At 37.5% G+C, this 72,089-nt stretch overlaps 2 protein-coding genes and 1 non-coding gene across 14 annotated transcripts in view; 1 reads left to right on the forward strand and 2 right to left on the reverse strand.

Annotated features, from left to right (window-relative positions):
• The window catches only part of LOC140963071 (probable glutamate carboxypeptidase AMP1), a 7,111-nt gene extending 2,943 nt beyond the window's left edge, over positions 1-4,168 (forward strand). Inside the window, exons 3-11 of one of the 4 annotated variants that reach the window (XM_073422289.1) lie at positions 304-456; positions 593-661; positions 1,543-1,630; positions 1,783-1,866; positions 2,024-2,112; positions 2,401-2,514; positions 2,661-2,795; positions 3,789-3,993; positions 4,028-4,168. In XM_073422289.1, the coding sequence (XP_073278390.1) occupies positions 304-456; positions 593-661; positions 1,543-1,630; positions 1,783-1,866; positions 2,024-2,112; positions 2,401-2,514; positions 2,661-2,795; positions 3,789-3,965 (909 nt within the window). In that variant the 3' untranslated portion in view covers positions 3,966-3,993; positions 4,028-4,168. Of the gene's footprint in view, positions 1-303; positions 457-592; positions 662-1,542; positions 1,631-1,782; positions 1,867-2,023; positions 2,113-2,400; positions 2,515-2,660; positions 2,824-3,788; positions 3,994-4,027 lie in introns of those variants that run through there. The other 3 variants (XM_073422290.1, XM_073422292.1, XM_073422293.1) reach the window with 3 other exon arrangements.
• A 16,668-nt stretch (positions 4,169-20,836) lies between these two features.
• Positions 20,837-20,909, reverse strand: TRNAR-CCU (transfer RNA arginine (anticodon CCU)). The gene has a single exon. It is a non-coding gene; the product is annotated as a tRNA-Arg (tRNA).
• Positions 20,910-22,719: 1,810 nt separating this feature from the next.
• Positions 22,720-39,964, reverse strand: LOC140963598 (ubiquitin C-terminal hydrolase 12-like). Of its 9 annotated transcripts, none has more exons than XM_073422987.1 (32): positions 39,837-39,964; positions 39,351-39,435; positions 38,979-39,105; positions 38,636-38,793; positions 37,825-38,090; positions 37,497-37,715; positions 37,295-37,403; positions 37,101-37,216; positions 36,306-36,404; positions 35,377-35,486; positions 29,649-29,723; positions 29,380-29,458; positions 29,156-29,302; positions 28,984-29,064; positions 28,780-28,899; positions 27,371-27,493; positions 26,856-26,933; positions 26,655-26,743; positions 26,466-26,574; positions 26,264-26,332; positions 26,065-26,175; positions 25,900-25,955; positions 25,610-25,787; positions 25,382-25,483; positions 25,221-25,292; positions 24,855-24,920; positions 24,456-24,521; positions 24,052-24,138; positions 23,780-23,896; positions 23,573-23,647; positions 23,373-23,459; positions 22,720-23,120 (listed from the first exon to the last, which is right to left on the reverse strand). In XM_073422987.1, the coding sequence occupies exons 1-32, from the start codon at positions 39,864-39,866 to the stop codon at positions 23,079-23,081; spliced, it is 3,348 nt and encodes a 1,115-aa protein (XP_073279088.1). In that variant the 5' UTR covers positions 39,867-39,964; the 3' UTR covers positions 22,720-23,078. The 9 variants fall into 9 exon arrangements, with proteins under 9 accessions (XP_073279088.1, XP_073279085.1, XP_073279082.1 ...); XM_073422984.1 differs by having other exon boundaries at positions 38,979-39,114; XM_073422981.1 differs by having other exon boundaries at positions 38,979-39,126.
• Between the last annotated feature and the right edge of the window lie 32,125 nt (positions 39,965-72,089).

A 72,089-nucleotide genomic window follows, 5' to 3' on the forward strand; every position in this document is an offset into this window, starting at 1 on the left:
ACATCATATGTCATGAGTCTATGTAGTGATTGTGACCATCATAGTTGAAATTCTTGCGATGGGATTTATGGTTCATTCCAAATCAAATAGTTATAGGGTTGGCATTAATAAATTAATGCTGCATATTTTTTGAAATTGTGTTGTCTTGAGTTTGTGTACTCTGTACCCTCCTTTTGTAATCACGGCCATGCACTTTTGTTCTCTTTTCCTTTTGATACATGTGTACATTCTTGAAGTGATCAAACCACGCATGAGCTGCTTCTTCAAGTGTGATATCCATCTTATTGATTTAATTGGTTTCAGGTAGGATCAACTGAGTGGGTTGAACAAAACTATGCAAATCTTGGTTCAAAAGCAGTGGCTTATTTTAATGTGGACTGTGCGGTTCAAGGGTCTGGTTTATTTGTTAGTGCAACTCCTCAGCTAGATGATCTTCTTGTTGATGTTATGAAGAAGGTAAGTAGAGGGACTTAGATATGATAGTAAGTAGTAATAGCTTGTTGACTCCTTCAGTGATTGGTTTTGACATGATTATTATAATAATGTTAATTTTTCAGTATTTTCCTTCTGGCAATGTTTACTTTCTGCTCAGATTAAGGATCCTGACTCAGAGAATGCATTTTTATATGAACAATGGATGGCTGCCAACAAAGGCATCAATGTAAGTGGGTTAAGGCATGAACTCCAAAATTATGCAATGAAATTTTGATGCACCTCTTTGTATGTCTGAATCTTTGCGTGTGCCTATGTGTTAAGGTTTAATAATTTCGTTGGGACACATCCACAAAGCAATAGTATTTTTTTTAAAAAAAATGGTTTTGAACATAGTGATTGAGTCAAAGCCAGAGGTTCAAAATCCCTAGCATGCAAAAGTTCATATATTTCATGAGGTTATCTTGAGTGGTCTTTGTTCCCTAATGTCAGACCAGCATACATGTGTATTCATTGGATGTTAACTTTGAGTATATTTTTCTGTCATTGGCTTACACATCTGTGGGTGTGCGGAGGCATACATATTATTGTTGTAACTCTCATTAGCTTGACTTTGGAAAAGTGGTTTCTAATATTTTGTACTTAAATTCCTGACTTTTGTCTGATGACGCGAAGGGTTGTGTATTTAGAATTTATTCTGGATGTTGTCTTTGACAAGCGATGAAATGGCAAGATTGTTTGAGGAAAATTAAATGGATTACTTGCAGTCAATAATGGCTTGTCTAAAAGTCAATAATGGCTTATCTTTAGCTGAAGCCATTATTGATATATAATCAACTAAACTGCACGGGCTAAAGTCGGGTTAAGATGAGTAGAATTACTCTTGTGCAACCCATGATAATTCCAGGCATACTTTTAGTTCTTATATTGGATAATTATGTGCCTTTACAGCCTCTAGTAGTTCACAAATGTTCAATCATATTTATGTATATATTTATATTTATCTCATGGGTGGCCCCTTCTTTCCATTTCACTCCCTTCCACAATCTCTTGCTAGTCTGTTCCTTTAGCTACTGGCTTGGAAATTTATGGATTTAATTTGGTGTCCAGATTCAGAGACTGAGCAGAGTTGATTCAGATTTTGCTCCATTTTTGCAGCACGTGGGGATTCCTTCAGTTGATTTATACTTCGGAAGTGGTACCTCTTTTCTGCCCTGCGCTTCCCGTGCTTGCTGATTTACAAGAATTTGGATAGAATATACCGAGTCATTTTCTGTTATTTGAAGTGTATGTGTGTGTGTCTCATTCGTCTTAAACAACTTCCCTAAAGTCATATTCATTCTCGAGCAGATTTTCCTGTCTATCACACAGCTTTTGACTCCTATAGTTGGATGGCGAACTTTGGGGATCCCTCATTTCAACGGCACGTAGCAGGTAGTGTCTGGTTTTGTTTAATGTTTGCCTTTAATTGTCAGCAAATTCCGGTTTTAGTTACTTTCCAGCTCCTGTATCTTTTTCGGAGTCTTGTAAGTTTTCTGTGTCACGACTCTCGTCTCACTTTATTGTCGTCTTCTTCCTCTTTGGAATTCAGTGGCAGGAGTGTGGGGCCTAGTGACGCTTCATCTAGCCGATGATCTAATTTTGCCTTTTAACTATGTTTCATATGCTGCTGAATTACTGGTAATACACCATAGATTTTGCTCTGTAAAAGATTTCTATGTTTGTATATTCGTGCAATGGGGATAGCCTACTAAAAGAATTTAACTTCTGCTTGTAAATTAATATCTACTTTATAATGCCATATGACACATGTAGAACAATAGCTATTACTTTTGTAATATGGAGAGATTGATTGTTACCCGTTTCTGAAAAGCTCTTGTTCCATGTCTTACAAAAATTCGTGTGTTTGTTAGCTTTTAGGTACGTGTCCATTGTGCTCGTGTAGTTTAACAGACATGTATTTTGTAGGAGTACGAAAATGTCTTAAACAACTTGTTAGAGGGAAACGTATCATCACAACCCATAGCCGCTGCCATCGAAGAATTTGCTCACGCTGCTGCGGACTCTGAGGGGGAAGCCAAGGTTAGATGAAGAAACTACTTTCAATGCCCCATTCTGAGACCTCGAATACAAACTTTCTTCACTTATTTGAAGTTCACGTTCTTTGAAGTTGGAAAAGGAAATGTAATGTGGGATGAGTTCGTTATTGTGATATGATTTCACTGCAGAAACTTAGAGGGGATCAGAGCCTGGATGACTTTTCTATACTGCGGAGGCGCATATTGAATGATCGACTGATGCTTGCTGAAAGAGGATTTACAGACTCAGAAGGGCTCACCGGACGGCAATGGTTCAAGCATCTTGTGAGAACACACTTCAAATGCTGAACTGGTTTGCAATCACAATTCTGCATTTTTTGTGCGTTTCTCAAGGAAAATGGACACGCAAATATCAAAACATAAATGAGTTTATAACCACCGTCACAGCCGGTGCCCAAGTTTAGGGGACAAATTTTCAAATCATATATCTTATAGGGATCAAAACTTAAATCGTCTTTTATAATATGTACATTTTGTTAGCTGTTCCACATCGGTCTCATAAAATACCTGGAAGTTGTATATATGGGCTAGGACAATCCTCCCCTCTTGAGCTAGCTTTTGGGGTTGAGTTAGGTCCAAGTTCTAATCTTAACTTGTTAGTTGTCCCACACCGATTGAATAAAATACCTGAGAGTTGTATATATGGGATTGGACAATCCTCTCTTTTTTAGCTAGCTTTTGGGGTTGAGTTATGTCCAAGTAACTTGTTAGTTGTCTCACATCGGTTGGATAAAATACCCGAGAGTTGTATATATGGGCTTGGACGATCTTCCACTTTTGAGCTAGCTTTTAGGGTTGAGTTAGGTCCAAGTTCCAATCTTAACATGATATCAGAGCTCAGGTTTCACCATTATGTGTTGGACCACCCGTTCTGCCTATAGTTGGGTCATTTGTAAACTTCACGCTCCAGATGTTTATTCCTGGGCATGAGGGGGTGTGTTAGTTGTTCCACATTGATTGGATAAAATACCTGAGAGTTGTATGTATGGGCTTGGACAATCTTTCCCTTTTGAGCTAACTTTTGGAGTTGAGTTAGGTTCAAGTTCCAATCTTAACACATTTATTGGAAAAAAAAAGAATTATCTACACCCCCCTCCCCAGTCCATTTTTATAAGGCTCTATGATTGAGTCATCTAGTGTTTTGGAATAATCATTTGGTGAATGGGACGACATAGGCACATTATCATCCGAGATATGATGTGTGGTGTTGGATATTTGCCATTCGATTCTTACGTGATTGAGGTTGTTTAATGCAAGGTTTATGGACCTCGTGGTGATCCCGAAAGCAAGATTTCGTTCTTTCCGGGAATAGCAGATGCAATATCTCCGAGAACGAAGGAAGAAAAGAGGGAGGCATTACTTAGGCATGAGATATGGAGAGTTGCAAGGGCCATTCAAAGAGCTGCGTATACTTTGAGAGGTGAATTAACTTAATATTTTCAAGATTGTGTGGCAAAATGATGTGTATAACTAACTCCTTCACAGTAAAATGAAAGAATGCTTTTTATGTCTAAAAAAGGAAAAGCTCTTTTATATCGTTTCACATGAAATGAACACACAAATACACGCACATATAGTGCCGCTTGTTTCAAATCTAACAAAAAAAAAATAAAAATAAATATTTGATCTTGGAATATGCAATCGCTTGCCAACTCAAATATATTTATGTTGTAAAAGAAATTAAAGATTAACTAAAATATGATGCAAATATAAGCAAAATCAAATTATCAAAAAGATTATATGTCTGATATATTTACATATACAAAAAGTTCCTGAAAATGTTAAAGTATGATGTTGCAAAAAATTGATATAATAACAATTTTTTACCATATTTCAAAATATTTGATTATGATTTCTTTCATTACTTGATTACCTTGATCTTTGATTATTTTGACATTTTACAATATCACAATATGCTTCTTTGGATGTCTTTCGACATAAGGATGACAATGAATTATGTTTGGGTAAAATTTTATATTCTCCTTCTTCATATTCGTCAGAGTATTAGATATCAATACTCTATTCAAATATCTTATTACTTTCCATAATTGCATTTTTTTCAAATTTTGAATTATTTCGAATATGCTATCAAAATTTAGTAAATTGTTGAGAACTATAAGGAAATAAAATTAAATATAAAAATTAGCAAAATAAACATTACAGAATAATAACAAAATATTAGAAACAAGTTATTCTAACATCATTATCCTACAAAAATAACATAAATTCTATACTAATAATTTTTTATTCAATCCAAGTAATATCATTCAACAAAAGTATATCAATGGGCTGGGTATGAGTCGGTCTACATCCTCATTTGTTATATTTATACACGTCTACATTCTCATTTTCATCGGCTATTCAATTTCATTCTCACCTACATACTCGTCTACAACCTCATTTGTTATATTTATCTCCGTCTACATTCTCATTTTCATCGGCTATTCAATTTTATTCTCATCCACATACTCGTAAGAGTATTATANAACTATGAATATTTATTAAATTCTTGAAAACAACAAGGAAATAAAATTAAATATAAAAATTAGAAAATTTAACATTATAGAAAAAATAACAAAATATTAAAAACAATTTATCATTATATCATTATCTTACAAAAATAATATCAATTCTATATTAATAATTTTTTTCATTTCATCCAACTAATATCATTCAACATAAACATATCAATGAGTTGGGTTTTTTTTTTGTAAGATTTCATATTCTCCGTCTTCATCCTTATTTGTTATATTTATTTTCGTCTATATCCTCATCTTCATCGAATATTCAATTTCGATATCATCCTCATACTCATTAGTGTATTAGATATCCATTACTTACCAAAATATCTTATCATTTATAATCGTATTTTCTCAAATTTTGAATTATTTCGAGTACGCTATAAATATTTATTAAATAGTTGAGAACGATAATGAAATAAAATTAAACATAAAAATTAGCAAATTAAATATTATAAAATATAACAAAATGTTAGAAACAATTTATCATAACATCATTAGCCTACAAAAATAACATCAATTCTACGCTAATAAATTTTTTATTTCATCAAACTAATATCATTCAACAAAAGTATATTAGAATTAACATCATAACCAAAAAATCACACACACACACACACACATATATATATTATTAAATATTAATGAATATATAAATTTGATCGGATATTCGGGTCAGATATAAATAAAAAATTTTAAAACCCGCCTCCATCCACATACTCGAAAATCTCCATACCCCATTACCCATTTATTTAATCGGGCAAAAAATCTTCTTCATACTCTCCTCCATTCGGATCAGGTATCAGATTCTCCGTCAAGGTTCGGAAGAAATTGTCATCTGTATTCTGACGCCTATTTTAATTAAAAAAAATCAAATATTTATCTATAAATATTCACATTTCACAAATTATTTTAAACATCTAAACATATTATTCTACATCATAAATTTCTTCAAAAATATTCTCTCTACTATTTTCATTATCTCAATTTTATTTTTAATATTTTTTTTTCTAAAATCATATTTTGTTCCGAAATAGATGAAAATAATAGAGGTTTTTTTTAGAAATTTCATGAATTATCCAAAAATGCCAGAAGAAAACCGAGGATTTCATGATTATCTCCGGGCAAATTTTTTGAAATACGTGACAGTCATGTGCATCACCAACTTCGTGCTGACTTAGTTGAACATATTTGATCACAATACAACAACAATATTTGAATTAGTATTTTACAACTTATCTTCACATTTAATTATATGTTTTTTTTAAAATTTTATCCAAATGTGATTTATTTTTATATGTTGTATTCCTTCATTCAAATTTATAATAAAATTTTAATTTTAAATAAATGACATTTATAAAATAAGATAAAATAATTTTACGTAATAAATATAATTATAAATAATATTATTATTTATATCAATTATTATTCATTTAAATTGTGTAAATAAATTTGAAATTGTATTTATTTGATATAAAATAAGAATAAAGATGAATGAGTGGATAACGAGACCTACAAAAATAATGAGTGTTAATGTTAAAATGAATGTGAGATAATTAATATATGTGTTAATATAAAATATATGTGACATGTGGAGCTCACGATTTTTGATGAGATGATAAATATTATACCGTGAACTAACGTGGATACACATAGTGACTTAACTATATATTGGGTTATGTTTTCTAATGAAACCTTCTTTTTTCCCATTAGCAGGTAGTTTTGATTTATTTAATTTTTAGTGACAAATGGATATTTTAAACTTTAATAATATATATATAATTCTTTCGGGAATAATCAAATTACGAACTAGGATTATCGTAAAAGATAATGTGAAATTGGTCTGAAATTTTAGTTTAATTAGGCAATTTGAATATAACAGGAGTATATGTATTTATGTTTCTTGAAAATAAACATTTTATCTTTAGCAAGTAAAAATAGCAAGACAAGTATATTTAGTTTTTTTTTGGATTATATTAAAAAACAAAAAAAAAAATTCTTAAATAAATTTGGGAGAAACTAATTTTGTTGTGTGAAAAAAATGAGCGAAGTAAGGAAAAAAAACTTTCAGTTGTTGTTCAGAAGTTCGATAATATCAAGATGAACGCTAGAGAATCAATAAATGAATTCGATGAAAGTGTAAGCTGCATCGTAAACGAACTGAATGCACTAAGAATGGTGCACTCAAACAAAAAGATTTCCTTAAAAGTGATGCGTGGCTTTCTCAAAGCATGAGATGTCAAAACTATGGCCATGAGAGAATCAAAAGACCTGAACAAGGTGGAACTACATGACCTATGAATTCGAGATGCAAACCAGAGAAGGTGAGCCAATAGTTCCATCAGTTACAGCTGCTCTAATTGCACTGAAACTGGAGCCAACAGTTTCAATTGAGAAGTCAGCTGAACCACTGAGTAATGACGCAATGTCATTATCTGTAAAGAAATTCGGGAAATTCATGAGAAAGAATCAATGTTCTTTCCAAAGAAACTATCACATGAATGAATCAAAATAAGAACCAAATGCGTGCTTTAACAGCGGAAAGACTGGTAACTTAATTGCTGATTTTCCAAAATCGAAAAAGGACAGCAAGAGATCAGTTGAAAAGTGTAAAAAACCCTTCGAGCACAGAAGAAGATTCAAGAATTAAAAGAAGTCATCTAGAAGAAAGCATGAAGAACTGGTAGCTGAAGAGAACAAGTCAAAATAGGCTGAAACTGACAGCGAAACAACGGAAACTGAGAGTTCAAGTACCGCAAGCTAGCTATCTCCTTTGAGTAAGCTAAGGCTAGGCAAACTGATGATTCAAATGACACAGCTGATAGTTTCAAATCAGTTGAAAGCTTAAATGTCAAAGAAGAGATTGCAAAGTTAATAGCTGAAAAAGATGAAAGTAATTATTTGATTCAGCAGTTGAGATTAGAAAACTCTAGACTGACCGAAGTGATTCAAGCTTGGAATACGTCGTCAGTCAAGTTGAATGAAATGCAAGGGTCACAGAAACCAGTTGGGGGTAAGACTTGTTTGGGATTCAATAGCCAAGATGAACCCTCAATTAGCGGTACAATGCCAAAATTGAATACGAGCAAAGTGAGGTATATTCACTTTGTTAAATCAGTTATAGTACATAAACAACCTGAGTTCAGTAAGTCGGTTGAGCATGTGAGAACCCGGAATTTCCGAAGCAAATCATGTAAGAAATAAAACTCGAAATTAAGCTCAAAACTTTAAGCTTAACTATAAAAATCAACTATAAACTTAAATTTCCAGCTAACACGGCTCGAGGAAGTAACTCAAAAGCTCGAAGATTAACTCAAAGGGGGTCTACGCTACAAGACAACCACAACAATCAAAGAGTCATCACTGGAAGATTAAACCCTCAGCTCAAAGACTCGATAATCTAGCTCAAGGAAGCTCAACCTTTCTTGTCCTAAAAGAACCAAAAAGGGAGCTAAGGGAGAACTAAAGGAATGAACAAATTTAATGTGTAGGAAATAACTCTTGAGTTGATCAATATGACCTTTGAGTTGGATAGCATTTGACCACATTGAAGGCTTGTCTTAGGCACCAAGTGGACGGCCAAATGGGGAGGGGAAAAGGCCAATTGTCACCTATAAAAAGGACATGCCATGCTGAAGAAATCACACCCAAAAAGGCCACAAGAAAATCGGTCACCTCCACATCCAAATACCCTCTCGGCTGCCACTAGCGAGGAAGAAGAAAGAAGTGTTGTGCCTGCAATCTCGTGCTATAATCGCCAACAATATTATCGTGAAAACCCTGTCCAAATTTCGATCACCACCTGTCCGAGCTTCAGCAACCTTCGCACAACCGAGTTCGGCAAGCGTCACATTATACCGTTGAATTCCGGTAAGTGGGTTTTTGTTATATACTTTTCTTGTAAACTTAAACTTTGTATAAATATATCATGACATGCTTGTATATGTGTCCATTTTTGAAAAATGCAATTTTAAAATCTCGATCGATGTACGATATGTTCTTTCTGGTTTCGATTTTCTTTGATTCCACCGAGTCCTTTCACAATTCTACTAAGTTCTGTTCGATAAATCTGATTCTGTGGTACACTGTTAAAATTCGAGTCGGATATAGAACGACGATTGTAATTCTTTATGGCCCTCATAAGTGGGTATAAAACCGTGTTATGTCTGGCCCCCATCAGTGGGTATAAAACTATATTCTGGCTCATCCCTTAGATGACTAACATATGGGGGACAATTTGACCATGGAAAATGAGATGAGTAACAGTGTTGTGTTTGTTTTGATTTTTTCTATATTGTCTGATAATCTCTGCCTTATATTTCGAATTTGATTCGGTTCAGTTATGATAAGTCAATATAATAAGTTTTGAAAGTCTGTTAAAAAGATGCCTTGAAAATTATCTCTATATGTATTTGTGAAATCAATCGGCCCTCACTTGCTAAGTGTTTTCTAAAGCACACACCCTTACATCTGAAAGAAGATTGGTTACGGTACCCGCATGCGCAACGGAAGTTTCAAAATCAAATTTTACAAGCAAAAATTCGAGCACCTCACTTTGATGTGTAGCAAATAACATAAAACACAAAATGTTATACATAGTATGTTTTTTTTAAAAAAAATTACCTATCAATCACAAAGGATCGATGATGGCTCCAACTAAGTTGTTAAACAACTTAGCTCTTCAATGGCTAGACAATCTACAAGCTTCCTATGAGCACTCCTTGCTCAAAAATCAAGCTCACCACCAACAAGAAAGATCCCCTCTAATTTTGCATTAGAAACATTAGAGGATTCTCTAGGTATCGAATGATAGTGCATGCAAGAACCATTAAATTATGGTTAGCGTACAATACGGTCCCTTGATCTCATATATCCCGACCGATTCAACAACTATTGGTATATCGAGAGTTGTCAAAGAATCGATAATATGTGTCATGTCGCAGTTGTATCGATGGTGTAATCTATGAAACCCCTTTCATAATTACCACCAACACTCTGATCAGAGATTTCAAACTACATACACATAGGATATCCATACCCGAAGGTAAGCGGTGAATCCTCGACTACAATGCATCGACTCTTATATGTTTCGACAAAACACCCAACCTTGCCACCTGATGACCTCATATGAGTCGGTAAAGAAGTCAAAGTGCAATGCTAGCATATAGAGTCTTAATGTTGTCCCAGGTCATAAGGACTAATGATGTACAACCATAAACTAGGACGTTTCCACTCGATAAGTGAGAACCACTTGGAAAGTCCTTTATGGAGGGTTGTTCGGTGCACTCTATATGGAGCACGTATCTGCATGCTCGGACATCACAATGTCCCCTACCAATGAAACATGGTACTCACTTCGCAGATACTAGTCTCAAGCTCGAGTGGCCTTTATCCTTCTTAGCGGCGGCTGAATCGACTAGGAACTGTTTAGACTATACAGTATTACAAATATGAGTTTCATGATACTCATCATATGAGCATCTCATATTCTTTCTACTATTTGTATATTCAAGGACTTTATCTATGCAACTGGCATGGGTATATAGATAAAGATGTGCCAAAACAATAATTTCAAATATTATTAAAATAAAGATTGCTTATACATAGAGTTTCAACGTGAACTCTCGGCTAACACTTGGCTCGACGGACACCTACTCTAACAACATCTCTCCCCAGATAAGATTGAGGAACAAGTGAATGATGAAGATCAAGAGGCGTTCTGGGGTTGGTGATCATATCGAAAGATCAATGATCAAGATTTTACATTTTTCTTTTTGTATTTCTCTTCCGCAAAACTGTTGATGTAATTTTATTCCATTGTCATCGTAAAGACAATATTTATTTATGAAAAAGACTGGTTTGTATTGGCTATTTGCTACGAGGCTTATTGTTTTCAAGCAATTGTTAAACAATGTCAGATGTCACCGACGCCTTGGTCTTGGGGCGTGACATTTAAGTGATCTCAGAGCCGCCAAATTCATAATCCCGCTGGGATTTTGATAGAAAAAATTTGAGGAATCAAATTTTGGCAAAAGCCTAGTGCATTCCTACTTGAAGAAAACTGTAATGTACCGTAACTTTAAAACCACTTAAAAATTTGCGGAAAATAAAATTTTTCTTATTTAAATAGTAAACCTTTGCCTTCTGAATTTAAATAAAATTATCGACTAAATTCTTGAAAATAATCTAATTACAAAATATTTCCATGGCATAAAAAAATATCATTCCTCACTAAAGTAAAAGCATTATCCAAAACGAGCATTTGAAATACTTGTTTGCCAACAAAATTTTAAATAAATAAAAATCAGAGTAAATGTTTAACGTGTATAAAATCTTTTCATAAACTGGGCGGTCCTCGGGTTTGCAATGCACACAGTCCGAGCCAACTCACTGGTCCCCGCCTCTTGCCTCCTCATACTCGTCCTCACCTGCATCGATCAAGTATAGTGAGTCTAAAGACTCAACATGTATAACCTGAGAATAGCAACTATTATATAATAAAACCACATGTATTTTAAAGTAGCACATACATACTTAAACCCTGAATATACTTACATAAACATAGACGTGCCACCATTTCATAAACATTTACATAAACGTGCTTGAATCATACATACTTAAACATGCATAATCATCATCATTTTGCGTAGAGATATGTTTCAAAGCAAGTGACCCATAACATAATGCGACTGTTCAGACTAAACTACAGTATTGGGCTGACAGGGATCATCACAGCCTTTCGACCGAACGTCCACTTCCACATACTTAAGATCCCCAGTCATGCTTTACCAGGTGGATTGGTCTCTGGTCACGTCCTGATCAAAACCCGGTCATGCTTTACCGAGGTGGAAAGGTCCCCGGACACGTTCTCCGGCTTCAAAACCCGTTCATAATTGGTCACAAGACAATTCGCATACCTCAAAAACATAAAATATTTTCTTTTTGCACGTCGAATATACACACACATGATGCATGCCTGCCCAAGATAAAAATATCCAGATTACCTGGCGCTCAGGCGGTAACATTTTACAGCTCGGACGTGTTCCGTCCAGAAGGCTTGGCGCTCGGGCGGTAACATCTTACCGCTCGGGCGCTGCCCAGCTTGCTGAAAACATTTTGAAGAACACATTTTTGAGCAGTCACACGAGAAAAATCATAATTCACTTGTCCCTTGTCCAAAAATTACGAATTTACTATCAAATCAAAGATATCAAAAAGTACTACGTTTTATATGTTGAAAGTTTTTCCAGAAAACCGAACGAACAGTCGCAGGATTCGAAATGACAGCAAAATCGATTTTTGAGATCTTAAAACTTGTTCAAAATCGTTTCAAACATCAACACTCAAATTTTTGCATAACATACACGAATTTTTACATACAATATGCATCAAAATATTTATTATGATAAGATGCGAAAAATGAAAGATTATACATGTCTTGATGATTATACTCACGAACGACAAATAACGAAGCGAGGATGGGCGAGAACCGATCCGAGACAACTTGTGGCACGATTCTTGATGCTAAATACACATGAGTTTGCTGAAAGAAATCAAAGGGGAAAGGATGGTTGGTGGAGCACTTTAAGAACCCTAGTTCTATAAAAAAGAGAGAAAATGCAAGTGTGTGTGTGAGTGTGTGCCGAGTGAGTGTGTGTGTGTGTGCGTGTAAGTTTGTGTGTGTGTATAGATTAGGGAGTTAATTAGGGGATAATTAGATTAATAAAAATACTAATAACCAATTAACAACCCCTAATTTAAAATAAAATACACAAGTGCTAAACTTTCAAGATTTAAAATTCCCCAACTATTCAAATTAGTATTTTTGAAAAGTTTAAAATGTTAAAAGCACCTAATAAATTAAATTATGTTTTAAAATGCTTAAAATTTCATAAATCATTAAAATATCAATTTTCTTGACTTGAATTAAAATACCACATTATTCATAAATCTCCTAAATCGTCATCGGTCTTTTTTTCCGATCCCGTATCGAATATTCACCTGAAACATAAAACTCAAGAAAACGTTTTAACGTGCATCAAATAAACATGTAATAACTTAAAATAATGTAAATCATAAATCATGCATCGTTAAAATCATTTCAAAATTAAATAAATAATTTAACAATTTAATAAATGCATGGGTTTACGTGTACTGATTTTGAGCTCTACAATTCCTCCCCCCCCCCTTAAATAAATTTTGTCCTCGAAATTAAATCTTACCAAACAACTCTGGGTAGCGACTTCTCATATCTGCTTCGGCCTCCCAAGGGGCCTCCTCCACTGATTGATTCAGCCACTGGTTTGACCAACTTGGTCACTTTGTTCCGAAGTCTCCGCTCCTGTTTGTGTAGAATTCGGATAGGTCTTTATTCATATGACAAATTTGGAGTAAACTGCAACGACAGAAAACTCAAAACATGCGAATGATTTTGCATATACTTCATAAGGATCGAAACGTGGAACACATTGTGTATTCCAGCTAGATTCGGCGGTAGAGCTACACGACAAGCAAGTGTCCCAACTCTGTCAAGAATTTCTAATGGTCCAATGAATCTCGGCTACACGACAAGCAAGTGTCCCAACTCTGTCAAGAATTTCGAATGGTCCAATGAATCTCGGACTTAGCTTGCCTCTCTTCCCAAACCTCATAACACCCTTCATGGGTGCTATCTTCATGAATACGTGATCTCCTACGGAAAATTCGAGATCCTTTTTTCTCTTGTCAGCATAACTCTTTTGACGACTCTGGGCGATCTTCATCCTGTCTTGGATCTTGACCACCACGTTTGTAGTCTGCTGAACAATCTCTGGGCCAAGTTCTGATCTCTCACCGACTTCATCCCAATGAGTCGGCGATCTGCACTTTCTTCCATACAGTGCTTCGTAGGAAGCCATACCTATAGATGATTAAAAAATGTTGTTGTAAGTAAACTCCACTATGGGTAGTTTCGATTCCCGATTCCCATGGAAATCGATCACACAAGATCGCAACAAATCTTCCAAAATCTAAATCACTCGCTCAGACTGGACATCTGTCTGAAGGTGGAATGCCGTACTGAATAGTAACTTCTTCCCCGTAGCTGCATGTAAACTCTTTCAAAAAGATGATGTGAATCTCGGGTCCTTGTCAGACACAATAGAAACTGGGATCCCGTGCAATCGGACTAACTCTCGGATATAAAGCTCTGCATACTGAGTCATGGAGAAAGTCATCTTCACCGGTAAGACATGTGCCAATTTAGTAAGTCGATCCACTATAACCCAAATAGAATTAGATCCTCTGACTGACCTCGGCAATCCAAAAACGAAATCCATGGTGATATTCTCCCATTTTTACTCGGGAATAGGGAGTGGCTTAAGCATCCCTGCTGGCCTCTGATGCTCTGCTTTCACTTGCTGACAATTGAGAAATTCAGATACAAATCGGCGGATGTCCCGCTTCATCCCTGGCCACCAATACAGCATCTATAAGTCCTTGTACATCTTAATACCCCTTGGATGGATGGAATACGGAGATGTATGTGCCTCTGTCAAAATATCCTCTCTGATCGAATCAACACTAGGCACCCACATCCTTCCTCTGTACTTCACAATACCATTGGACACTGCGTAGAGTACACTGCCCTTGACTTCATCCTTAAGTCTCCATTTCTATAACTGTTCATCTGAAGACTGACCTTTACGGATTCGGTCCAACAAAGAAGACTGGACTGTCAGATTAGACAACTTGGGAGCTCTGTCCTTAGGATAAAATTCTAGGCCAAACCTCTGAATCTCTGACTGAAAAGATCTCTGCGATGACAGTTGCGCTATGATTGCTACTTTCCAGCTCAAATCTTCTGCCACAACATTAGCTTTCCCTGGATGGTAGCTAATTTAACAATCGTAGTCTTTTATTAACTCCAACCACCGTCTTTGTCTTAAGTTCAGCTCCTTCTGCGAGAAGAAGTACTTGAGACTCTTGTGATCAATGAATATTTGACATTTCTTGCCATACAAATAATGTCTCCATATCTTCAACACAAAGACAATGACAGCTAACTCGAGATCATGAGTTGGGTAGTTATCCTCATGCACTTTCAACTTTCTGGAGGAATATACTATAACTCGACCATGCTGCATCAATACCGCGCCTAAACCGAGCTTAGAAGCATCGGTGTATAATGCAAAATTGCTTTGCCCTAACGGCATGGCTAAAACTGGTGTTGTGATAAGAGCTTGCTTCAAAGTATCGAAACTTTTCTGACATTCTTCACTCCATACAAATTTAACATTTTTCTTATTCAATGAAGTGAGTGGCACTGCAATCGAGAAAAACCCCTGAATAAATTTCTTGTAGTAGCCTGCCAAGCCTAGGAAACTATGGATCTCTGATGCATTCTTCGGCTCGACCCATTCTTTTACTGCCTCCACTTTAGCTGGATCCACCTCAATGCCACTGCTAAATATGATAAGTCCCAAAAATGCTATTTTTTCCAACTAGAATTCACACTTATTGAATTTTGCAAACAACTTGTAACTTTGCAAGACTTGTAAAATTGTACCCAAATGTTGACTGTGTTATTCATGACTCTTCGAGTAAATAAGAATGTCGTCAATGAATGTTATGACGAACTGATATAGGTAGGGCTGAAATACTCGATTCATTGGTCCATAAAAATCGCTGGAGCATTCGTTATTCCAAATGACATCACTAAGAATTCGTAGTGCCCATATCTAATTTTGAAGGTTGTCTTATGAACATCTGCATCCTTTACCTTCAGCTGATGATACCTAGGTAGATCTATCTTAGAGAACAATGTAGCTCTCTGCAAATGATCGAATAAGTCCTCGATCTTTGGTAATGGGTATTTATTCTTGATCTCTACCTTGTTCAATTCTCGGTAATCTATACACAGCATCATGCTTCCATCTTTCTTCTTTACGAAGAGCACTGGTGCCCCCCATGGTGAGAAACTAAGGCGGATGAATTCTTTTTCTAGGAGCTCCTGAATTTGCTATTTGAGCTCTAACATCTCTGCTTGAGCCAAATGGTACGGTGCTTTAGAGATTGGTACAGTGCTTGGCACAAGGTCAATGGCGAACTTCACCTCTCTCTCTGGTGGAAGGATTGTGACGTCGTCCGGGAAAACGTCAGGAAACTCTTTGACAACTTGTATAAGTCCCGGATGGTAGCTAATGTCGCAGTCATAATCCTTCATTAGCTCTACCCACCTCCGTTGTCTCATGTTCACCTCTTTCTGTGTGAAAAAGTACTTCAGGCTTTTGTGATTAGTGAAAATCCTTCACTTCTCCCCATACAGATAATGCCTCCAAATCTTCAGGTCAAAAACCACTTCTGCTAGCTCGAGGTCATGAGTCGGATATTTTTTCTCATGGACCTTCAACTGTATAGATGCCTATGCTAAATTCTGTCATGTTGCATTAGAACTGAGCCCAAACCGAGCTTCGAAACATCTGTATAAACAACAAACACTCCTTGCCCTGATGACGTAGCTAGAACTGGTGTTGTGGTCAACGCCTGATTCAGCCTGTCAAAACTCTCCTGGCACTCTGATCCTCAGATGAATTTGGAATTCTTCTTCGTCAAGGCGGTCATAGGCGCCGCAATAGAAGAAAAGCCCTGAATGAACTTCCGGTAATATCCAGCAAATCCCAAGAAACTGCGGATCTTAGTCCCACTCTTAGGCACTGGCCAATCTCAGACTGCCTCAACCTTGCTGGGATCGACCTCCACTCCATCTCGGGATACAATGTTGCCCAAGAATGCCACTCTGTCTAGCAAGAACTCGCACTTATTGAACTTGGCATACATTCGTCTGTCTTGTAAAGTCTACAGTAGGGTCCTCAGATGCTGATTGTGCTCCTCTTTGCTCTTTGAATAGATCAGGATGTCGTCTATGAAAACTATGACGAACTGATCCAAATACGGTTGAAACACGCGATTTATGAGATCTATGAAGATCGCTGGTGTGTTCGTCAAACCGAAGGGCATCACTATAAACTCATAGTGCCCATAACGCGTCCTGAGTGCCGTCTTATGCACGTCAGAATCTTTCACCTTCAGCTGGTGGTATCTTGATCAGAGATCTATCTTTGAGAATAGTGATGCCCCCTGAAACTGATCAAATAGATCCTCGATCCTGGGCAGTGAATACTTGTTCTTGATCGTGACTCTGTTCAGTTCTCTGTAATCAATGCAGAGCCGCATGCTGCCATCTTTCTTCTTAACAAACAGTACCGGTACGCCCCGTGGAGAAAGTTAGGGAGAATGAAACCCTTATCTAGCAAGTCCCGTATCTAATCCTTCAGTTCTTTCATCTCTGCAGGTGCTAGAAGATAGTGTGAGGCCCGGGGCCGAAGAAGACGGGGGGTGATCGCCGGTACCATGAGGTTGCACGGACAATGAGCGGCTCCTGGCAGGCTTCTAGGCGGAGGGAACATGAATGAACCGATCTTACACCGGAAGGAGAGGGATTCCGAGACTGTTCAATGTAATGGACTGTACAGTTGAAGAGGGCTTAAAAGATTTGATATGTACTACTCATACCACGAAGGTGCATCTTCTTTTCAGTAGCTCATCACATAAGAACTCCAAAGTTAAGCGTGCTTGACTTGGGGCAATTTTGGGATGGGTGACCTCCTGGGAAGTTTCCTAAGGTGCGTGTGAGTGAGGACATAAGCACGCTGGAAAGACTCGTCTTGGTACAGTGAGGACAGTCGTCGAATCTGGGGCGTTACAGTTGGTATCAGAGCCGACCTCTCTTAGTACGGTGTGGTTCGGGGACGAACCAAGCGGAAGCTGGTGGGCATGTGAGNCTCATACCACGAAAGTGCATCTTCTTTTCAGTAGCTCATCACATAAGAACTCCAAAGTTAAGCGTGCTTGACTTGGGGCAATTTTGGGATGGGTGACCTCCTGGGAAGTTTCCTAGGGTGCGTGTGAGTGAGGACATAAGCACGCTAGAAAGACTCATCTTGGTACAGTGAGGACAGTCGTTGAATCTGGGGCGTTACAGATAGGGCGCCTTAGAAATAGGCACGGTACCTGGCATAAGCTCGATAAAAAATTCCACCTCTCTGTCTGGTGGAATGCCTGAAACGTCGTCCGAGAAAACACTGGGGAAGTCCCTGACCACTTCGACCTCTTCTAGCCTCTAACTTGACTGGATCGGTCACTGTCATGATACTGGCCAAAAATGTCTGGCAGCCTCTCCTCATGAGCTTCCTCGCATAGATGTAAGAAATGATGTGAGGCATCTGCTGATGTCTGGCTGCCTCAAATATAAACGGCTTACCGCTCGACGGTCGGACAGATACTGATCTCTGTCGAAAATCTATGACAGCTCCGTTCGACGAAATCCAGTCCATACCGAGGATAATATCGAACTCCGATTGCGGTAGCACAATCAGGTCTGCTTGCACCTCATTTTTCTACAACCGAAGCGCCAAGCTCTTCACTATCTGAGACGTAAACATCTGACCTCCGGACGGAATCGATGCTCTGAATCCGAAATCCATAGCCTCTGGTATGATTCCTAGTTACTGGACAAAAGATTCGGATATAAACGAATGTGTAGTTCCGGAGTCTAGAAATGCATACGTGACTACACCTGAAATATATATCCTTCCTGCGACAAAACATACCAGCAAATCTGATCGGGTTGAAACTTAAGAAATTTTCTATCAGCAATTATCCCAAAATCCTCAATAAACTACTGATTTGATTCTAGTACCCAATAAAAAATCTCAAATTTTACCTCAAACATTACGAAAATTATAATTTGGCCCTTAAAGTTTCAAATTCTTTACGATTTGTCACTACCATTTCTCGAAAATTGCATTTTTCCCCAAACGATTTCGAATTTAGCCCAAATTATTCCTTATTCCAAATTTAAGTATTTGATCCCCAAAAATTTGAAAAAATTCGAAAACAGTCCTTAAAATTTCAGTTATTGCAATATTGTCCTTAAAAACCCTTAATCAATTCAATTCAATCCTTAAGTCTAACTATTTAGAACATGCAACCTAAGTTATTCTAGGTTCTCAATCCCAAAACAAATCCCACATCAATCATATAACCAAGACGATCAAGGCGGTAAATTAAAATTCTTAAACATAAAGGTTACCAGTGATCAGTGTAGAGTGGCTCCGCCTCGGACTCCTCTGCGTGCATCACATAGGCTCTGTCAGTAGTGGGACCCTTGTTCCTAGGGCAATCAGCTGCCTTGTGGCCCTCTTCCTAGCATATGAAGCATTTGAAGGTTCCCCACATACACTTGCCGAAGTGGAACCGGTTGCACTTCTTACATGGCTGCCTCTCTACCGGCTTAGAAACCCCTGGTGCCTGTGGTGGCCTCTACTGTCCGGGCCTCTGAAATTGTCCCTAGGTCTTCTGTTGCCTCTGATGCCTCGGTGGCCTGGTGAACTGCCTCTTCTGCAGCTGAGAACTAGACTGGGCCTAATGCCTCTTCCGTTGCATCTCGGAATCAATATCTCGGAGAGCCTGCTCTACCTAAAAAGCACAAGTGGTGGCCTCACCATAACTCACCGGTCTCATAAGCATCACATTCCGGCGCAAAGTGGGCCTGAGGCATCCATGAAATGCCTCAACTTCTGTGCGGCGTCCCTCGGAATAAGAGGCACAAAACGACAGCTCCTGTCAAACTTCCTGATTAACCCCGCCACAAACAAGTCCCCCTGCTCGAGACTCATAAACTCCCTCGTCAAGCGATCCCTGAATCTCGTGGTTTTAAGACTCTTTACTAGAGATTGACTACAATAATCACTTAAATGTCTAACATATCTTTTATGGGTTGGAGATGTAGGATTTGCCCAAGGACTTCACCAATGGTCCTTAATTTTTTAATGCCCAAATCCCCACAAAGCCTCGAGAGAATTTATTTAATCAGTCACATTTTATTATTTTAATTGCTTTAAGTATTTATTTAATTTTAAATGTTCTAATGTGTTTAAAAATTTTTTTAGATTTTTCAGGAGAGATGAATACGACATAAAAACGAGAAATTGGTCTTCAGTATCCAGCCGTCGTTTTTTTTTTGTGTTCAGTCCCTGGGTACTTTTTTAGTACCACATTTCGACATGAAGTGTACCACAATTTGTATGACATAGTACCACAATTTTGTGGGTAGGGAGTGAACCCAAAGAAATGTTTTGATTGGGGATTTTTCACCAACTTCCCCACATAAAAACTGAGGAAAAATAATTAAAAAAAGTAAAGAAGGTGACCGAATAAATGGAGGGAATTCCACTTTTTCACAGAAAAGATAGATGGGGGAAAGGCAGCTAGAGTTCCTGGCAGGAGAAGTGATCATTTCAACAACCAAAAAAAAAAAAAAAAAAAAAAACCTTCCAATTTAGTCTAAAATTTCGTGGCATTTCAAGCTATGAGAGTTTACCTCGAATCCATTATCTTTTAATGGAAACGAAAAATCGAACTCTTTGGATATGAATCAATTTTGATATCTATTCGGTTAAAAACTGAATTTGTTCCTCTTAAATTTATATAATTATGAATAAAATAACAATAGAGTAAGTGAGATCATCAAACTATCAAATCTTTTTTTTTAAAAAAAAACTATTATTTATTAATGAAAATATGTAATTTATAAAGTAAAAGATAATTATGATTTTAATTATGATTAAAATCACTTAAGAGGTTAAACCTTTAGCCCCAAAAAAATTTTATTTGGTGGGGTTGTAAAATTAAAATACAGTATTGTTTCAAAAATATGAAAATATATTGAAAAATTCCAATTTCAACCGCGCCAGGTAGGGGTCGAACCTACGACTTTCTGCTTAGGAAACAGACGCTCTATCCACTGAGCTACAGGCGCTTTACATTCAGTGTTCTTCGTATTAAAAATATATATTCCTTTAATATTAACTTAATTTTTCTATTATGTCTGTTTTCAAATCAACAAGAACACTAGGGAAAATATATTATGGAAAAAAAAATATTTGATGTGCAAGCAAACAATCGAAGTCAATTTATAAATATTTCTAAATTAATAATTAATATTATCAAAATGACTTGCTTTTTGGTTTGTGCTTTTTTTTTGACAAAATATCAATTTTAGTCGTGTATGTATTGAAATGTGATATTTTTAGTCATGTATCTTATTGAATCAATTATAGTCTTATAATTATATTATAATAATTACTTTTAGGCTTTTTTTCGTTAACTTCATATAATTAAAAATATCATAAGGAATTTTTTTAACCATGCAATTATAGAAATTTAACAATAACATAAGTGATTTAATTAGACTTTTTATGAAATATGACTAAAATTGATTATTAAACATAATTACATGATTATAATTGATTCAATAAAAAAAAACATAAGACTAAAAATGTGTCACTTCACTACATACAAAACTAAAATTGACGTTTTGATATATTTTGCAATCAAATGGAAGTGACACTCAAAAGAAAGCTAAGTGGATTAAGAGCGCTTGGGAAAGCTTTTGCTTATTTTAAAGTGATTTTTCTATATATTATTTTGAAGTTAATGCGAAACAAAAGTGGGAAGTGTTTGGGAATAAAAATATAAAGCTAATGCAAACTAAAGTTTGATTGTTTGGAAAAAAAATTGTTTCTAAACTTAATTTTTAGTAAAATGACAACAATATCTTTAGTATATCTAACATTAATCCTTTTTAATTATCTAAATTTTGGTACTCACACATCAACAATTTATTTAAGTAATTATTATATATTTTAAATTTTTTGTATTAAAATTAAATTTTTTTATAACATAAATGCATGAAACTTTATATAAGATTAATTAAAATAAAAAATATAAAGGAAAAAATTTATATAAATGCTCAAAATATGTAAAAAAAATTATGGAAATAAAAATTATATAAAATGCATTATATATTTAAAAAATAATATTTGTAATAAATATGATTGGAATTTAATGAATTACATTCGAAACTTTTAGAAACTCATTCATAAATAAGATTTAATATTTTTAAAAATCTCCAAAAATATTTATAAAAATTTAGAACAATTTTAGAATATAATAAATTTTTTAAAGATATAAATGTCGAATTATAATTTTAAATTATTAACAAAAATGAAAAACAGAAGTAGAAATAAATATATCAAACTTACTTCTAACTTTTGGTTAAAAATCATAAAAATTAAAACAGCAGCTATACATCCCCAAGTAAGCTTTTGGTTAACAATCCCTAACTTGATCTCTCCCCCACTTCTCACTATCTGCTTATAATTCATCTCCGGTTGTTTCAGAAAAAAAAAAAAAAAAAAATTATGGAAAAAAATGATGATTTCCAACTTTTACATAATGATTTTGCTTGAAACCCGAAACAAATTATATGAAATCTTTTATTACACAATTGTTCTGTATCTTATACCACATTAAATAGATTTAGATAAACGGAAATTTTATTCCTATCCTCGATTCCTCCATTTCTTTCTTTTGTGGCTTTGGTCAATTTTCATAGGTTCAGTTTAGCGCGTGCAATATATAGTGTTATAGAAGGTTTCTTCCGAAAACAAATGTCTCAAGATTCAAGTGACATAACTGTTTCCTTTGTCTCCAAATTTACATAAAAAAATTTTCAGACAAAAAGACAGCGAACACAAATGCAAAAAGAAAGGGTAGAAGACAATATGGAATGCCTAACTATAACCACTCTACAACCCCGTAAATCGAAAACCACATATTATGCATCTCAAATAAAATTACATGAGAAAAAATGTAAAAAAAATTCAAACTACTTAAAGCAGGAAACTATGGAAGGATGAGAAGTAATATATCTACCCACCACAAAAAGAAAAATACATCTAAGAGTGTAGGCTCTCCCATCCCATCCACTCGAGCCAAAAAAAGGTAAGCAATAGCCAAAAAAACACCACCAAAACATCAAGCGCTTTCACCTTTCTTCCATGTTTTCTCCTTCGAATATCCACTAAGATATGCCTCTTCTAGATTTGGCACCAATATGGACATTTCAGACTAGTGAAATCCCAAGTTAATTGTATATTTTCACTGGTTTCTCAAACGTGTGGCGGTTCTGTAACATGATCAGAAAGGAGCCAAATTTTAAGTCTGGAGATCATGATCAAAGACTTAGCAGTCTTTCCCAAATAAGACTAAGCGTAACGGGAAAAAAATAGGAAATACTTGACATTGAGACAAATATTTCACAGATACTTCGGTAATAATCGATTAAAAGATTCTCAATGTGTATATAGCATTGGATCATTGTCGAACATTTGATCTGGCAATAATTGATTCATGAAATATGGCAATCTGGAGATATTACCTGGTTGGCAGCATAAGCTCTTTTGGGACTTGTGTCTGAATGTTCTAGCCCAAGGTATTGCTCCCAAGCACCATAAACCTCTCTCCTCTGGAAAAGAGAAGTACAAGTTTCCATCAGTCATTGATTTTCCATGAAAAAGTAATAATTTAACAATTATGATAAATATAAATGATAAACGACTCAGAAAGAAAAACTGTGACCTGAAAACGACTAGAGATAACGTCAGAATCCTCAAGATACTCCGGCCGTCCCAATGATAGAAACGCAAACTTCCACTGAATTTTTAAGCGGATAGCCCAATGATCAGAATATTATTTTAGAAGTCAAACAAATCAATGGAAATGCCCTTGGCAAATATAATAGTTTAACAAGTCTATCTGCAGCTCTAACCGGAGAATGGAACATACCTTAGAAAATTCCTCATCCAGAACTTGCAATCTTCTTTGAATGCGCAATTTAACATCTTCTAATCTTTCACCTTCGTGGATGACCAGAAAGAAGGGATCCCCAAAATTTTGAACTTGCTGTTTAAGAAATAAATGAACAATTAAATACCTGATTACAGCAAAGGACACTGCATGTGCATCTTTCAAGCTCCTCATTGTCACAATACAGTAACTTTGCCAACAACCAAACAGTATCAAGGAATTTATCATTTTATCAAGCACGCCATATGTACCACTTGATTCTGGGCGCTCTCCTTTGTGAAATGGTAAACATGGATCAAACGATCGTTGGGCCCAATGTTCTTTTCTTCTTCTGGAATCTATAAGAGAAAAAATCTTGGAATGTAACTTGCAGGAATAAACTGATATGATAACTCGTGCTTTCTTTCAATGTATGAAAATATTACATGGCAAATGAAAATTAAAAAAAAATTATAATTAAACACCATGAAAGGTTTTCCTGCAACAGCTAAGGTTGTTTTTTGTGAACTGTGTCAGTCACTGTTCAGAATTCATGCAGTAAATCATATTATTCGATTTTTGGGAGTCATACAACAAGGTTCAATGGTATGGACAACTAAAAACATAAAAATTAACACCCAAGAGCATAAGAAAAGACTTTAACAAAAGAATTCACCTCCTCAGCACGTAATGTCCAGTACTGGTCATTTATATTCTCAATCTTCTCGTTAATTGGAAAGATCTGAAAAATCAAGAAAGCGGAATTTGGCTTATATTCAAGAGATAAACGTAGGAAATAAAAAATTAAAAATAAATACTTAAAAGTAATGAAAGGATAATAAATTATATGCTCTCGAAGTCGAGGGCCGGTACTATTTCCGAAGCCAAACAAAGATCCGATTGGTTAGAAATATTATTGTTGACATCTGAAAAAAATAGACATATGATAAAGGAAAATATGCGAATCACAGGAGTCTCTGCACTTGATGATTTCTAGGAAGAGAGAAGATCATATGATCACCAAAACTTTTATCAAATTCTCAAGAACAAAACAATGTCAAGAGTAGAATGTTACCTTGTAAATCTTGTGATAGAAAACTTCAAGCAGCCTAAGTTCAGCACTTGGATGAGACAATTCTACCTATCAATTTATGCCCAAGATATGAGACATCGAAAATTTTATGATGCTAATATCTCAATTATTTATCATAGAAGAAACTGCCAATGTGTAAAACTTGCCTAAAAGGTTAATACAACAAAGATAACCCTTCGCAGGACTGGAGTTAGGGGATTATGGGGAAGGAATCAGTTAAAAGCACAGGTTAAGTTACGTTTTTACCAACAATTTTCGACCAGACAACTACCACTGAAATAAGCTGTTGACATTTTTAAACTTGACAGCTCACAACACAACTAGCTCACAGAATAGGACTGAGCTAACCTTTGTTTTAATCTCATTAAGAACAACTCCTACAGTGCTTTGTTTTGGCAACCTAATATTGAGAATTAGAGCCTGCAATGGAAATGTAGAAACGGAATAATAATTTTATACAACTCAAGTAAACAAAAGTAGTTTATAGAGGAGCACAAGAATAGCGTCACCTCATCCTTTGTGGCATGATGGAAGGCAACTTTCAGCGTTTTCAGACATTGCAGTTCTGGAAGAGGAATGTCCAGCACTTCATAGTACAATATATCTGATATCTACCACAAGATACCAAAATAAAATTATTCCTCCTGTAATCTCAGCATTCCATACCTCTTACACCAGTCTCTACAACCCATCAATAAAAAGAAAAAAAATGGTATAAACCTCTTTGTCAAAGCTACCTGATTGTAGTGGACTAGCATGTCTAATAAATGGTCAACTGCTCTGTATTTGATAGGATTGGGTTTCGGTTGCTGGGAATAGCAATTGTGAGGCGTAAGCCGAATTTTTGATGGATCATCCAAGCCAAGGCGCTGGGCAACCCTTTCCATAACATCATCATAAGTGTGATTCTTTGACCTATAGATTTATTATCAACTTGATTACAAACAAGTTTGCTCAAAAACTTGCAACGGGGACATATTAACTAGTTGCAGTCCTCAACAGTCGACAGAATACAATAAATACTCACAACTCAAGGAAAAATTCATCTTCCTTAGGTCTTTCCAGTGCTCGAAAATGCACGACCTGCAAGGAGTAAATATAAACCGAAGTCTGAAAAGGTAAGGAAAATATTTAAAATATTTTCTTGTCACTCAAAAAGGCCTTCAATATTATTTGAAATAACAAGACTGACCTGGCGATTCTTCACATATTCCAAAAACAAAGGGACATCAGGAAATCTAAATATCTCTTCACTTTCAGGCTGAGGCCGTTTCTGGAAGCAAACAATGTCACCGTCTTCAATCTAGCAGAAAGAGCAGAGATAAGATTAAAAAAAACTATGAATGAAAAGACATTCTACCAATAGATTTACATTACAATACAATACACACCTGACTAAAACGAAATGAAGCTCTTTTATCAAGGCGTTCACACATAACAGATGGCTCATATTTAATTTCCTAAAGAAATGGCAAACAAGAGGATTGAAAAAGAATATTAGCTATGCTCGAGATAGCAGATATTATGCATATGGTCTTGCTACAAGACCTTTTTGCATCAAACTGCAAACTGTAGCTTGAAGATCAGACAGACCTCAAAGAATTCAATCTCTTCATCAGGAGCAAATCCAGCCAGTTCATTTAGCTTTGTTTGGATCTCAATAGGCTTTCTAGAGCTTTTCACAAAAAGCCTCCCAACATATCTGGAATTAACAATTATCACTAGTAAAATTGAGCGCACTTTTAAGAAAGTGGAAAAAAGTATGCTTTAGAAGAAAATTACCGAAGTTCTTCTTTCTCGGGATCATAAAGTTTAAAAAACAGCAGTATATCTTCCTTTATTTTCTCTGGTGGAATAATAGGATGTAAATCCTATACATTCATTGCAACAGTAACAGTTAGAATAGGAGCAACAAAAATCCCTCAATGTGTTGCCTTTAAAATTCCCATAGTCAAAATTATCTCAAATGTGGTTCAAACATACTGGTCCATATTCTACTTCCAAAAACAACTTCAATTCTGCATTGTGGGCTTTGTTGGAAACTTCCCTCAATGCTCCAACCTGCATAACATTATTTTAGAAGCTAATTAAAATTTCAAAAAATTACAAAGAAATGTTAAATCAAGTAGATGATATCGTATATGGCTCCCAGAAATAGAAGTCATGGTAATCGAAGCAAAAGAAAATCAGGCAAGACAAAATCAATTTAGTCAATCATCAAAATGTGAAACAAGACTGGTGACATCCAGAGGCATATGAGGGATGGTTGAACAATGAGCAAAACAAACAGAATATAAGAAGCTGACGAGGACTTTCCAAGCTGACACGTGACCTTAATGCTATAACATATATCCATAATTCTACCAAATAAATGGTTTCTCTCAATAAATTAGAACAAGAAACAGAAAACTATATATTTGCCTACTTCTGTATAAATTTTTACATATTTATGGCTGTCTATAAATAGAAAATGAAAGGCAGAAGTTAAAAATATTTACAGTTTGTGCTTCCTCTTGTGGAGTCAAAGGCCTGTTCGGGCGATAAGTATGGTTCTGCCTCTTTGCCCAGATCCAAAAGCGCTGAAATTGAACCGGTACACCAAGTTCTTTGGCAACTTCCTCCTGCAATCATAAATCACAAATTTACGTAACATTAAACAAGAATATGAAAAAAGGAATAGAAATGCCTTATTTTTTTATGATAAATAAAGTAAACAAGGACAATAGTAGTAAATCCAAAATACATGCGATAAAAGAAGGAAAAAACTAAAAATACAACCCACTGTGCAGTGTCACAAAATTTTGAAGCATTATACGACACATATACTAACTATTTATGTGAGGATGCAACATTAGAAGTTAGAACAAAAATGCGTGAAGGCGTTCGGGAGCTATAATAGTCTCTACTACCCAATGTACTTGCCTAAATAGTATATCAATCAAAATTTGGTGTTTTAAGTGTTAGAAGATGTGATTTGCAACATTATATTTGTCAGACAATTTTCTAATTCAGGTCACGATTCAGTGAGACATGCTCGTGAAAACGTCACTAGAAATCAAAAATAACAAAAGAAAAAATAAAGATCCAATGAAATAGCAGATTACATTAAAAAAAAAACGCAATCTTGCAGAGCTCCATTATCACATCTAGGCCACTGAAAACATATAAGATAATCAATATTACTATTTGGTAAGGACTGTGGAGTAGATGCATGTTAACCAAGAAATTTAGTTGCTTTTATTCTAATAGCTTTTTCTGGAAAGGAAGATAAATATTGTCGTCCACATATTTATTACCACTCATGCTTAGATCCTTCCTTCAAGAATTACAGGCTTAATCTTCTTGACTAGTTGGGATTCCAGATAGGCTAAAATTGCCTTAACTAGTTGTGATTCTAGATAAGGTTTGCTGAAGAGCCCCAGCATAAAGATGTTGGCATGTGATTTTCAATCATATTTTTACTCCATCACATCTGCCTAAAATGATGCTTTATCGTTGGTCCATGAGCAGAATATCTGCATCCCAAAGCACTCTCTTTGAGGTGTTACTGCAATTTCAGCACTTGTGGCCCCTATTTCCCAAATACAGAAACCAACCTTCATACAGTCACTGAACTATACAAATCCTTTTCTTCCTTTTCGATCCCAGCCTGTCAAGGTCCATATCCAAGTCGAAACCGTGAAGGTACAAATCCTAATAAATGACCTAAATCATGTGATGATATACTGACTTTTCCTTTCCCTCTAGGTTCACCAAAAGTAAAATTTAAGTGATTTTGTCTAGCCAGTCAATCTAGCAGCATTTATGGAACAGGCTTATCTTCCCCCAAACAATAATATTTCAGTCATTGAAGAACCCATTTTCACTGATTCTTTAATCAAAAGAAATAAATGGAAAAGGAGAGTACCTTGAAAAGGTTAAAAGGCATCTGTTTCTGAATTCGAAAGTTACGGACTTTATCATGATCAACAAGATCAAAATATATATCCTTTCCAATCTGTTCCCTCAAGTCCTCATCTCGAGCAACCTGCAAACATTAGCATATACTCCTTCAGTGACCAATTTCAAGAAATGTGGTAATCAATTTTACATGAGGATGAGAAACAATAACCTTGATGATAGTATAAAGGTGAGCCTGAGCTTTATATCTTCTCTTGTCTTCTTTTTCTTCTTGTTCCTTTTTCAGTCTTACCTGAAATGAGCACGTGCATGATATTTAATGTCAAAATTACGCGTAAAACAAAATGTTTAGAGAGATCTGTAAGTACAACTGCAAACATTACCCGAAGATGTACTGCAATGTCCTTTTCATCCACATTGCAAATTATTTTGTCCTTGTCACTCACACGTATATAGACAAGCATGTATGCATTTGAATACTTGGTAAATTTAAATGGAGTGTTATTGAAGCCAGGATTTGTCTGTGGCAACTACAAGATAAAGTGAAAGTAAGAAAGCATACAAAATGAGGAATGCATGGATGAAAATCTAAAGGTAAGAAAATCACCTCTTCTTCGCCACCATACTGCTCCTCTAATGCCCTTTTCGCATCTTCTTTAGTGACCCTCTCATCATCAAATTTATACCTGTAAAGGGAATCATAAAAAGACAAAATAACCCTAGATAAGGTTTGTCAAGGTTCTAAGAAAACACAAATGCACAATCTCATGATACAGTATATAAAGGTATGCATATGTATAGAAACTTAAAAAAGTGATTGGTCGCTGAGGAAGGGGATGAGGGGGAGAGATATTCTCCGTTAGTACTGACACATACCACTGATCAGAGAGCGTCGGCCTGATGAAAGCGTAATAATGTCCACCATGAACACCACCACTATGAACCAAAACACTGTTGGGAAGGTAATATGTAAGAATGAAAGGCACAAAGATTAAGTAAATGATTCATGAAAGAGAATAATTCACAAACCACAACTCCTGCAGACAATACCAAGAAAGGATGTACAAATTTCTAGTCTTCAAAGATCAACAAGCAGAAAACCTTATGGCATAACTACCTTGCTACTAGGATAGCGATATTTTCACTCCAAACGATCTATCATGATATACCAGGATCACAACTCGAATATCATTGCAACTCGGACGGTAACGTTAATCATCAACATCAAGCAAATAACTGACCAAGAACTCATTGATTCATGATAAATTAATCAGAAGCAGGAAAAAAAATGGTTTTAAGCATACATAAATATTTTCACAAACCAAAATGGCTTACATAGTTGATGATGATATAATCAAGAAGTTTCTGAATTGTCTTAGACTCCAGAGTTTTTTAAGACAAAAAAAAAACATGTCTGGCCTCATAAAGAAGGAATAAACTCAGAATAATATAAATCGCTGTGTTTGCATGGGCAGTAGGAGACCGATCATTGTGAAATGGCATACAAAGAGACAGCAGATTTTGATTGAGAAACAAAAATGGATTCCTCGAAGGCCAAACGGACAGGTAGCTCATTCTGATAGATGACATATGAGTCGTGTTGACATGCTTTCTCATTCATGCAGCTCTTTCTGATAACTTTCGAAGTTGATAATTTTTACCCTAATGCTAACAGCGACAAAATCCACAATAAAGCATAGAGATGGAATATATATATATACACATATATATATGTTGAAGATTTTGTATATATTAGAAAAAATAATTAGGATATTTATTTAAGTTAAACTTTAAATTTAAAAAAGATATATTAGATATGGCAGAGATAAGTATCTAGGTTTTCCTTATATATATTGATTCATGTAAATTCAATGATAATAAGAATTTTATTCCACCAAACTATATGGAATCATAGATTAGGAACAAACCCTAGCCGCCATGACAAAATACCGCTATATGGCCTCGACGTCGGAGTCCGAGAAGCCACCATCGGATCCGTCGCTTTCAACCATGCCCAATCTCTCTCCACTTCAATCCATCACGTGCCAGTTGCCACAAACTCAATGGCCAGAATTACTTACAATGGTCTCAGTTCGTCATGATGTTTATATGCAGCAAGGGAAAGGAAGATCTCATCTCTTGTTCCTCCAAACGACCGGCCATGACGGATGGAAAATTTAAAATGCCGAGAATAGCATGCTCATGTCTTGGCATATCAATTCCATGCTATCATAGTTCAGGTTCCACCATTATGTATTGGATTGCCCATTGTTGGACCACTCGTTCTGCCCATAGTTCGATCATTTGTAAACTTCATGGTCCAAATGTTCATTCTTGGGCGTGAGGGGATCTTGTTAGTTGTCTCACATCCGTGAGATAAAATCCCTGGGAGTTGCATATATGGACTTGGACAATCCTCCCCTCTGAATCATTCAATATGGAAAGCAGCCTCCATGACATCCACCAAGGTGAGGATACGATCACAACTTATTTCATCGCGCTCACAAAACTCTGGCATCAGCTAGATCTGTTTGAATCATGGGACTGGAAGTGTGCATCGGGCGAAGCACAATTCAAGGAAATTGTGGAGACCAAATATGTATTCAAGTTCCTTCTCGGCCTTGATGCATCTCTCGATGAAGTACGTGGCCGTATCTTCCGTGTTGCCTTCTCCGAGGTTCGCCATAAGGAAAGTCGTCGAAAGTTGATGTTAGGCTTTTCCCGCCCGCCTCCCAACGATGCTTCTGCGCTTGCGACTGCTCGACCATCGTTTCCTTCCATATCCGACACTGGTGTGTGCCATTCGCCACATGCGATATCCACAACCAGTCCTCATGTACGGAATGGTCGTCTATGGTGTGACAAGTATAAGAAACCGAACCATACAATGGACACTTGTTGGCGCATCCATGGCAAACCGGGAGATTGGAAACCAAATAGGGAACGCCGTGCTTATTCAGCTACTGTCAACGTTGCTTCTCCAGGCTCGCAACAGCCTTTCACCCAACAGCAGCTTGATGCTCTACAACGCCTGTTCAACCATATTTCTGCTCAATCCACAACCCCTTTGAGTACGGGCAACGCAACAAACCAAGGTGATTTTCCTATCGCATTTGCCTCGAATCGAGATTTGTCTTCTACATGGATTGTAGACTCGTGCGACTCTGATCATATAATGGGTAGTCTTTCAATCTTTAGCTCCTACAAGGCATGTGCGGACTCTCGTTCTGTACGAATTGCTAAGGTTCCAGTTCAAAGATCTTGGGTGTTGGTTCTATACAACTTTCCCGTGACATTCACTCACACTTTGTGCTCTTCGTCCCTGATCTTACTATTAATTTACTATCTGTGAGCTCCACTGCACTACTAAATTCTCTATTAATTCTTGTCTCTTTCAGGAAATGGCATCAGAGAAGACGATTGACAATGCTGAACTATGTGTTGGATTGCTTTTCTTCCAAATGGAGCCTACCTTCAAGACTGCACCATTGCGTATCCCAAGACCGCATTTTCTAATTTCTTGTTATAGTTTAATTCCAATAAAGAGAATGATATTCTTTTATGGCACTATAGACTAGGTCATCCAAACTCTCAGCACTTAGCAAAATTGTTTTCATTCCTATTTCGCAATAATAAATCTTCTTTACTTCAATGTGATGTTTGTCAAGTTTCCAAACACACCCATAGCACTTTCAAACCACAATTATACAAACCATCAAACTTCTCACTCATCCACAGTGACATATGAGGTCCATCAAAATAAAAATGTGACAGGTACTCGTCGATTCCTATTATTTGTGGATGAACATACTCGTGTCTCATGGGTATTCCTCATGAAAGACAAGTCCGAAACAACTTCCTTGTTCAAACATTTTCATTCAATGATTCAAACTCAGATCTCTGCTCAAATACAAGTCCTCCGCACTGATCGTGCTCGTGACTACTTTAATTCTGTGTTGGGAAGATATCTGGCATGTCATGGGATTGTCCATCAAAGTTTCTGTGTCAACACACCTCAACAAAATGGGGTTTCTGAACGGAAAAATCGTCACTTTCTCAAAGTTACCCGTTCTCTTCTGTTCACACACACAGTCCCTCCCCATTTTTGGGGTGACGGGGTACTCACTGCCACTTACCTAATTAATCATATGTCTTCCCGTTTCCTCAACTACAAAACCCCTATTGAGGTCCTTCTGGAACACTTTCCTAAAAACACATCTCCTAAACTCTATTCCCCTCAAAGACTTTGGGTGTTCTGTCTTCGTCCATATTCATTCCCAACATCGTGGGAAATTCAACCCGCGAGCTATCAAATGTATTTTTCTAGGGTATTCCCCCAACCAGAAAGGCTACAAATGCTATTGCCCGATCACCAAAAAGTTTTATCATTCTCGTGATGTCACCTTCTTCGAAAACAAACCCTTATATCTCAATTTATTCATTCAGGGGAGAGCAACATCAATGGTGGAAGTGAAAATGAATCTCTAAATTGGGATCCTAATTCATTTGCAGACCCAATTTCTGTCAATCCCGAACCTAACAACCAGTCGACTTCCTCAAACACACCCCTCAAGATTTATTCAAGAAGGAAGATCATCCAAATGGACAGACAACAAGACACAGCACCCAGTCAGTCAATCCAAGACTCCTCTACGAGACCAATTCCCAATGAAAAGACCAAGGTACTGCTGAACTCAACAGTAATTCTCCCATAATTGATGAATGTGACATTGATGACAGACATGTTGCATTGAGAAAGGGAACTAGAACTTGTAACCAACACCCGATATGTAACTTTGTTTCATTTAAATCATTATCTCATGTATAACGTGCGTTTGTCTCCAGTTTAGATCAAGTTAAGGTCCCAAGTTTAATCGAGGATGTACTCAAGGATCCTAAGTGGAAGTATGCCGCCGTCGATAAGATTACAGCATTAGAAAAGAACAATACATGGCAGATTCCTGAACTTCCCCCCGACAAAAGAACGGTTGGCTGCAAATGGATTTTCACAGTGAAGTATAAGGCTGATGGAAGCATTAAACGATACAAAGCACGACTTGTTGCTAAGGGATACACTCAGTCTTACGGAATATATTATCAAGAGATCTTTACTCCGGTAGCAAGACTCAACACTGTCAGGGTACTCCTATCAATTGCCGCCAATCTTGACTGGCCATTATTCCAACTGGATGTTAAAAACGCATTCCTCAATGGGAAACTGGAGGAAGAAGTATACGTGGATATTCTCTCTTTGTGACAGAAACAGTGAAACACAAAGTGTGCAAGTTAAAAAAGTCTCTATATGGTCTTAAACAGTCACCTCGAGCCTGGTTTCATCGGTTTACCAATGTGTTGACTAAAGAATGGTATTTACAGTGTCAAGCAGATCACACGTTATTCGTCAAGCACACCGAAGGAAGGACTACTGCTCTCATTGTCTACGTCAATGACATCGTTCTCACAGGGAAGAGTGAATAAAAGAAATCCTTTCAAGAATTGAAATGAAAGATCTAGGAAAACTTAAATATTTTTTGGGATGAAAGTGACAAGATCATTTCATGGAATTTCAATATCGCAACGAAAGTATGTTCTAAATCTACCGAGAGAGACTGGAATGTTGGGGTGCAAGACAACTGACACTCCAATGGATCCAAATGTGAAAATGGGTATGAATCAAGATCGAGTACTTGTTGACAAAGGAAGATGCCTGCAATTGGTTGGAAAATTGATCTACCTATCATATACTCGACCTGACATAGGATACATCGTAAGTTTTGTCAGTCAGTACATGACTAAACCTACTGAAGAACACATGGAAGCGGTATACCGATTGTTGCGATACTTGAAGAGAACACCTGGAAAAGGGTTGCTCTTTAGGAATATTACAATCAGAAATGTTAGTGTCTACAGTGATACTGATTGGGTAGGTTGTCCTGTTGATAGACGCTCTACTTCATGTTATGATTCATTTGTATGGGGTAACCTCGTGACTTGGAGAAGTAAGAAACAACAAGTTGTGGCCAGAAGCAGAATTCAGAGCTTTGTCCAATGGGATTTGTGAAGGCATATAGCTTAAAACACTACTCATTGAATTGAAGATAAGAAATAGTCATCCAATAGAGATGATGTGCGACATCCAAGCGGCCTTAAATATTGCCAAGAATCTAGTTCATCCTGATCGAACAAAGCACGTGGAAATCGACAGACACTTCATAAGTGAAAAGATTGAGAAGAAAATAATTGATATCCACTATGTTCTCTCACACATGCAGCTGGCAGATATTTTGACAAAGGCACTCCATCGACCGCACTTTGAAGAATTAAAGACCAAGCTTGGCATGACAACATATACCGCCAAGCTTGAGGGTGAGTGTTGAAGATTTTGTATATCTTAGATAAGATAATTATGATATTTATTTAAGTTAAACTTTAAATTTAGAATAGATATGGTAGAGATAAGGATCTAGGTTTTCTTTATATATATTGATTCATGTACATTCAATGATAATAAGAATTTTATTCCACCAAACTACAATATATATATATATATATATATATAGATAGAAAGAAAGAGAGAGAGATATGGTCCAGGAGCTATAATAACCTGTGAAGTATGTAAAGGTTTCGTACACTCTTATCTGCATCTGGTGATAAATACTTGCCATTGTCTCTATCAAGATCAAGTTCCAACGGAAATTCATATCGGTCATTTATCTGCAACCATGAAGCATTTTTCAAATGATGCACCAAAGTTAGACACCAATGTGACTACACGTATGGAATTCTAAGCAGCCTTTCCTCGAAGAAATCCAATTCAAAAGAAAGTATAAAAATAAAAATAATAGGCTAAATCAACTTTCGATCTGGAATTGGAGAAACATGAAATTGGACAGAACAAGAATTTGGACAGCATCATCAACAGCAGATGTCAAAAGTGTTGGAAAAACATATTCTTACTATAAATTACTTTTGAGGAGCTCCAATTAACATGAGCGGCCAGCACAATAAAAAAAAAACTGAATTCTAGTCAAAAAATACAGTGAGAACAGATTCAGGACTAATCCTCCTGATATAAGCACTACACTTATTGCTGAAGGAGAACAGGTGGATTTAATGAAATACTAAAAGATCAAAAGTCTCTCCAACAGAAGCACATAAAGAAAACCTAAAACATACTTAGAAAGATATCCGTAACAAAAAAAATTGAATAAGTTAAACTTGAAAGAATAGTCAAATCTGATGATGTTCTAAGTTCAATGATAGTGGCGAGCAAATTAACAAGTAAAAAAATACTACAAAACAGAAATTGAGTCAAGATTGTCTGTCACACTATTGAATTCATCAAATGGTTGCTGCAAATATCAAGAAGAGGAAAAGAGAATAGTAATTCGAGCAGAAAAAAGATACCAGTACATATTACTACTAAAAACAACAGAAAAGGAAATCTAACATCAACAAAAATCAAGTAACAGCTACTGACTAGCGAAAAGATCGACGGGGAGAGGAGAATAAAATGCATGCTATTCATCTAACCTTAACCATCATATCTCTCATAAAATCATACTCAAACCGCTTTAACTGCAGCTGGAGAACTGGAGGGAAGTCAATGAACAAGACACCCTTCTTGGCATCCTAAGATTCACACAATTATTTTCAGAAGATGTCCAACAAAAGAAAAGGTCATTCAGCATTGAGACAAAAAAAAATGTAAATCAAATTATTAATCAAGACAAGAATAAGTATGAAACCCAAAAAAATAAGAAAAAAGATCATTAATTTCATAAATAACAATTATCACCTTCCCCACTACTCAAAATAGTTAACCAAGTCACACATGCAAAACCATCAAACTGGAATCAAAGCTTCAACAGAGCACAACAAAAACCTTTTAATCTAACAAACATATTATGGTGTCACTCGGATTATTCAAATGATCAATACTGTTTTTCAAAAGGCGACAGTCATCTACAAGTAGTTCAAAAACTATGTATGCATTGCATCACCGGGAATCCACTCCTAAAGCAGTTCAAAAACTATGTATGCATCGCATCACCGGGAATCCACTCCTAAAATATTAAATCAACAAAGTTTGATATATTTTATTAGAGTGTAAAAGTAACTCACAAGCTATTGCTAGACTTGTTCTGTTGCAGTTAGGGTTTAGTGTTTCGGTTCTTTAAATACCAACTTTGGACCCTGTGTGTCATAATATCCTTCAGCTTCGCGCATTTTTAATCATCATTAGAAATTAATCTACAGAGTACAGAAAACATAAGCATTTGAAACACTCATGAATTGCACAGTTACCAATAAAAAGGAGCAATTTACCTGCAAGCCATGGTCTTCAGCATGGTATTTGTTGTCTCCTTCAAGGCGTTCAACTTCCACATACTTGTCAAAGGAAGCGTAAACATCCTTACAGCCTTTCACATCAAGCTGAAGATCTGCCACATGAACACTTGTAAAAGATAAATTTTTCTTCCAATACTGAGAATTTATCTAGTCTGTAAAACAGCAAATACCGTAAAATGATTCTTTTCGTGTTGATTTAAAATCTACATTGATGCATTCAATGTAATTCATATGGTGCCCCTCGAACAGCTGTTGTATAGTCCCTTCGACAACAGTTCCCTGTCCAGTAACACAGCTGTCACTATGTTGCAAATTATTTTGCAGAACTACATTAAACAAGAACATCAAAAGAAGGCAGGTCAGACACCTTACCTTCATCTTGTCTTCTAGCTTTTCACATAAAACTCTGTTAAGTTCTTGCACATCATGTTGCAAAAAGGAATCATATGTGTCCCATCCAAATGATTTCGTCAATTCTTTTGTAGCTACGCTGGTGTCATTATATTGGAGCTTATAATATAAACTTTGTAAAGCTAATGGTATGCTCCCTGTTGGGTTATCGTTCTCAGTTGTTGGCATATGATATACAGCCTGATTCAACATTTTTCAAGTGAAGCTTCTTAGTTCTCCCTTCTACCATAGCACATGTTAAATAAACTTTATAATTGGTACAACTTATATCATGAAAACCTACTGCTACCTTTCTGAAGTAAGGAATATGATACAAAGTTTGGAGAAGAGAATTCATGTAACAAGTTGCTCCCTGGTTCTTTAGTCCAACATAGCCTGTCTCCTTCTTTGAGTCATAAGCCCAATAATCAACAACCTTACGTACAGCAACATCAGCTTCCACAATACAAGTATCGTTCACAAGGTACCCCTTGTTGGGGTCATAAAGCTCACTAAGAGGCATGAACGATGTGAAACCCCAATCACTCTCCCTTTGATTGAACTGGTGCTGTGTATCTGTGAAACTCGCAAACAGGATCAACATAGGGACAATCATGCTATACATCGCAAGTCATGCAACTGATGGTTCATTCAAATGGAGAAACAAATCATTTTGTTTCCCTGTAATTAACTACCAAGTTTATAGTACAAAGTGAAAATCCAACCAACTTGTCAGTCCAAGTATCAACTTGAGAAAATTACTCTACATTCTTCATAATGAGAGTAAGTCCAACCGAATAAGTGAATCCAACTGGATTTTTTGCCAAAAACAAAGGGATAATCTAATGAAACAATAGACACTCAGCAGAAAGAAATCTTTGGGAAGTCCAGTTTGTTTTCCATTTCCATTTTTCATTTTAGGAGGGGATCTCATGTATTGTCAATCAGAACATCTGAGTACATCACTAAAGGGTAAGCCTCATTGAATCATTAATAATCACAAACCATCCACACCCTTCCCACAAAAAGGCAAAGACACATTTAAAGGCACCTGTATGTGCGTGTAATCATAAACAGGGGCATACATTAGAGAAAGCATACAGGTCAGCTCTAAGAGATACCTTTTTTAACTGTATACTTGTTAAGCACATGATTAACTATAGCCAGGCTAAACTGTGCATATCTATTCCACCCATATGGCAAGTTTGCTGAATCAGCAACATCTAAATACATCGACAAATAATCCACATTATTTCCCTTAGGGAAAATAAGTACCCGCCTGCAAACATCAATAAAGGTCAATAGGTAGTCAGGTCAAATTAAACACGTGGCATAATAAAAATGAATCTAGTTTTCTAAGGAATAACTATTGTCCAATTAAGATCATTTGACAGGATAACTTCCTCCAGACAAAACACTGATCTAAATGAAAGGCATAAAGACATTGTTAGAACACTCAATTACCATTTATATCCACCAACAACGAAGATGTCAGAATAAATCTTCTTCATATTCAATCGGGAAAAGTGCTCTATTGCCCACGTGAAGCGTGATGCCTGAGGCTCATCACTCACCTGGTTTTCCAAAGTTCCTGCATTGTCTGCTGTTGCCACTAGGAAATTGAAACCACTGAAGAAACTCAATACAGATACGGTAAAACTTCATAAAATCGGTTATTTCCATCAAAACTATATTGCGCCAAATCATAAATACCTAAATATTGAATGCCAAATGTAATGAATTGACGTGAATAACTACAGTAGTTACAAAACACTATCTTCCGAGGAAAACAAATAAAAAAAACAAAAACTCAAGCAGTAATGTACACTGGATCACCTTCCATTGGTTGAGGTCCTTCAACCAAAGGCTGAGGACCTTCTACTACATCCGAGTGCGGCACCAGCATCTCTTCATCATCCTGCTGCTACAATTTCATGAGCAAAAAAAATAATAATAAATAAACATTCAAAGAAAAAACTGATCTTGATCCAATAACCACACCCAATCTTAACCCCAAATTCAACAAGCACGTTAAACTTGCACAATTGCACTTAATAAAACCGAATTCAATAACTTAAACCTCCCCCGCACTCACTCAAAAACCCTAGTCGATCACAGACCGATCAGCACAAACACACAGATGCACGCCCTACCAAGACACAAATCATTCCCAGCATCAAATACAAACACTAGCGAAAATCTACAGCATATCACAGACTGAAATTCGCAATGTATAGACACAGATACACAAAGCACAATAGTGAAAGGTGTCAATTGGAGCAAACTAAGGGAAAGTGGTGAAGAGGACTAGAGCGGAGTTACATCCAACGGCTGAGGAGTCATCATGGTCATGGGTGGAGAGATTGCTACCGTCCGATCGATGAATCAGAGAAGAATTTATGGTATTTGAGAGAGAGAGAGAGTGGGAGGGCGGGGGGGGGGAGGAGAATATGGGAGAGGGAGAAGAATCCTGGCTTTTGGGTAGGATTCATTGGGATATTAGACTTTAGGGGTAAAATGGGAATTCAAAAAATAGAAAGAACTAATTAACTAACTAGGTGCTGACACGTATTCTTAAATAGCCTTGGTATTTCTTAGTACTTAGGCTTACTTAGCTGTACAAAACTATTATTATTATTATATTATATATACTAGTTTTTCACCCGTCCATGCACGGACAATTATTTTATCTAATTATTTATTAAAATTAGTATGTATGATAATTTGTTTACTTTCTCTATAATGTGACTTTTTATCAAAGTGAAATGTTTATTGTTTTCATATACATATAGATCTTAACAATGAAACACGGAATAAAAGAGTCATTTTTGTACTTAAAATATTTTATTTAATTAAAAGAAATCATATCATTTGTATAATTAAAAGAGTCATAGCATAATCTAAGAGAATGATCTATATTGGAGATAAAGTATTTTATTTAATTAAAAGAAATCATATCATTTGTAATATCACTTAACGTAGATATTGATGTTGGAATCAGCATCTTGACTGAACCATGAAAACTAAATTGTTGAGATACTCTGGCTCTCAAATCCATATTTCCTGTTTAAATATTTACAACAAAAAATAATTAAAATAAATAGAACTAATTCTAAAAGAAACATTTATAACGATAACTCACAATATAAATTTATTAAAGTATTAAAAAATAGTAATTGATATTTAATATAAATTTATTTAATAGGGATTATTAACAATAGCCTACTATACAACTCCATATCAATTTTGGCCTTGAAGTAATTTAACTAACAAAATTTGCCTGTTGAGCATGTCAAATTCCATACATATATTTTAATTCTAAATATGTTAATTAACAATTTTTCTTTGTTTATATTATTTTGCATGAATAAAAAAAATAAAAATGGTAGCTTATATTAAATTGACATACGATTATTTTTAAATCATCTATAATAATTCGGAAATTGTTAGTCTAAGATTAAAGTTAATATATTGAAGAGAAAAATGATTTTATACTATCATTGAAATAAATATATTAGATCTCAAAAATAAAATCAAATTAAAAATTAGTTCATCTAAAATATAGATGAAATTTTTTAATTATAATAACTTTACATCTATATATATGTGTCATTAATTTTAAATTAATAAAATGATTTCAACGGAGCACAATTTTTGAAACATGTTTCAAATTTTCAGAATTCATATTTAAATTTTGAATAACAATTTGAATTTAGTTTATAATTCTCAGAATGAAATTTAATTTCTGGATTAGAAATTTGAAATATAATTTAATTTAGTTTGTAATCCTAGGAGATATTTAATTTTCAAGTAATTATACACACAGACATTAATATACAATTTTAATAATAAATTAAATATATTTAAACATTTATTATAATATATATTACCATATTTTTCATTTATTTTCTTTTTTAGAATGTCATTTAGGAGAAAGACTTATTAAATTTAGCAACAACTCTACTTTTATATATATATAGATATATTTAAATATTTTCACATAAATGCAATCTGCAAATGAGAAATAACGTTCGTCATGTTAACTATTGATAAATTTGATTTATCATATTGACATATAAATTATTTTGAGTTATTTTACTAAAATCGACCCTTAATTTATTTTGAATTATTTATGTAAAATCGACTTTTAAATTATTTTGATTTATTTAAATGATATATAATCCAATTAAAAGTCGATTTTACTTAATATAATGGTAAAAATATATATTTTATATTTAAATTAAAGTAAAATTTTAAAATCTACTGATGTGATCTGGGTGAAATGGATGAGCCGGGTCGAATGCTTTCACCGGATCTGTTATCAAGATAATGAAGGGAATAAGAGCAGTGTGACATATGGCTTTCCCTGTGACATGCAGACAAGGAGATGAACTCGTGAATGGGCGTCGGAGGGGTGTCCGACGTGGCCACTCCGATGCTTAAGTAGTGAATGACTCAACAAAAGATCAATGTAACCAAGTGATGGTTGTGATATTGATGTAGAAGTGTAGACAATAAAAATGAATCTCAAATGTCAAGAGATAACCTGATATTTATAGTAGGAGAAATAATGATGACCTCGTTCTTCGTGCTACCTACTAATTATAGTAGGACGACTGATTGTACACTATATCCTGGCATGTCAAATCTCATACTAGTCACATCCAGCCTACCTGATTTTGTCAACCACTTAGATTGGTGTCAGAGATAGGTCGGCCGCTACACTCTACCCTACTGGCGTACTTGAGTGTGGTGCTCATATCGAGGTGGCCCAGGTTGAAAGCTTCCCGAGAGCTTGCATGAGAGCCCAGGCGCCCAATAGCCCGGAGAGAAAACGTCCTGGGCGTTCAACTGCTCAGCCTTTGGTGACCCTTCTCGTAGATTTTCCCCAACTCGAGCTACCCGTCCAGTGTCCCGGGTCGTCCGTGACCCGGGCATAATCCATACCCCTGACCCGGGCACAACCCATGACCCGGGCTATCGCGGGGGTATCATCACCCGGGACACTGGGCGGATAGCTCTGACCCGGGCACAACCCATGACCTGGGCTATCCCGAGGGTATCATCACTCCCTCCTTAAATAGTCGGGCTAGTGTCATACTCGCTGTCCCTATTAGTCTTGTGTGCCCAGTCAGGGAAAATACTTTGATAGAAAGATAATCAATTCCATATTATAAAAGCATCGGGGGCTTCATGTCTCCCAGAGATGGGATGAGGTGCCGGGACTTCAAGTCTCCCGGACTTGATATAATGTTCGAGGTGCGGAGCCCCGAGCCAGGGTACGGAGCTCTGAGCTTATGGAATAACCTGGGTACGGAGCCCTGGGTATTGGAATGGTCGAGGTGCGAAGCCCTGGACTTATGGAATAACCAGGGTACGGAGCCTCGAGCCAGGGTACAGAGCCCTGGACTTAATGAACAACCAGGGTACGGAGCCCTGAGTCTTTGAGTGGTCGAGGTGCGGAGCCCCGAGCCAGGGTACGGAGCCCTGGACTTAATAGATGACCGGGGTACGGGTCCCCGGGTCAGGGTACAGGTCTCTGGACTTAATGAGCAACCAGGGTACAGAGCCTGGGCCTCGTATCTCCCGGACTTAAGATAATGTGCCGGGGCCTCGTATCTCCCGGACTTAAGATGATGTGCCGGGGCCTCGTATCTCCCGGACTTCAGATAAGGTGTCGGGGCCTCCTATCTCCCAAACTTAAGATAATGTGTCGGGGCCTCGTATCTCCCGGACTTAAGATAATGTGCCGGGGCCTCGTATCTCCCGGACTTAAGATAATGTGCCGGGGCCTCGTCTCTCCCGGACTTAAGATAATGTATCGGGCCTCGTAGCTCCCGAACTTAAGATAATGTGTCGGGGCCTCGTATCTCCCAGACTTAAGATAAGGTGCCGGGGCCTCTTATCTCCCAGACTTAAGATAATGCCGGGGCTTCGTATCTCCCGGACTTAAGATAATGTGCCGGGGCCTCTTATCTCCCGAACTTAATATAATGTGCCAGGGCCTCCTATCTCTCGGACTTAAGATAATGTGCCGGGGCCTCGTATCTCCCGAACTTAAGATAATGTGACGGGGCTTCGTATCTCCCGGACTTAAGATAATGTGCCGAGGCCTCATGTCTCTCGGACTTTAGATAAGGTGCCGGGACCTCATGTCTCTCGGACTTAAGATAATGTGCCGAGGCCTCGTATCTCTCGTACTTTTAATTTTTCTGCTATTCCTGCTATACTAGTTTTATTAAAAACCAAATCACTAACCTGAAAATACTGAATCCGAATTCATTTTCGGTAAGAGTGAAACTTCTCTTGTTGAGCTAAATTAGGTGAATAATATAGCTGTATGCTACTGAGTGCATAGAAAATGCTCTTCCACGCCAATCCGGGATAGCTGCTGAGCTTTGAGCCCATATAAAATCCACATATAAGATCTGAGTGCCGAGCTGGTCGGACTTGTATATTTGAATGGAAACCATATCTACGCCTTAAGCTCAATTTCCCACAGACGGCGCCAATGATGCGATTCGGGTGAAATGGATGAGCCGGGTCGAATGCTTCCACCGGATCTGCTATCAAGATAATGAAGAGAATAAGAGCAGTGTGAGATATGGCTTTCCCTATGACCTGCAGAGAAGGAGATGAACTCGCGAATGGGCGCCGGAGGGGTGTCCGACGTGGCCACTCCGATGCTTAAGTCAGTGAATGACTTAACAAAAGACCAATGTAACCAAGTGATGGTTGAGATATTGTTGTAGAAGTGTAGACAATAAAAATGAATCTCAAATGCCAAGAGATAACCTGATATTTATAGTAGGAGAAATAATGATGACCTCGTTCTTCGTACTACCTACTAATTATAGTAAGACGGCTGATTGTACCCTATATCCTGACATGTCAAATCTCATACTAGTCACATCCAGCCTACCTGATTTTGTCAACCACTTGGATTGGTGTCAAAGATAGGTTGGTCGCCTACACCCTACCCTAATGGCGTACTTGAGGGTGGTGCTCATATCGAGGTGGCCCAGGTAGAAAGCTTCCCGAGAGCTTGCATGAGAGCCCAGGCGCCTAATAGCCCGGAGACAAAACGTCCTGGGCGTTCAACTGCTCAGCCTCTGGTGACCCTTCTCGTAGATTCTCCCCAACTCGAGCTATTCGTCCAGTGTCCCGGGTCGTCCGTGACCCGGGCACAATCCATACCCCTGACCCGGGCACAACCCATGACCCGGGCTATCTCGGGGGTATCGTCACCCGGGACACTAGACGGATAGCTCTGACCCGAGCACAACCCATGACCCGGGTTATCCCGGTGGTATCATCTACTATGTTTACAAAAAAATGTCTAAATCAAGTCCAGAAACTTTCGATCATCGGGGATACACAAATTGAGATAATAGGTGAGATTTATGTGTTGTAATGTCATTGCTCCATAATCTTTCGTCACACCTTCAAATCGTTATATTTTCGAGATTTTTTTTTTCATGATTTACAATTTTAATGGTGATCATTTCACTGAATTCTTAACGAGACAATACCATTTTTTTAGAATGGTTTGATAATAGTATATATATATATATATTAATAATAAGTGGACTTAAGAATCAATTTAGGGTACCAAAATACATTTTATTCATCTACAAATTGATTTAAATAAATATTCAATTCGCATGTTTATTTGATTTGATACATTGAGCTGTTAATTTTTTGTTTAGTTTGATGTATTTTGTATTACATAATTATAACGTTGGTTATTTTTTTTTTAAATTTTATAATTATGTTATTAAAATATTGAACTAGTTAAATCAAATTTTACTATATAAAATAATTTTACGAACATAAAATAATAGTGCATTAGATTATTAGCTAATGCCTAGGTAGAATAATATGGATTAGTATAAGCATTTGCATTTGTCATATTTAAGAGGTTAGTCTAGGGATGGCGAAGGACAAGGTTACTTTAAACTCGGGTCTATGCTAATCTGGCTTAAAATGGGGCATGTCTTGAGAATTAGTGAACTCATCCCGCCATATATATATATATATTTAATAATAATCTGCATATACATTTTTTTTTAAGATATCGATATAATTTATTAATTTTTAATATGTTATTATTTATTGAATAAAATTTATTATTATATAATTTTTAGCGGGTTATGAAGACCGAAAATTTATTCTGATTTTGTGGAGAATATAACAGACATATATATATGTGGTTATTAAATCCATATTTAATAAGAATTTGAAGAGCTTTGCAACACCTGAATCATTTAGCTTATAGAATAAAAGAATTAAAGCAAAGTAAGTTTGTCATTTCCACGTGTTCAATAGCAGATTTGAACAACCTTCTATACCCAATTTTCAAGCATAAGAAGCTTTCTGATTCCGAAACTTTCTCACCATCCCCCAAGACTAGTTATACTCCTCGTCTCTAACTATTCCTCGTTCTTATTTGATAGGGGTGAATGTATCAGTGATATGTTTGTCATTCAGTAAGTGAGAGATAATCTCAGTGTTTAAAATTCATTTTACAGTGAAAATTGTAAATATAACAGTAATAACAGATATATATAAAAATATTATATTTTTATAAATAAACATGTATCAAACATATGCACTTGATAAATTATAAATTTTATGGCCAACTGATATAAATCTCATATATTTTAATCCTCTAATGGATGAGACATGAATCAGGAATCAGCTATGCCCACGATATATATTTCTTACCATTGTTCACAAAGATCAATAATTCAAATATACAGTTTTCAAGAATCATACATAAAATATATGTTGAGATGTTGTTTTGAAGTTGTAATGATGCTATTTTGTTTAATGAAATAAATAGACCGATTTAGAAATTATGTACTTATGAGGCTTGTGTGTTTATGATTGTGTGATAGTTAAACAACTCTTGTGTCACACGCTTTGGTCTCAAAGCATGACATTTAAGTGATATCAGTTTCATCATGTTTATAATACAGATGAGATTGAAGTTGAAACGTCTACTGCTTAAATTCTACTGAAATATTTTTTTTAAAGTATGACCGAAAGTACTCACACTCATATACATAAAAATAAATCAACGGTGCATTTTAAAAGGTAATCTAACCACTGAATAAAAATAAATGCAGTTAATTAAATCTTAAAATGAAATCAATCTTCTAGTCTATTGTTTTAAAAGAACTCAACGTCTGTCAATATCATCAATGTATAAAGAGATGGAAAGACATTTAAAATATTGTTTACACGCATGATTCATGACCATAATATGCAGAAGAATGCAAGGTCATCGAGTTAACATGTGCACCCCCAGCTCATCTTACTCAGTCCTTAGCGCCTCCAGTTTTCTCATCAACAAACTGTTCACTTGCACATTCACACTTAGTGAGTCTAAAGGCTCAACACACCTGAACCGTTACAACAAGTACATATACATATCATGCAACAGTGAAAAGTACTGTAAGCAAAATAACTTTCATGATCTTCAAAAGCATGAATATAAACGTAAACATATTCATATCAAATAATGTCATATCGTATCATCGTATAACGTATTCATTTTCCCTGTATTGAATTCAAATAATTAGTTATGACTTTTGTATCAGCTCTAAGTCAATGGATCCATTACATATAACAGCAGTACCCGGCGGCGGCGACATCAACGACAATTTTACCCATTCACTGAGCATTGGCCTTACATGTTCGTGTTCTTGTTAGTCACAACCAACTTACCTCCTTCAAGACAAGTCATCGTGTTCATCACTTATAAAATTCATACATATACGTACTTTTCTTAAAATCAATCATGCAATGTATTTTCATAAAAAATTCATATTCATATTAAACATATACATTGTAAACATGAAATCTCAGTTATCGGGCCGCTGCCAGGACTGCTAACTCGATCGGGTGCAAAATGACCATTTTGCCCTTGGAAATCTTAAATGACCATTTTACCCCTGGACCTCAGAATTTTGACCCGAAGCCAACCAAACTTATCGAAACACCTTAAGACATACTTTTAACCATGTCACGTAAACTCGAACTCTTGCGGTAACATACCGTACTTTCAAACTATTTTAAAATTTTTGAAAAATAAAAATTTTCTTAAGTAGATAGTAATCATTCAAATTACAATAAAGATAAACCGTTCAAACAAAATATTTGCAAGAAAAAGGTTGCAAACAAAGTTTGCTAGAAAAATAACTTGTTTCAACAACAAGAAGCTATCTCGTAAAAATCAGAGTATTAAAATAGTCATGCATAAAATCTTAAAACATTGGTGGTCCTTGGGTTTAGCCTCTCGCGCAGTCCAAGCCGGCTCACTGGTCCTCACCTCTCGTCTCCTCATACTCGTCATCACCTGCATCGATCAAGTCTAGTGAGTCTAAAGACTCAACATGTATAAACTCGAGATAACAAGTACTATATATTAAAATCACATGCATCTTTAAAATAGGGCTTACATACTTGAATCTTGGACGTAATAGCATAAATATACTTGAAACTTGAACGTAGTAGCATAAACGTAGACGTGTCATCATCATAAAATTTTTCTTAAACATACTTGCATCATACATACTTGAGCATACATAACATCATTTTGCGTAGATATGTGTATCAAAGCAAGTGACCCATACATAAATGTGCCTGATCAGACTAAACCACAGTACTGGGCTAACAGGAAAAATCCACTGCCACATACATAAGATCCCCGGTCATGCTTTACCGGGTGGATTGGTCCCTGGTCATGCTTTACCGCTTTCCAATCCTGATCTAAACCCAGTCATGCTTTACCGGGGGGGAGAGGTCCTCGGCCACGTTCACCGACTTCCAAACTTGTTCATAATTTGGTCACAAGACATTTAGCATACCTAAAAAACTTAAAATATTTTCTTTTGCACGTCGAACATACTTACTTGACATTGAGGGATTCGTTGGATCTCACTTGGGGTCACTGCTGCACGTACTAACATGAGTTCAAACACTTATCTTTCATAACTTAGACGAATTAGTCATGCTCACACCCAAAATGGAAAATTTCCTCATGACGTTCTAAATCTCTCGGAACTCGACATCTTATAATCATCGTACTAAACCATGACATAAAACCCCAAAACAATCCCTAAAAAAATAAATTTTTTTTATGGAAGACACGGACCCCGTGTAAGGGTACGGGTACGGGTCTGGGTAGATGCTGGAATTTCTCATTTCGAAGGAAACAAGGGCACGGACCCCGTGTCAAGGTCCGGCTAAGGGTCCGTGTACATGCTGGAATTGTAAACCAACGGAGAAACATTACACTTATGGCTTATTCCTCCTAACTCGATCATACGGACTGTGAACCAATGCCTTGAGACCCATCCAAGGATGCTACGACATTAACTCAAACCCATACAAACTCCCCAAACGACGACGCACTCCAAACAACGCAACAAAACCCGTAAACACGACATTTTGACACCAAAACGCATCCTACGACTTCTAAAGCAATCAATTGCCTATCGACGCGAACCGACACACCAAAAACCATCCCAACATCATACTCAACATACTTAAACGCAGCAGCAATCACCCGTCAATCCTCAATGAAGCCTGCAACAATAAAACTTCAAGAACACATCAAGAACGCATTTTCAGAAAATCGTAGTTTGAGCAGTCCCACGAAAATCATCATAACTCGCTCATTTCTTATTCAAATATTTCGAATTTACTGTCAAATCGAAGGTACCAAAAAGTTCTACCATTTATATGTTGAAATTATTTTCCAGAAAATTGACCGAAAAATCACAGTATTTAAAATGACAGCAAATTTTGAGTTTGAGATCCAAAAATCATTTCAAAAGCGATCCAACCATTTTTGCTCAAACTTTTTCATAACATACACATGTGTTTCGTACAATAAACATCAAAATTATTACTATGATAAGATCGATGCGAAAACGAAAGAATATACATGCTTTTTGATTTTTAAAGTTAACGAAACGACGATATCAAAGCGGGAAGGATGCGAGGGACAGTTCGGGACGAACATGGCACGATTTTTTGGAACAAAATCAACGTGAATTGCTGGGAAAATTTGCAGAGAAAGGGGCAGCTGCTTCACCCTCTAATAACCCTAAGTTTTCTCAAGAGAAAAAAAATTGAAATTGGAAGTAAATGAATTGTGTGTGTGCAAAAACCAATTGTGTGTGTGTGTAGGCGTGAATGTGTGTGTGTGTTAGTGGGTTAGTGGATTAGTGGGGAGGGAACTAAGGGATTAATTAGAATAATAAAATAGTAATAATTAATATACTTGCTAAATAAAAATACTAGTTCCCCGCTAATTACTAGCATCCCCAAATTTAAAATAAAACACACAAGTGATCAAATTTTGAAGGTTTGAAATCTTAAAATCACCTAATAAATAAATTAGGCTTTAAAATGCTAAAAACTATTTAAATCATTTGAAATGCCACAATCCTAACTTAGAATAAAATACCACATTTTAAAATCGCCAAAATCGTTGTCGGTCTCTTTTTCTCGATCCATAATCGAATAATCGTCTGAAATATGAAACTCAAGAAAACATTTAACGTGCATCCATAAATATAAATAATTTAAAATAATGCAATTTCATAAATCATGCATCACAAAAAAATCATTTTAAATTTGATTAAATAATTTAACAATTAAATAAATGCTTGGGATTTACCTGTATTGATTTTGGGCTTTACAGGTTCCTCCCCCACTTAAATAAATTTCGTCTTAGAAATTAAATCTTACCAAATAACTCCGGGTAGTGAATTCTCATATCTGCCTTGGTCTCCCAAGTGACCTCCTCCACTGATTGATTTAGCCACCGACTTTGACCAGCCTGGTCACTTTGTTCCGAAGTCTCCGTTCCTGTCGGTCTAGGATTTGGACAAGTCTTTCCTCATACGACAGATCCGGAGCAAGCTACAACGGCTCAAAACTCAACACCTGCGAAAGATTTGCTAGGTACTTCCTCAGCATCGAGACGTGGAACACATTGTGTACTCCGACCAGATTCGGCGGTAAAGCTACACAATAAGCTAGTTCCCAACTCTATCAAGAATCTCGAACGGTCCAATAAATCTCGGACTAAGCTTGCTTCTCTTCCCAAACCTCATAACACCCTTCATGGGTGCTATCTTCACGAAAACGTGATCACCTATGGCAAACTAAAGATCCCTCCTTCTCTTGTCAGCGTAACTCTTTTGACGACTCTAGGCAGTCTTCATCCTGTCTCGGATCTTGACCACCACATCTGTAGTTTGCTGAACAATTTATGAACCAAGTTTTGATCTCTCACCGACTTCATCCCAATGAATCGGCGATCTACACTTCCTTCCATAGCCATACCTGACGATTGAAAACTGTTGTTGTAGGTAAACTCCACTAGAAGTAGCTTCGATTCCCAAGTCCCATGGAAATCGATCATACATGCTCTCAATAAATCCTCAAAATCATAATCACTCGCTCAGACTGGCCATCTGTCTGCGGGTGAAAATTTGTACTGAATAGCAACTTCGTCCCCATGGCTGCATGTAAACTCTTCCAAAAGGACGATGTAAACCTCGGGTCCCTGTCGGACACAATAGAAACTGGGATCCCGTACAATTGAACTATCTCCCTGATATAGAACTCCGCATACTGCGTCATGAAGAAAGTCATCTTCACCGGCAAGAAGTGTGCCGACTTAGTAAGTCAATCCACTATCACCCAAATAGCATTGGATCCTCTGACTGACCTCGGCAAACCAAAAACGAAGTCCATGGTGATATTATCCCACTTCCACTCGGGGATAGGGAGTGGTTTAAGCATCCTTGCTGGCCTCTGACGCTCTGTCTTCAACTGCTGACAAATGAGATATTCAGATACAAATTGGCGGATGTCTCACTTCATACCTGGCCACCAATACAGAATCAGCATATCCTTGTACATCTTGGTACATCCTGGATGGACGGAATACGGAGATGCATGTGCCTCTGTCAGAATATCCTCTCTGATCGAATCAACACTAGGCGCCCACATTCTCCCTCTGTATCTCACAATACCATCGTACACTGTATAGAGTACACTGCCCTTGGCCTCGTCCTTCAGTCTCTATTTCTGTAACTGCTCATCCGAAAGCTGACCCTTACAGATTTGGTCTAGCAAAGAAGACTGGACTGTCAGATTAGACAGCTTAGGAGCTCTGCCTTTAGGATAAACCTCTAACCCAAATATTTGAATCTCTTATTGAAGATATCTCTGCACTGACAACTGTGCTACAACTGCAACTTTTCTGCTCAAGGCATCGGTCATAACATTAGCTTTCCCCGGATGGTAGCTAATTTCACAATCGTAGTCTTTCACTAATTCCAACCATCGTCTTTGTCTCATATTTAACTCTTTCTGCGTGAAAAAATACTTGAGACTCTTGTGATCAGTAAATATCTGGCACTTCTCACCGTACAAATAATGTCTCCAAATCTTCAACGCAAAGACAACGACTGCTAACTCGAGATCATGAGTCTGGTAGTTCTTCTCATGTACCTTCAAATGTCTGGAGGCATAAGCTATAACCCGACCATGCTGCATCAAAACTGTGCCAAAACCGAGCTTAGAAGCATCGGTGTATAGCACAATATTGCCTTGTCCTGCTGGCATGGCTAACACTGGCGCTGAAATAAGAGCTTGCTTCAAAGTATCAAAGCTCTTCTTGCACTCATCACTCCAAATGAATTTAGCATTCTTCTTGGTCAATGAAGTGAGTGGCACCTCTAACGAAGAAAATCCCTGAATAAATTTCTTGTAGTAGCCTGCTAGGCCTAGGAAACTGCGGATCTTTTCAACCCATTCTTTAACTGCTGCTACCTTAGCTGGATCCACCTCGATGCCACTGCTAGATATTATATGACCCAAAAACGCTACCTTCTTCAACAAGAATTCACACTTACTGAATTTTGCAAACAACTTGCGACTCTGCAAGACCTTCAAAACTGTACCCAAGTGCTGACTATGCTCCTCATAGCTCTTCGAGTAAATGAGAATGTCGTCAATGAACACTATGAAGAACTGATTTAGGTAGGGCTAAAATACTCGGTTCATGAGGTCCATAAAAATCGCAGGAGCATTCGTCAGTCCAAACGGCATTACTAAGAATTCGTAGTGCCCATATCGAGTTCTGAAGGCTGTCTTATGAACATCTGCATCTTTTACCTTCAGTTAATGATACCCTGATCGGAGATCTATCTTAGAGATCACTATAGCTCCATGCAAATGATCGAATAAATCCTCGATCCTTGGTAGTGGGTATTTATTCTTGATCGTTATCTTGTTCAGTTCTCGGTAATCAATACACAATCTCATGCTCCCATCTTTCTTATTTACAAAGAGCACTGGTGCGCCCCAGGTGAGAAACTAGGGCAGATGAATTCCTTGTCTAGGAGCTCTTGAATCTGCTGCTTGAGCTCTAACATCTCAGCTGGAGCTAAACGGTACGGTGCCTTTGAGATTGGCACAGCGCCTGGCACAAGTTCGATGGCAAACTCCACCTCTCTCTCTGGTGGAAGGCCTGTGGCGTCATCAGGAAAAACGTCAGGAAAATCTTTGACTATTGGTTCCTCAGATATTGACGGAGTGGGCACGTCAGGTATTGAAATAATGCTGGCCAAGAAAGCCTGACATCCCTTGTGAATAAGTTTCCGCGCCTGCATGCAAGAGATCATGCGAGGAAAACTTCTCCATCTATCCGGCTCAAAAAGAAGCTGCTCCATGCCCAACGGTCTTACCAGCACTAACCTTTTCTGAAAGTCAATCAGAACTCTATTCTTTGTCAGCCAGTCCATTCCCAAGATGATATCAAATTCTAGCATTGACAACACAATCAGATCGGCATACACTAGGTGGCCATGCGGTTCAAGATCGATATCTCTGACCACGCTAGTAGCTGACAACTCTTCCCCTGATGGGACTGTCACTGAATAGCTCACGTCGAGTCCAATAGACTTGACGTCCAGATGATTAGCGAACGCTTCCGAAATAAAAGATTGGGTGGCCCCTGAATCTATCAGGGCCTTCATAGCAACTCTCTTTATGAAAATATTTCCTGAGGGACGTCAGCACAACACAAAAAACTTACATCCCAAAATACTAATCTCAACCACATGCAAGGTAGAAGGTTTCTATCCTAAGTCACCCAAAAGTACGAAACAGCACACTAATAATCTCAAAACAAGTTCCAACATGCATAGCAGAATAATGCGGTGCTGAATTAAATAGGTTACCAGTCAACAGGGTCGTGTCTGGGTTCGCCTCCTCTGCCTGCATGGCGAACACTCTCCCCTGGGTCGGCTGCCTTCACTGTGGGCAGTCTTTCAACATATAATTGTTGGCTCCGCATTTGAAGCTTTTGCCCGATCCCATTAAACACTGTCCATGATGCTGGCGGTTACACTTCGGGCACACTAGGTACTCACCAGGCTTCTGAGGAGCCTTTTGCTGTGGAACAAGACCTTTGCCTTTAGGCAGTCCCTGAAAGGGCCTCTTTCCCTGCTGACCCTGGAAGGACCTCTTAAACTGGGGTCGCTGCTGTTACTGCTGTCGAGGTGCCTGATAGGGCCTCTTGCTCTGCCTATAGACCTCAATGTCCCTCTGGTCCTGCTCTACAGCCAAAGCTCTCGATACGGCAGTTGCATAAGTAGTCGGACCAGCAACTCGAACGTCACGGCGCAATATCGGCCGCAACCCATCCATAAAATGCCTTAGCTTCTCCCGGGCATCATTTGAAATAAGGGGTAAAAAATGACACCCCCTCTCGAACTTCCTCACGAATTCAGCTACGCTGCTGTCTCCCTGACGCAACGTCATGAACTCCATGGTCAGGCGGGAGCGTACTTCCTCAGTGAAGTACTTGGAGTATAAAACCTCCTTGAACCCATCCCAAGTCAGTGTTCGCAAGTTCACTGACACTGATGCGCTCTCCCATCAAAGTCTGGCGTCCCCTGTCAGTAGAAATGTGGCACACCTTACCCTGTCTGCATCCTGCAGCTCCATAAACGCAAAGATCACCTCGATGGACTTAATCCATCTCTCAGCTATCATCGGGTCAGTAATCCCCGAGAAATCCTTTGGGTCCATCCTCCTAAACCTTTCATACACAGCCTCTGGTCTGGGCCTCGCCCCTGTATCCACTGCAGCCTGATTCCCCGAAAACTGTGCGAAGAACTGAGTCATCCCTGCAAGCATCTGAGCCTACATATCTGGGGATGGACGAGGAGGAGTGACCCTCTCCCCATCCCGAGCTTCCCTATTCTCATCGCCTGCTTCACGCACAATCCTACATCTGGGAGGCATATTGCTCCAAAATTTACCCAACCCGTAAAGCCAACGTTCATGGACATAACATCAATATCATAGGATGCACACAGTTTAATTTTTAAATATGCACAAGCTGAAATCATGACTTAATGCTTATTACATGAATTAATTTAAAACTTTAAAACTTACAGACTTGAAGTGTGATTTCGTGAGCTTCTCGCAACTGGCAGTAGGCATAACCCTTTACAAGAATACCGCTCTGATACCAACTGTAACGTACCGTACTTTCAAACTATTTTAAAATTTGCGGAAAAATAAAAATTTTCTTAAGTAGATAGTAATCATTCAAATTGCAATAAAGATAAACTGTTCAAACAAAATACTTGCAAAAAAAAAGTTACAAATAAAGTTTGCTAGAAAAATAACTTGTTTCAACAACAAGAAGCAATCTCGTAAAAATTAGAGTATTAAAATTGTCATGCATAAAATCTTAAAACGTTGGTGGTCCTCGGGTTTAGCCTCCAACGCAGTCCAAGCCGGCTCACTGGTCCTCACCCTTTGTCTCCTCATATTCGTCCTCACCTGCACGATCAAGTCTAGTGTGTAGAGCCTAAATTCAGTACACGTATAACCCATTCATTTACTTAATTATTAAATCATTTATTTAAATTTGAATTGAGTATTAACCATGCATGATTTATTTAAATACATTATTTTAAATTATTCACGTTTATGTTATGCACGTTAAAATATCTTTCTCGAGTTTCATGTTTCAGGCGATTATTCGGGGCGGGATCGAGAAAAGAGACTCGGTGACGATTTTGGCAATTTTAAAATGCGGTATTTTTATTTTAAGTTGGGATTAAGTTATTTTAAATAATTTATTAAGTTTTAGCATTTTAACGCCTAATTTATTTATTTGGTGATTTAGGAATTTAAAACCTTTAGAATTTATCCATGTTGTGTTTTAAATTGTAATTTGGGTTGTGTAGTAAATTAAAGGGGGATTGATATTTCAATTAGTATTTTTATTAACATTTTAATTAGTCAATTAAGCACTAATCTATCCCTAATTACCTACACAACACACGCACACACACTTTACCACCCCCACACACATACACGGCTTACACACACACTTTCATCTCATTCTTCATTTTCATTGTTTGAGAAAAGAAAACCTAGGGTTCATATTACCTAGAGCATCCGCCCTTTCCCCTTAAATTTCCAGCAAATTTTGTTGGTTTTCTTCAAAGAAAAATCGAGCCAAGTTCGTCTGGGATCGTCTCTCGCATCATCTCCGCTTCGGTGTCGTCGTTTCGGTAACGTTAAAGATTTAAAGGCACGTATATTCTTTCGTTTATGCATCAATCTCGTCATATTATGCGTCGTGTTGTTATTTATGCATAAAAATACATGTGTGATGTGTAGAAGTTTGAGCAATGATGTTTGGATCAATTTTGAAACTGTTTTTGGATCACAAATCTAGATTTTGCTGTCATATTTAAAATTGCGATTTTTCTGTCGTGATTTTGAGAAAAATTTCAACATATAAAACGTAGAAAATTTTGATACCTTCGATTTGACAGTAAATTCAAATTATTTGGATAAATATTGACTGAGTTATGATGTTTTTTGTGGGACTGCTCAAACTGCGTTTTTTAGAAAATTATGTATTGATGCGTTCTTGAAGTTTTATTGTTGCAGGCTTCGTTGGGGATCGACGGGTGATCGTTGCTTTGTATAGGTATACTTAGTATGATGTTGGGTTGGTATTTGGATTATCGGTTAGTGTCGATGGGCGCTTGAATTCATGAGAAGTCATAGGAAGCAATTTGATGTCAATTGCCGTGTTTTTGAATTGTATGTGTCGTAGGGTGGACGTTGTTTCTTTGGGGTGTTTGTACGAGTTTGGTTCAATGTTAGGGTATGCTAGGATGGGTCTTGGGGTGTCGGTTCATGGTCCGTAAATCGAGTCTAGAATGATAAGCATCGCAAGTATTGAATTTTTCGTGGGTTTACAATTTACGCAGGTACACGGACACGGACCCTGGCACGGGGTCCCTGCCTTTGTTTTCTTCTTGGTGTCAATTTTTGCGAGCCCACACGGACCTCTACACGGACCATAGCACGGGGTCCGTGTCCTTCCTTCTTTTCGGCATGTCTTTTACAGTAACTACACGGACCCCGACCCGGACCTAGGCACGGGGTCCGTGCCTTCCCTTTTCCTCACGACATACTTCACAGTACCTACACGGACCTGTGCACGGATCCAGGCACGGAGTCCGTGTACTTCAGTTTTTGGGAAAAAAATTATTGAATGCTTTGAGGTTCGGTGTCTTGGTTTAGTGCAATGATTAAAAGGTCGAGTCACGGGAATTTTAGAAGTCTTAAGAAAAATGAATGAGCTTGGGTGTAAGCACGACTACCTATGTCTAAGTTATGCAAGTTAAGTATTTAAATTCCTGTTAGTATGTGCAGCAGAGGCTTCAAGCAAAATCCAACGAATCCCTCAACGCCAAGTAAGTATGTTCGACGTGAAAAGAAAATATTTTCAAGTTTTTGAGGTATGCTAAATGTCTTGTGACCAAATTATGTATGGGGTTGGAAATCGGTAAAGCATGACCAGGGACCAACCCACCCCGTTAAAGCATGAACGGGTTTAGATCAGGATTGGAAAGCGTTAAAGCGTGAACGGGGACCAATCCACCCTTTAAAGCATGAACGAGGATCTCATGTATGTGCACTGGATTCGTCCCTGTCAGCCCAGTACTGTGGTTTAGTCTGATCAGGTGATAATGTAATGGGTCACTTGCTTTGAAACATGCCTCTACGCAAAATGATGAAGTTATGTATAAGTATGCAAGCATGTTTATGAACAGATTTCATGTCATGGCACGTCTATGTTATGTATGTATGTTCAAGTTTATTGCAAGTTTAAGTTTCATGTATGCGCTATTTTGAAGTTGCATGTGGTTTTATTACGTATTATTCGTTACTCTCATTTTATACGTGTTGAGTCTTTAGACTCACTAGACTTGATCGGTGCAGGTAAGGATGCTTTCGAGGAGACTAGGGGTGGGGACCAAGGAGCATGCTTGGACTGAGCAGGAGGCTAGACCCGAGGACCGCCTAAGTTTTAATGATATTTGAAATGTTGAAATACTCTAGTTTTATGTTACGATTTTGAGGTTCAAGCAAATACTTTTGGCAGAAATTATTTTGAGACGTACAGTTTATTTTATCAAAATTTGAAGGTTCATTATTTAATTAAGAAAATTTTTAATTTTTCCGCAAATTTTAAGTAGTAAAAAGTACGGTACGTTACAGTTGGTATCAGAGCGGTGTTCTTGTAAAGGGTTATGCCTACTGCTAGTTGCAAGAAGCTCACGAAGTCACACCTCAAGTCTGTAAGTTTTCATGTTTTAAATTATGTTATGTAGTAAGCATCGAATCATGATTTCAGCATGTGCATAGTTTAATCCAAATTACGTGCATCTTATGCTATTAGTATCATGTTTATGCATATTGGGTTTACGTGTTGGGTAACTATTGGAACAGTATGCCATCTAGACGCATGATTAATCGGGAAGCAAGGGCTGAGGACAGAGAGGCCCGAGGTGAAGAGAGGGTCATTCCTCCTCGCCAACCCTCGGATATGCAGGCGCAGATGCTTGCAGGTATGACGCATTTCTTCGCGCAGTTTGCGGGGAACCAAGCTACAGCAGGGGTTGCAGGGGCGAGGCCCCAATCGGAAGTGGTATATGAAAGATTTAGGAGGATAAATCCGAAAGAGTTCTCGGGGACGGCTGACCCGATGGTGGCTGAGGGATGTATTAAATCCATCGAAGTGATCTTTGACTTTATGGAGTTGCAGGATGCAGATAGGGTCAGATGTGCTACATTCCTTCTATCAAGGGACGCCAGATTATGGTGGGGAAGCGCGTTCGTATCAGTGAATCTGCTGACTTTGACCTGGAATGGGTTTAAGGAAGTGTTCTACTCCGAGTACTTCACTGAGAAAGTACGATCCAGATTGACCAGAGAGTTCATGGCGCTGCGACAAGGAAACAGCAGTGTTGCAGAGTTTGTGCGAAAGTTTGAAAGGGGGTGTTACTTTGTGCCCCTAATAGCTAACGATGCCCGGGAGAAGCTGAGGCATTTTATGGATGGTTTACGGCCGATCTTGCGCCGTGATGTCCGAGTTGCTGGTCCTACTACTTATGCAGTTTCCGTGTCTAGAGCTTTGGCGGCAGAACAGGATCAGCGAGATATCGATAACGACAGGCAGGGCAAGAGGCCCTATCAGGCTCCACAGCAACAGCAGCAACAGCGACGTCAGTTTAAGAGGACGTTCCAAGGGCAGCTAGGGAAGAAGCCATATCAGGGACTGCCAAAGGGCAAGGGTCCAATTCAGCAGCAGGTGACGCCTCAGAAGCCTGGTAATTTCCTAGTGTGTCCTAAATGCAACCGCCATCATCCGGGGCAGTGTTTGTATGGGTCAGGCAAGTGTTTCAAATGTGAGGAAAGTGACCACATGTTGAAGGAGTACCCACAATAGAAGCAGCCAACCCAGGGCATGGTGTTCACCATGCATGCTCAGGAGGCGAACCCAGACACGACATTGTTGACTGGTAATGCATTTAATTCAGCAGTATTAAATTTTTCCACACATGCATGTTTATTTTTGATTTGGGATTATTAGGATGCTAGTTGGCATTTTGGTGTCTTTCATTGCATAAAGCTAATAATAGAACTTTGGGGATATAAGTTGTGTTGTGCTAACATCTCTCAGGGAATATTTTCATTAAGAGATTAGCTACTAAGGCCTTGATAGATTCCGGGGCCACTCATTCATTCATCTCAGAGACGTTCGCTAGTCATTTAGACATCAAGTCTATTGGCCTTGACGTGAACTACTCGGTGACAGTCCCATCAGGGGAAGAACTATTAGCTACCAGTATGGTCAGAGATATTGATCTAGAATTGCAGGGCCACCTGGTGTATGCCGATCTGATCGTGTTGCCGATGCCAGAGTTTGATATTATTTTGGATATGGACTGGCTGACGTAGAACAAAGTTCTGATTGACTTTCAGAAGAGATCAGTACTAGTTAGATCTTTGGATATAGAGCAGTTTCTCTTTGAGCTAGACATATGGAGAAGTTTCCCTCGCATGATCTCTTGCATGCAGGCACGAAGACTTATTTCTAAGGGGTGTCAGGCCTTCATGGCCAGAGTTATTTCTGAACCTGACGTACCCACTTCGTCTCTATCTGAGGTACCAGTAGTCAGGGATTTTCCTGACGTCTTTCCAGATGACGTCACAGGCCTTCCACCAGAGAGAGAGGTGGAGTTTGCGATTGACCTCATGCCAGGCACAGTGCCAATCTCCAAGGCACCGTACCGATTAGCTCCAGCTGAGATGTTGGAACTCAAACAGCATATTCAGGAGCTTTTTGACAAGGAATTTATTCGCCCTAGTTTCTCGCCATGGGGCGCGCCAGTGCTTTTTGTAAAGAAAAAGGATGGGAGCATGAGGCTGTGTATCGATTACCGAGAATTGAACAAGGTAACGGTTAAGAACAAATACCCATTACCAAGGATCGAGGACTTGTTCGATCAGCTGCAGGGAGATTCAGTGTTCTCTAAGATAGATCTTCGATCGGGGTATTATCAGCTGAAGGTGAAGGACACAGATGTTCACAAGACAGCCTTTAGAACCAGGCATGGGCATTACGAGTTCTTGGTGATGCCGTTTGGACTTACGAATGCTCCAGCAATTTTCATGGACTTGATGAACCGAGTATTTCAGTCCTACTTAGATCAGTTCGTCATAGTATTCATTGACGATATTTAAGGGTGTCAAAATGCGACACGACCCGTCAACCCGACACGACCCAACACGAAAAAAATCAGGTTTGGGTTGGGGTTTTTCTGGTTCGATTTCGGGTCGGGTTCGGGTTAGTGCTAGGTTAGACGGGTTTTTGTTTGGGTCGGGTTGGGTCACGGGTTGGCCCGAAATTTTTTTTTTGAAAATATTACCTATATTTTTATATATTGTATGTTTGAACAAAATTTATTGTATATTTATATGATAAATTTTCATCATTTAATATTTATTTGTATTTTTTCATTTTTTTAACAATTGTTTATTTGATTTTGTAAATATACTTTTAATTTTCTACAATTAAACTTTCAAATTTAAATCGAAAATTTTGTTATTATGTGTTTAAATTAAAATATTACTATTATTTTTTATTTTTTCGAATTTTTTTCATTAATTTTTTTTAAAAAAATAAAAAAAATTCGGGTTAGGCGTGTTAGACGGGTTGAGTCTGGTTAGACGGGTTCATGTTTGGGTTGGGGGTTTCGGGTTGCTACGGGTTCGGGTTGGGGAAAAAAATAAAAAAATTTTGCGGGTTGACCCGAAACCCGACCCACCCGACCCGATTGACACTCCTAGCGATATTCTTATTTACTCGAAGAGCCATGAGGAGCACAGCCAACATTTGAGGACATTTTTACAGATCTTGCAGAGTCGTAAGTTATTTGCGAAGTTCAGTAACTGTGAATTCTGGTTGGAGAATGTAGCGTTTTTGGATCACGTAGTATCTAGCAGTGATATTGAGGTAGATCCAACAAAGGTGGCAGCCGTTAAGGAATGGGTTGAGCTGAAGAATGCGTCTGAGATTCGCAGTTTCCTAGGCCTAGCAGGCTACTACAGGAAATTTATTCAAGGGTTTTCTTCGATAGCAGTGCCACTCACTTCACTGACAAAGAAGAACGCAAAATTCGTGTGGAGTGATGAATGTCAGAAGAGCTTCGATACTTTGAAGCAAGCTCTTATCTCAGCGCCGGTGTTAGCCTTGCCATCAGGGCAAGGAGATTTTGTGTTATACACCGATGCATCTAAGCTCGGGTTAGGCGCAGTGTTAATGCAACATGGTCGGGTTATAGCTTATGCTTCTAGGCAGTTGAAGGTGCATGAGAAGAACTACTCGACTCACGATCTTGAGTTAGCTGTCATCGTCTTTGCGTTGAAGATATGGAGACATTACTTGTATGGTGAAAATACCAAATATTCACTGATCACAAGAGTCTCAAGTATTTCTTCACGCTGAAAGAGTTGAATATGAGATAGAGGCGGTGGTTGGAGTTAGTGAAAGACAACGACTGCGAAATTAGCTACCATCCGGGAAAGGCTAATGTTGTCGCAGACGCCTTGAGCAGGAAAGTGGCAATTGTAGCACAGTTGTCAGTGCAGAGACCTCTTCAGTCTGAGATGCAGAGGTTTGGTTTAGAAGTTTACCGCAAAGGCAGAGCTCCAAGGCTGTCTAATCTGACAGTCCAATCTTCCTTGCTAGATCGTATCCGTGTAGGTCTGTCTTCAGATGAGCAGTTACAGAAATAGAGACTGAAGGATGAAGCTAAGGGCAGTGTACTCTACACAGTGTCGGATGGTATTGTGAGATACAGAGGTAGAATGTGGGTGCCTAGCGTTGATTCGATCAGAGAAGATATCTTATCAGAGGCACATGCATCTCCATATTCAATCCACCCAGGAGGTACCAAGATGTACAAAGACCTGCAGATCTTGTATTGGTGGCCAGGGATGAAGAGAGACATCTGCAGATTCGTGTATGAATGCCTCACTTGTCAACAGGTGAAGGCAGAACACCAGAGGCCAGCGGGAATGCTTAAGCCACTCCCGATCCCAGAGTGGAAATGGGAAAAAATTACCATGGACTTCGTTGTTGGTTTGCCGAAGTCAGTCAGAGGTTTTAATGCCATTTGGGTCATAGTGGATCGACTCACTAAGTCAGCGCACTTCTTGCCAGTGAAGACGACTTTCTCCATGACGCAGTATGCGGAGCTCTGTATCAGGGAGATAGTTCGGTTGCATGAGATCCCAGTTTCCATTGTGTCCGACAGGGACCTGCGATTCACATCGTCCTTCTGGAAGAGCATACATGCAGCCATGGGGAAGAAGTTGCTTTTCAGCACAGCATTTCACCCGCAGACAGACGGCCAGTCTGAGCGTGTGATCCAGATATTAGAGGATTTGTTGAGAGCTTGTGTAATCGATTTTCAGAGGAGTTGGGAATTTAAGCTACCTTTAGTGGAGTTTACCTACAACAACAGCTTTCAAGCATCTATAGTTATGGCTCCCTTTGATGCATTGTATGGAAGGAAGTGCAGATCACCGATTCATTGGGATGAAGTCGGTGAATGTAGAACCCGAAAATCAGATTACGTATAAGTCATGCATAATTTCTATTATTTAATTAAAATAAATTTTTATGAAAATATGAAGTGTTTTATTTATTTTAAAAGAAGATGTTTAGTTTTATATTTTCAAGATAAATACGCGAAGTCGGATCGGAGTTTGGAGATTGGAGATAAGATTAATAATAAGACTAATAATAAGAAAGATATTTCTAAATTTAATTTAAGTCAATGAATAATTTAATTTAAAGGAATAGAATGTTATATGATTTATTAAATTAACTAGAGATAAGAAATTAAATAAGTTCTTTAAGTATATATTTAATTAAAACTTAAATTAAATAAATAATTGAGGATGAATTAATCTAGGTATAATATATTCAAGAAATTAAACATAACATTTAAATACTTAAATTGAGGTCAAGCATGCCATATAAAATTCTAAGCAAGATTTGAAACTAAATTAATTTATTAATGCATTAAAATATACATAATGAAGGTTTAAAATCTTAAACAAGTAAAATGCAAGGTTAAATAAAAATATATCATGCAAAGGAGTAACAATTTTGGTCAAAACATTTCTTAGGTGTAGTAAATTTCATTCAAATCACCTCATTAGTCTTTAAAGAAAATATAATTCTCCACCCTTAATTCACTAGTTATTAGTATATTCAAATGCTATAATTCACATAAATTTTCCTCAAACCATTGTCTTAGAAGCTTAACGTGCACATACAGTAGGAATAATAAGAAGGGAAACCAACGGCAACAAGAGGAAGGAGAAGCAATTCAAACCCATTCAAATTTACCACTAAATGGTTTTTATAGTGTATTCATTTCCCAATTTTAAACTCATTAATTATGGGTAATACATGCACCATAATTCTCCTTGAAGCTCCTCAACCCCTGTATGCTAGCAACTAAACATGAATAACAGCAAGAAGAAGAGTACAAGAATCGCGCAGCAAGAGAATCAAAAACATTTCAAATCCCATACAACTCCTTGACTTGTAACCTCCAACTTAATGCATATTATGACACCTTTAACACCTCCTATAATACTCATCTTCATTGTCTAGCAATCACACACCCTCACCTTCGAAATGCATCAGAATAGCAGCAGCTTAGGATCGAGAATAGCAGCAGAGAAAAGTAAGAAAAGAACCAACTCCGTTCCGCCGCTTGTATTCGTCGTTTTGATTTGTTTTCTTCAAAACAAATTACAGGCATGTATATGTTGTTTCTTGTCTCTTCAATCAAGTCCTATAAGTATTTTTAAATCACTATATGTTCATGATTCAAGCAACAATTCGAAAACTTTGACAGCAACTTTCTGAAAATCGGTGCAGCTTTCTCGGCCTTGCTTGTTGCTTCACGAGTGTTGTGTTTTTCTTTGTGATTTCAGGAGTTGTTCGATTCCAGGCATACGTGGCTGCTTCTAGGCATAATTTAGGGTGTGTTAGGATGTTTTTGATTCAATGGTTTAAGTCCATACACTCAAGAATAAAGAAATGGCAGCAACCTTTCCATGAAGTTACAGATTGTTTGAAGATTTTGTCATTTGGTTGCTTAGGATGAGAGTTCGAATCATGGCTGTGCTAGGGACTCTAGCCATGGTTAGAGCCCTCCCTTATCAGGTCTAGGATGTGACCAAGGTGTCCTTTCAAGGCTTGGTTCGTGTTTCCCCCAAAAATTTTAAACAACAACCCAAAGGCATATTTCGAAATTTCAATTTCTGTGTTAGTGGGTTTCGGTTTTTAGGGTGTTGTTTGGATTATGGTTGGCTCCTAGCCCATAGCCACGGGTCATACAACACTCCATCATGTCTAGATATAGCCATGGTCGATAAAATGGCCCTTGGAACGAGACAAGACAGTAAAACATGTCAACATAAAACACTACACAGCAAGAGGTATTCTCGGCTGATTTGTTGTGGTGGTCCTAGGTATTTGCTTGGGTTATGGTTGGCTTTTAGCCCTTAGCCATGGTCCAAGCCATGCCTTAGGATGTTGGGAAGAGGCCTTGGGTGGTGGTTCAAACCCATAGTCATAAAATTCATGAATTTCACTACAGAAGACACAAACTGTTACTACTGAAATTCGACAGCAGCTATGGTTTTGGTTTTTGGGGTGGTTTGAGTTATTGGTTGGCTTTTAGCCTATGGCCTTGGACTGGACAGTACCTCAATGAGTTAGGAAAGTCATGTGTTTGGCCGTTTGTGAATTGGTTGAGTTTAAAGGTCATACGAGAATTTACGGTGAAAGGTGCCAAAATGACTCTCGGAAGATTGTTTTATGTTTTGGATTCCTTTCACCTATTTTCGTGTTTTGCAATTTTTATGCATGTTTTTTCAGTATGTTTGGGGTATTTTTAATCATGGTTAAGAGTCGGTTTAATGTTGGTTCGGGTTGGTACGAAGCCATGAATAAAAATCAAGTTGTAGGTCCTAATCGTCTCGTTTTTGGTTTAGTTGTTAAGTTTTTGTCAAGTTAAAATTATTTGCATGTGTCACATATTAGAACTAAGTCGCAGCGAGCCTGGGAGCGATCCAACTCATCCGGTAAAAATAAGGTTATAATTATATTACGTGCATAAAAATATAAAATGTTTATTTTTTAGATATATGCTATATGTCTTGTGGCCACCTTATGCTTATGGGTTTGGAAGTCGGTAGGCGCAACCGAGGACCTCTCCACCCGGTGACTTACGACCGGTTATGATTATGTATGGGTACGGACATCCAGTCCAAGGGCTGTGATTGATCTCTACCGCCCAGTATACTGTGGTTTAGTCTGATCAGGCGCTTACGTTATGTTATGGGCCACTTGCTTAGAAACATTATCTCTACCAGAAAATTTTGATATGATTTGACAGAGCTCTATTGAGCAAAGCTTTTACGTATGATTTTCAGATATGCCCGTAGTTATAATTATTGACGACACGATTTTCACCATGTGCTTTACTATACCATATTTTTACGTTGAATGCGATTTTAACATATATTTATTTGTTATTCACGATATATACATGTTGAGTCTTTAGACTCACTAGACTTGATTGTTGTAGGTGTTGATGAGACCGAGACTGCGGGCGGAGACCAGTGAGCGATCTTGGGACAGCAGTAGTAAACCCGAGGACCTCATGATTTAATTTATGCACCTTTTATTATTCAAACTCGATTTTACATGTTGGATTATTTTTAAATTGTTGTTTGAGATGTTATGTTGACTTCCGCTGTTAGTTTAAAGTTAAAATTATTTACGTGTTTATTTTATAAATTGGGCAAGTTATTTATTTATTTAGAAAAATTTTAATAATTCCGCAAATTTATGAATACGAAATACGGGCCTTTACAGTGAAAGAGCAGAACTTGGCCCGAAGTTAGTTCAACAGATTGCAGATGTGGTGGTCAAGATTCGCGACAGGATGAAAACCGCCCAGAGCCGTCAAAAGAGCTATGTTGATAAGAGGAGGAGAGATCTAGAGTTTGACGTAGGTGATCACGTTTTCGTGAAGATAGCACCTATGAAAGGTGTTATGAGATTTGGGAAAAGAGGCAAGCTGAGTCCGAGGTTTATTGGGCCATTTGAGATTTTTGACAGAGTTGGGACACTAGCTTATCGCGTTGCCCTTTCGCCGAATCTGGCCGGGGTACACAATGTGTTCCATGTCTCGATGCTGAGAAAGTACCTAGCTAATCCTTCGCATGTTCTGAGCTATGAGCCGTTACAACTTGCTCCAGATCTATTATATGAGGAAAGACCTGTCCAAATCCTAGACACACAGAAGCGTAGACTTCGGAACAAGGCGACGAAACTAGTCAAAATCCGGTGGCTAAACCAATCAGTGGAAGAGGCCACTTGGGAGACTGAAGCAGATATGAGAATTCGCTACCCGGAGTTGTTCGGTAAGATTTAATTTCGAGGACCAAATTTATATAAGTGGGGGAGGAACTGGAGAGCCCAAATTCAGTACACGTATAACCCATGCATTTACTTAATTATTAAATAATTTATTTAAATTTGAATTGAGTATTAACCATGCATGATTTATTTAAATACATTATTTTAAATTATTCATGTCTATGTGATGCACGTTAAAATATCTTTCTCGAGTTTCATGTTTCAGGCGATTATTCGAGGCGGGATCGATAAAAGAGACCCGGTCACGATTTTGGCAATTTTAAAATATGATATTTTTATTTTAAGTTGGGATTAAGGTATTTTAAATAATTTATTAAGTTTTAACATTTTAAAGACTAATTTATTTATTTAGTGATTTAGGAATTTAAAACCTTTAGAATTTATCAATGTTGTGTTTTAAATTGTTATTTGGGTTGTGTAGTAAATTAAAGGGGGATTAATATTTCAATTAGTATTTCTATTAACATTTTAATTAGTCAATTAAACACTAATTTATCCCTAATTACCTACATAACACACGCACACACACGACTTACACACACACTTTCATCTCATTCTTCATTTTCATTGTTTGAGAAAAAAAACCTAGGGTTCATATTACCTAGAGCAGCCACCCTTCCCCCTTAAATTTCCAGCAAATTTTGTTGGTTTTCTTCAAAGAAAAATCGAGCCAAGTTCGTCCGGGATCGTCTCTCGCATCATCTCCGCTTCGGTGTCGTCGTTTCGGTAACGTTAAAGATTTAAATACACATATATTCTTTCGTTTATACATCGATCTCGTCATATTATGTGTCGTGTTGTTATTTATGCATAAATATACATGTGTGATGTGTAGAAGTTTGAGCAATGATGCTTGGATCAATTTTGAAACGGTTTTTGGATCACAAATCTCGATTTTGCTGTCATATTTAAAATTTAGATTTTTTGGTCTTTATTTTGAGAAAACTTTTAACATATAAATCGTATAACTTTTTGATACCTTCGATTTGACAGTAAATTTGAATTATTTGGATAAATATTGAGTGAGTTATGGTATTTTTCATGGGACTGCTCAAACTGCGTTTTTTGGAAAATTATGTATTGATGCGTTCTTGAAGTTTTATTGTTGCAGGCTACGTTGGGGATCGACGGGTGATCGTTTATTCATATAGGTATGCTTAGTATGATGTTGGGTTGGTATTTGGATTACCGGTTAGTGTCGATAGGGGCTTGAAATCATGAGAAGTCGTAGGAAGCAATTTGGTGTCAATTGCCGTGTTTTTGAATTGTATGTGTCGTAAGGTGGACGTTGTTGCTTTTGGGTGTTTGTACGAGTTTGGTTCAATGTTAGGGTATGCTAGGATGGGTCTCGGGGTGTCGGTTCATGGTCCGTAAATCGAGTCTAGAATGATAAGCATCGCAAGTATTGAATTTTCCGTGGGTTTACAATTTACGCAGGTACACAGACTCGGACCCTGGCACGGGGTCCGTGCCTTTGTTTTCTTCTTGGTGTCAATTTTTTCGAGCCCCCAAGGACCTCTACACGGACCATAGCACGGGGTCCGTGTCCTTCCTTCTTTTCGGCATGTCTTTTACAGTACCTACACGGACCCCGACCCGGACCTAGGCACGGGGTCCGTGCCTTCCCTTTTCCTCACGGCACACTTCACAGTACCTACACGGGCCTGTGCACGGACCCAGGCACGGAGTCCGTGTACTTCACTTTTTGGGAAAAAAATTATTGAATGCTTTGAGGTTCGGTGTCTTGTTTTAGTGCAATGATTAACAAGGTCGAGTCACGGGAATTTTAGAAGTCCTAAGGAAAATGAATGAGCTTGGGTGTAAGCACGACTATCTACGTCTAAGTTATGCAAGTTAAGTATTTAAATTCATGGTAGTGTGTGCAGCAGCGGCCCCAAACGAGATTCAACGAATTCCTCAACTCCAAGTAAGTATGTTCGACGTGAAAACAAAATATTTTCAAGTTTTTGAGGTATGCTAAATGTCTTGGGACAAAATTATGTATGGGGTTGGAAAGCGGTAAAGCATGACCAGGGACCAACCCACCCCGTTAAAGCATGAAAGGGTTTAGATCAGGATCGGAAAGCGTTAAAGCGTGAACGGGGACCAATCCACCCTTTAAAGCATGAACGAGGATCTCATGTATGTGGCACTGGATTCGTCCCTGTCAACCCAGTACTGTGGTTTAGTCTGATCAGGGGATAATGTAATGGGTTACTTGCTTTGAAACATGCCTCTACGCAAAATGATGAAGTTATGTACGTACAAGTATACAAGCATGTTTATGAACAGATTTCATGTTATGGCACGTCTATGTTATGTATGTATGTTCAAGTTTATTGCAAGTTCAAGTTTCATGTATGTATGCGCTATTTTGAAGTTGCATGTGGTTTTATTACGTATTATTCGTTACTCCCAGTTTATACGTGTTGAGTCTTTAGACTCACTAGACTTGATCGGTGCAGGTGAGGATGCTTTCGAGGAGACTAGGGGTGGGGACCAAAGAGCAGGCTTGGACATAGCAGGAGGCTAGATCCGAGGACCGCCTAAGTTTTAATGATATTTGAAATGTTGAAATACTCTTGTTTTATGCTACGATTTTGAGGTTCAAGCAAATACTTTTGGCAGACATTATTTTGAGACGTACAGTTTATTTTATCAAAATTTTGAAGGTTCATTATTTAATTAAGAAAATTTTTAATTTTTCCGCAAATTTTAAGTAGTAAAAAGTACGGAACGTTACATAGTAAGTTTAAAGACTCAACATGTATAAACTGAATATAGCAAGTACTACATAATAAACCACATGCATCTTTAAAGTAGGGCTTACATACTTGAAAATTGAACGTAATAGCATAAACATACTTGAAACTTGAATGTAGTAGCATAAACGTAGACCTGTCATCATCATAAAACTTTTCTTATACATACTTGCATCATATATACTTGATCATACATAACATCATTTTGCGTAGAGATGTGTTTCAAAGCAAGTGACCCATACATAAATGTGCCCGTTCAAACTAAACAACAGTACTGGGCTGACAGGAAAAATCCACTGTCACATACATGAGATCCCCGGTCATGCTTTACTGGGTGGATTGATCCCTCATACTTTACCGCTTTCCAATCTTGATCTAAACCCGGTCATGTTTTATCGGGGTGGAGAGGTCCTCGAACACATTCACCGACTTCCAAACCCGTTCATAATTTGGTCACAAAACATTTAGCATACCTCAAAAACTTAAAATATTTTCTTTTGCACGTCGAACATACTTACTTGGCGTTGAGGGATTCGTTGGATCTCGGTTGGGGCCACTGATGCACGTACTAACATGAGTTCAAACACTTATCTTTCATAACTTAGACGTATTAGTCATGCTCACACCCAAAATGACAAATTTCCTTATGACGTTCTAAATCTCTCGGGACTCGACCTCTTATAATCATTGTACTAAACCATGACATCAAACACCAAAACAATCCCTAAAAAAATAAAAAAAATTTTATGGAGGACACGGACCCCGTGTAAGGATCCGGGTAGATGCTGGAATTTTGCATTTCGAAGGAAACAAGGGCACGGACCCTGTGTCAGGGTCCAGCGAAAGGTCCGTGTACATGCTGGAATTGTAAACCAACGAAGAAAAACTACACTTATGGCTTATTCCTCCTAACTCGATCATACGGACCGGGAACCAATGCCTCGAGACCCATCCTAGGATGCTACGGCATTAACTCAAACCCATAAAAACGCCCCAAACGACGACGCACTCCAAACAACGCAACACAAGACAACCCGTAAACACGACATTTTGACACCAAAACGCATCCTACGACTTCTAACGCAATCAAGTGCCTATCGAGGTGAATCGACACACCAAAAACTATCCCAACATCATACTCAAAATACTTAAATGCAGCAGCAATCACCCGTTGATCTCCAACGAAGCCTGCAACAATAAAACTTCAAGAACACATCAAGAACGCATTTTCAGAAAATCGCAGTTTGAGCAATCCCACAAAAACCATCATAACTCGCTCATTTCTTATCCAAATATTTTGAATTTACTGTCAAATCGAAGGCATCAAAAATTTATACGATTTATATGTTGAACGTCTTTCCAGAAAATTGACCTAAAAATCACAGTATTTAAAAAGACCGCAAATTTTGAGTTTTGAGATCCAAAAATCATTTCAAAAGCGATCCAACAATTTTTGCTCAAATTTTTGCATGACACACACATGTTTTTCGTACAATAAACATCAAAATTTTTCATATGACAAGATCTATGCAAAAACGAAAGAATATACATGCCTTTTGATTTTTAAAGTTACCGAAACAACGATACCGAAGTAGGAAGGATGCGAGGGACGATCCGGGACGAACGTGGCATGATTTCTTGCAACAAAATCCACGTGAATTGCTGGGAAAATTTGCAGAGAAAGGGGAGGCTGCTTCACCCTCTAAGAACCCTAAGTTTTCTCAAGAGAAAAAAAATTGAAATTGGAAGGAAATGAATTGTGTGTGTGCAAAAACCAATTGTGTGTGTGTGTGTGTAGGCGTGAATGTGTGTGTGTGTTAGTGGATTAATGGGGAGGGAATTAAGGGATTAATTAGAATAATAAAATACTAATAATTAATATACTTGCTAAATAAAAATACTAATTCTCCACTAATTACTAGCATCCCCAAATTTAAAATAAAACACACAAGTGATCAACTTTTAAAGTTTTGAAATATATAAATCACCTAATAAATAAATTAGGCTTTAAAATGATAAAAAACTATTTAAATCATTTGAAATGTCACAATCCTAACTTACAATAAAATACCACATTTTAAAATTGTCAAAATCGTCGTCGGTCTCTTTTCCTCGATCCTGCATCGAATAATCGGCTGAAACATGAAACTCAAGAAAACATTTAACGTGCATCACATAAACATAAATAATTTAAAATCATGCATCTCAAGAAAATCATTTTAAATTTGATTAAATAATTTAACAATTAAATAAATACGTGAGATTTACGTATACTGATTTTGGGCTATACACTTGAAGTAACCTTTATAATTCTTTTTTAAACTTGGACCGGAGTTCCGATTTTAACCCGAAACT

The sequence above is a fragment of the Primulina huaijiensis genome, chromosome 17, assembly GCF_012295235.1.
Source record: "Primulina huaijiensis isolate GDHJ02 chromosome 17, ASM1229523v2, whole genome shotgun sequence".
NCBI lineage: Eukaryota > Viridiplantae > Streptophyta > Magnoliopsida > Lamiales > Gesneriaceae > Primulina > Primulina huaijiensis.

What these genes read in the sequence shown, in the direction of transcription:
- LOC140963598 (XM_073422979.1), bottom strand. Translation starts at nt 39,866, where the DNA reads ATGACCATGATGACTCCTCAGCCGTTGGAT. An exon ending in ACGAAAAGAATCATTTTACG is followed by an intron (nt 37,217 to 37,294) that starts GTATTTGCTGTT and finishes TTCATGTGGCAG; the next exon opens with ATCTTCAGCTTGATGTGAAA. An exon ending in GAGCTTATGCTGCCAACCAG is followed by an intron (nt 23,121 to 23,372) that starts GTAATATCTCCA and finishes ATCATGTTACAG; the next exon opens with AACCGCCACACGTTTGAGAA.